The sequence below is a fragment of the Physcomitrium patens genome, chromosome 20 (genome assembly GCF_059467195.1).
Source record: "Physcomitrium patens ecotype Gransden chromosome 20, ASM5946719v1, whole genome shotgun sequence".
Lineage (NCBI taxonomy): Eukaryota > Viridiplantae > Streptophyta > Bryopsida > Funariales > Funariaceae > Physcomitrium > Physcomitrium patens.
In genome coordinates this window covers 5,289,696-5,353,812 of record NC_143429.1, presented here as the reverse complement: position 1 = coordinate 5,353,812, position 64,117 = coordinate 5,289,696, and the positions used below count along the sequence as shown (strand labels likewise).

At 34.2% G+C, this 64,117-nt stretch overlaps 3 protein-coding genes across 4 annotated transcripts; all 3 read left to right on the top strand.

Moving 5' to 3' along the window:
• Nucleotides 1-13,795: 13,795 nt before the first annotated feature.
• On the top strand, nt 13,796-19,395 carry LOC112273531 (microtubule-associated protein TORTIFOLIA1). Of its 2 annotated transcripts, none has more exons than XM_024502436.3 (7): nt 13,796-14,921; nt 15,516-15,710; nt 16,072-16,147; nt 16,375-16,920; nt 17,135-17,352; nt 17,576-18,433; nt 18,664-19,395. In XM_024502436.3, the coding sequence occupies exons 1-7, from the start codon at nt 14,268-14,270 to the stop codon at nt 18,862-18,864; spliced, it is 2,748 nt and encodes a 915-aa protein (XP_024358204.1). In that variant the 5' UTR covers nt 13,796-14,267; the 3' UTR covers nt 18,865-19,395. The 2 variants fall into 2 exon arrangements, with proteins under 2 accessions (XP_024358204.1, XP_024358202.1); XM_024502434.3 differs by having other exon boundaries at nt 17,120-17,352.
• Nucleotides 19,396-20,831: 1,436 nt separating this feature from the next.
• LOC112273489 (phytolongin Phyl2.1) lies at nt 20,832-23,358 on the top strand. Its single transcript, XM_024502364.3, has 2 exons — nt 20,832-22,160; nt 22,559-23,358. Exons 1-2 carry the CDS (start codon nt 21,606-21,608, stop codon nt 22,787-22,789), a joined length of 786 nt encoding a protein of 261 aa, XP_024358132.1. The 5' UTR covers nt 20,832-21,605; the 3' UTR covers nt 22,790-23,358.
• A 15,371-nt stretch (nt 23,359-38,729) lies between these two features.
• Nucleotides 38,730-39,694, top strand: LOC149987267 (uncharacterized). The gene is made up of 2 exons (XM_090245424.1): nt 38,730-38,876; nt 39,000-39,694. Exons 1-2 carry the CDS (start codon nt 38,826-38,828, stop codon nt 39,477-39,479), a joined length of 531 nt encoding a protein of 176 aa, XP_090101550.1. The 5' UTR covers nt 38,730-38,825; the 3' UTR covers nt 39,480-39,694.
• The last annotated feature ends 24,423 nt before the right edge of the window (nt 39,695-64,117 follow it).

Genomic DNA, 64,117 nt, shown 5'->3' with positions numbered 1-64,117 from the left:
CCTAAAAATTCTATAAAACTAAATTCTACTTATATAAATCCTAATCTAACATGTTTAATTATCATAAAATAGGAAAATAACAAAAATTTAAATTTTAGAGCATAATTGAGAGCTCATAGTTGGCCAATCCTCTATTGCTTTCACATTATCTTATTCCATGTGCACACCTTCAAAGGACACCACATGTTCCAAAAAGGTGACTTTTGACTTCCAAAGTTCATATTTTGATTGCTTGCAATAGAAGTGACTATCTTATAGCTAGCGCAATATTTTCCATAGGTATTATTCATGCTCTTCAAGAATTTTACTATATACTAGGATATCATCAATCAAAACAAGTACATACTTGTCAAATAGGTTCCAAAATAATCTGTTTATGTGATCAACTAAAGCATTGGTGAGATCAAAAGGTAAAACAAGCCATTCAAAATGTCTATAGCATGTACAAAATGTCGTCTTTTTTATATCCTCTCTTACAATAGGTGTCTACCAATAGCCATTCAAAAGATCCTATTTATTAAAGATGGTTACACTTCAAAATTGGTCAAGAAGATCATCTATGCATAGAAATGGATATGCATTTTTAATAGTCTACTTATTGAGGCCTTGATAGTTGATACAATGTCAAAGTCCACCATCCTTGTTAGGTGCAAAGAATACAAGTGCTCTCCATAGTGATATGCTTTCTTAAATAAGGCTCTTTTCTAAGAGTTTGTTTAATATCTTTTGTTGCTCTTTAAGTTTATTTGATGCTATGCGATAAATTGACCAACTTATTGGTTTAGTTCTAACTAATAGTTTTATTTGAAAAGTGGCATATTGATTAAAAAGTATGCTACTTAATAGGTTAGTTGGAAAGACAATTGAATATTTATGTACAAGTTGCTTTATCCATTCTATTCCTTTGATTGTATTTTCTACCACTAATGCAAGATTTGGAACCACCATATACACCAATTGCTTATGCTATATTTTCTTCTTCATAAAAATCATCTCTATAAGTAAGTCTTTATTTGTAAATTATCTTTTCTCTTCACTTCATGTGGAGGTATGAAGATTCACCTTGCGTCTACCATCTTTGAAAGAAATTATTCTTGCTATCTTATCAACTTGCTTATTTTTTACCTCTAGCCATGGCATATTAAAGATAATATCATATCTTAGCTTTGTTACTTTAAATCTATCTCTTAGGATGTAGATGTCAATCAACTTCAAGGTTTCTTCTTCATATGTCTCACCTAATATGTTTTCTTGATCATTTATAAGGTATATATTCTCTCTTTTGATTATTTTAGTTTTAATTCTAAATTTATTGGCAATTTCAATCAAGTTATAATTTTTTCATAGACTCATAATCTATGAGCATTTGACATGGTTGTCCTCTTAGTAGTCCTGTTAGATGTATCAATTGACTCTTTTTATAGTTGTCCAAGGCCATATCATTTGTTTGTGAGAGACAATAGCTATCTCTAGTATTGGCCCTCGACGCCTTTACTAGAAAGCTTCATTTCTCTGCTTTATCTTATTATCGACTTGGTGAGTCTCGAGACTATAAACTTGCCTTCTTTTGTTGTTAATTGAATTTTGACATTTTAGACAACCTTCAATCTCATGGCCTGGCTCTCAACAATAGAAGTATAATTCCTTTTACACCAATATTTGTTATCTTTGTGGTATCAATAATCCTTATGCGGCATCAATCTCCATTAACATTGGTTGTTGTGCCATAGTATTAAATAGCAAAATAGGACTTTGTACTATAGGTCGTGCTCCACAATTTTTGAAATCTATAGAATCAACCCTCTCTACAATTCTAATTACATCTTCAAACATTTTTAGATTCCTTGGTTCCACCTCTTGCTGGACCTCAAATTTCAATCCTTGTAGAAATCAATCCATCATCTTTGCCTCTAAAATATTACGAATTTGAAGATATAGGGACTTGAATCAAAAAGAATAATCTTGCACCAACCTAGATTGTGTAAGATTTGTCAATTGATTGTATGCTATCCTGTCTATATTGATGGATCAAAATTGATTAGTAAACTCGATCTCAAACTCCTTTTAATCACAAAATTGTCACGGATATACATATAATTATCTACAAGAGTCAATAAAAGTATGTAAAAGTAGATAAAAGTAGGTTAATTGTGTAATATCTTCTAGAAAAGCTTCCTACAAGCTTTATAGACGCTGCTTTGACCTTATAGGAGTCCATAGTTGACTTTTAGGTTAGAAACTTGGTCAACAAGTTAGCCATGTGCCACACATGTTGGTAGCTTGAAGGACAAGCTAACTACGTAGTCCACTCATAGAAAACTTGCCTTGCAAGCAAAGACATGTGGCCTAAAAAGTCAACACATATTAGAGGTCTTATAGAATATCGCCATGTGGCTTCTAGTTAGATAGTATATATAGACGCAAGAGTGAAGCTCTCTTCACTCTTGTCAACTCCTTTCTTGCTTCTAGTCTAGTTTCAAGGGTCTCTAGTTTTCTTGTCTTTTGGCAATAGCCATTCCAGTTTCTTTTTCAATATATATATTTATTTATTTACCTCTCTTTGAGTGAAGGCTCACTTGTCTGAATTATTTTTCATCGAGTTATTGTCCTTGACAGATTGACAAGAGTACACTTATAATATCAGAGCTTTGTTTTTCTTGAGTAAGAGTGGATTATCCCTTTCTCTTGACAAGACATAAGCGTATTAGAAGTTTGCGGATTACCCACTTCTAAACTGATATTGTTCTTAATATCTTCTTTGTTATCAAGTCTTTCTTTTCTTTTATCTTGAGCAGTATCAAACAATTTTTTTTTCTTAGTATCATTATGGCAGAGCTTGTTGAAATGAAGAGTGCAATGGTACAAATGCAAGAGCAAATGAGGGAGTTAATGCTTGCGATGCATCAACTCAATTCACCAACACAGGAAAGAACAAGAATAGCAGAAAGTGGGGATATAGAGATGATCGGAGCTGCTTCAACATCTGCAACAAATCACGTTCCTTCTCCAATTGTACAACACCCTGTAAGCACTACAGAACCAAGAATTGCCTTACCCGAGAAATTTGATGGTACGAGATCAAAGTTTTGAGGGTTCATCAATCAAGTACGATTAGCAATTGAACTTCAACCGCAAAGCTATCCAACTCCAGGATCACAAGTCATGTTTATTGGCACTCTACTTTCTGGTTCTGCATTATTGTGGTTTTCGTCTTTTCTTGAACAACGAAATCCAATATTGGACAATTTGGAAGCTTTTTTGGCGGAGTTTCGATCTATGTATGGTGAACACGATGCAACTCGTGTTGCAACAAATAAGATCTGAATTCTGTGACAAGGAAATCGCTCAGTAACAGTGTATGCTTCACAATTTCGATAACTTGCAATTGACATCAAGTGGGATGATGCTGCACTCATCAGTCAATTTCTTTATGGATTGCAATACGAAGTAAAGAAATTGATGCTCAACTTACCTGATCCTCAAACTTTGAGTCAAGCAATCGATTTTGTGGTAAAATGTGATAATCAACTTTTTGAGTTTCGATCCGAGAATCATTCACGGGAACCTCAACGTTATTACTCAATGACAACATCAACATCTTTGCCAAACGTACATTCGGAAGTAGAAGACATGCAAATTGACGCGGTACGTTTTAAACCCCTAACTGAGCAAGAAAAGATTCGTCGTTGTCAAGAAGGATTATGTTTATATTGTGGAGAACCTAAGCACACTGCTCAACATTGTCCAAAGAAACGACGCAACTATAAAATGAGGGGTACGACGGTCAAAGAAGACAACATGTCAGAAAACGGATTCGTCTAGCTACAATAGGGACCATGCAGTTGGAACCTTGTACAATTCCTAATGAAGGTCCTATCCTCTCCTCAAAATCCTCTCCTTGTTTTATACTAGACTTATATTTAAGACCTAAGAATTACAAAGCCTCTGCTTTATTAGATTCGGGAGCCTCAGCATGTTTTTTAGATGAACAATTTGTTAAAAGTCGTAAAATACCTTTTGTACAGAAACCTAAACCAGTACATGTAAAAGTCATAGATGGTCGTCCCTTGTCTTCTGGAGATGTCACTCATGAAACTCATCCTATAAAAGTAACAATAGACGGTCATGATAGCTACATAGCTTTTAACATAATTAAATCCCCGTCCAATCCAGTTATTTTAGATTTATCCTGGCTAGAAAAATATAACCTTCGAATAGATTGGAATTCGTGTAAACTTGACTTTTTCCAGAGCATTATTAATAGTTCTACCAACCAAGTAAAAAATTATAAGTCTAGTATAGTAAAACCAGTACTGATAGGTGCAAAAGCATTTATACACGCAGCAAAAGAAGGATCAACTTTTGCTATTTATGCTGCACCTATTTTTGAAAACGTAAAGACTTCAAGTGGCATTCCAAGTCAATATCAGGAGTATCAAGACGTTTTTGAGAAAAAGAATGCAGATATTCTTCCTGAGCATCGCCTATATGATTGTTCAATCGACCTCAAGGAAGGAACTCAGCCACCATTTGGACCAATTTACAGTTTATCGCAAGATGAGATGGCTGAACTCAAGACATACATTGACGAGAATTTAGCGAAGAATTTCATACGCCATTCAAAATCTCCAGCAGGAGCTCCAATTCTATTCGTAAAGAAAAAAGATAGATCTTTACGAATGTGTGTTGATTATCGAGGACTCAACAAGATCACAATCAAGAACAGTTATCCATTACCTTTGATATCAGGACTCCTTGATCAGTTGAATCAAGCTAAGATCTATACAAAAATAGATCTAAGAGGAGCATATAATCTAGTACGGATCAAAGAAGGAGATGAATGGAAGACTGTGTTTCGAACCAGGTATGGACATTTCGAATATAATGTCATGCCCTTTGGACTCACGAATGCACCAACTGCTTTTCAACATCTCATGAATGATGTATTTCGTGAATTCTTAGACAATTTTATCGTCTGCTATCTAAACGATATCCTGATCTATTCTAAGAACGTCAAAGAACATGAAATACATGTTCGTCAAGTATTACAAAAACTTAGAGATGCAGGATTGTACGCCAAGATGGAAAAGTATGTATTTCACACTACTCAAGTTGACTTTTTAGGATACATCATTTCAAATGATGGTCTCATGATGGATTCTAAGAAAGTCCAAACAATCATGGATTGGAAGATTCCAAGGACAATAAGAGATGTCCAATGTTTCTTGGGATTTGCCAATTACTATCGGAACTTCATCAAAGATTTCTCACGAGTTGCAGCTCCACTTACACGCTTGACTAGTAGAAATAAATTCCAATGGAATCAAAAAGCGAAAGCAGCATTTGAAGCCTTGAAGACATCGTTTGTCTCTGCACCAGTCTTATATCGTGTTGACTTTTTCAAGGCATTTTTTATGGAAACAGATGCATCAAATTTTGCCTTGGGTGCAGTTTCATCACAAATGGGAACAGATGACAAACTTCATCCGATAGCTTTTCATTCAAGAAAATTCTCAGCAGCCGAGATCAATTATGAGATCCACGATAAAGAACTTCTTGCGATTGTGGATTCTTTTCAAGAATGGCGTCATTATTTAGAAGGCGCTTCTAGTCCAGTCACTATGTATACAGATCACAAGAACCTTGAGTATTTCATGTCAGCACGCGTGTTGAATCGTTGTCAAGCTCGTTGGAGTATGTCTTTGTCAAGATTCGAGTTCATTATCACTTATCGGCCAGGAAAACAACAAGGTTTATCCGATGCCCTATCTAGACGTTCTTATTTTGCACCAAAAGAAGGAGATGCAGCTTTTGAGCAACAAAGAATGGTCCTCTTGAAACCGGAGCAATTTCATCTCCGAGTAATGAAATCAACATTGACTGTTGATTCAACTTTTCTCAAGCAAATCCAGTCCAGTATGTCCTCAGACCCTCTTGTTCATGATATCGAGAATAATTCTTCCAAGTCTCATGATCCTTCTAAGTTCGAGTTCAAGAATAATCTATTATATTTTGAAGGACGCCTATATGTTCTAGAAGGAGAAGCATGTTTATGTGTTCTTCAAGCACGTCATGACTTTCCAGCAGCAGGGCACTTTGGATATAATAAGACTTTGGAACTCATATCAAGAGATTTTTGGTGGCCACAAATGTGGAAGTCAGTCAAAGACTTTGTACAATCATGTGATATTTGTTCAAGATCAAAAATTCCTCATCATCGACCTTATGGACTTCTTCAGCCATTACCTATACCAGAACAATCATGGTCTTCTGTTTCTATGGATTTCATCACAGATCTTCCAAGCTCAAGATCTTATGATTCTGTATTTGTGATAGTAGATCGTTTCACCAAGATGGCACATTTTGTGCCATATACAAAATCTATCACAGGTGAAGAAACAGCTAAGCTTTTCATTGATAATATCTATCGCTATCATGGATTATCTAAAGATATCATATCGGATAGGAGAACTCAATTTGTGTCAAGATTCTGGAGGACCCTTTTCAAGATTTTAAAAGTGGACATAAAGCTATCTTCGGCTTTCCATCCTCAAACTGATGGACAAACAGAGCACGTAAACCAAGTCTTGGAGCAATATTTAAGGTGTACTATCAATTACCAACAAGATAATTGGACAACCCTTCTGCCATTAGCAGAGTTTGCTTATAATAATACGGTACATTCTTCCATGCAACAAACACCTTTCTTTGCCAATTATGGCTATCATCCACGACTTGATACTTTTGATTTTTCAAAAGTTGATAATCCTGCAGCAAAAGATATGACAAATCGGTTGTCAGAGTTACATGCAATAATGAAGACGCAATTGAAGGAAGCTCAAGAACGAAAAAAGATAAACGCAGATCTATATCGTAAGGAGCAACCACAACTCAACGTGGGTGATAAGGTATGGCTACTTCGTCGCAATATCAAGACTACTCGACCTTGTGACAAGTTGGACTATCGTAGGCTTGGCCCCTTTTCTGTTTCTGAACAGATCAACCCAGTTGCATGTCGGTTACATCTACCGGAGTCAATGAAGATCCATCCTGTATTCCACGTGTCTCTTCTTGAACCATATAAGACAGTGGATATACAAGGAAGAAGACAAATGCCACCGCCTCCTATTGAAGTAGATAATAATGAAGAATTTGAGGTGGAAGAGATATTAGACTCGAGGCGGGGCCAAAATAAGCTGGAATAACTTGTTCATTGGCGCGGATATGATATTAGTGAATGCACATGGGAGCCATCCAAGAATCTAGCAAATGCATCAGCTAAAGTCAAAGTTTTTCATCAACGACATCCATCAAAATCAAGATGAAAATCTCTCTTATAAAAGAGACAAGATTGAGGCAAGATAACATTCAATTTCCTATCCTTGTTTGTAATTTCTTTGCATTTGTGACGCTAATTAGATGGAGAGCCAACAACCAGCGGATTCAACTCAAGAACCTTCATTTGCTGACTTACCGGATGAGACATTGCGATTGTCACAACCTTCAAGACGACGCAACCGAGATGAAGACCCTCAAGAACGACATGTTCTTCCTCGAATAGATGGTGAGATACAACGCGTTTGGTATCACGACCTTGGAGGAGATTCTCGATGTTTGGTGATATTACTGGAGATAGGAACGACTGCTGATGGTGTTTTAAATGTATTATTTGAAAGAAGTTATGAAGGCCTCAATAATGATCAAATAACAGGGTGGTCTTTTCGCCCTGGAATGGGACACTATCGATGGCTAAGAGGACCCATCAACTACCTTCGAAGAGAACAGAGATCAGAGTATGTAGCAAATACAATTCGCCGCATATTAGACTTTTTCAACATATAATCACCGCTTCTCATGGAACTCGTCCCTAGAAGGGGGGGTAATGTCATGGATATACATATAATTACCTACAAGAGTCGATAAAAGTATGTAAAAGTAGATAAAAGTAGGTTAATTGTATAATATCTTCTAGAAAAGCTTCCTACAAGCTTTATAGACGCTGCTTTGACCTTATAGGAGTCCATAGTTGACTTTTAGGTTAGAAACTTGGTCAACAAGTTAGCCATGTGCCACACATGTTGGTAGCTTGAAGGACAAGCTAACTACATAGTCCACTCATAGAAAACTTGCCTTACAAGCAAAGACATGTGGCCTAGAAAGTCAACACATATTAGAGGTCTTATAGAATATCGCCACGTGGCTTTTAGTTAGATAGTATATATAGAGGCAAGAGTAAAGCTCTCTTCACTCTTGTCAACTCCTTTCTTGCTTCTAGTCTAGTTTCAAGGGTCTCTAGTTTTCTTGTCTTTTCGCAATATCCATTCCAGTTTCTCTTTCAATATATATATTTATTTATTTACCTCTCTTTGAGTGAAGACTCACTTTTCTGAATTATTTTTCATCGAGTTCTTGTCCTTGACAAAAATCTACCTTGAGCTCTATAGCTTTGAATTCAATATTGTCACCAAATAACTACCACATCTCTCAAATAGTTGGCTACATACATAATTCATTTAATGGTATTTGTCATAGATAGGTGGAAGTATTGTTGTATGTTGAAGAGCCATTGACATATATTTTCTTGTCTTGAAGTCCTAGAATATATACTAGGCTTACTCAATTTCAGCCTAGCAGATATTGACTCTCTAGTTATAGAGGCTTCTATTTGCTTTTACAAAGTAGCTATTTGGCCTAAGAGGTGTTGTATTTGAGTTTCATTTGAAATTGCTCCATTATATCTTCCATGCTAGATTGTATTATTATAATGTCTTTTTATCTTTAGTTGATTTTTTATAATGTCTTTTTATCTCTAATTGATTTTTTAGGATTGGTCAGAATGTGTATCTTACTTCAAAGGGCTACAAATTCTAGAACCCATATGATAAATAGAATGCATAAAGTATTAAGAAAATTTATTTCAAGTATAATTATACCTTTTCTAGATGATGTATCAATTAAGGAATATAAAAAAGAAAGAAAAGATGAGACTTTGGATTAAAAGGAATGTAGAAAGTTTGTGGCATATTAAACTTACTAAAATCTTCTAATAAGTTTTAAACCAAACTCTAAGCAAATCCTAATCCTAATCAAATTCTAGACCTTAAACAAACTCTTAACAAATCCTATATCAAAATCAACCTCAACAATTAATAATCAAACCATTAATATCAATTTAAAATTTATACACTTTTTAATGTCTTAGTTAGAAACAAGCATAAGAAAATGAAATCAATTGCACTTACCAATTAAAAGAAATACAAGATAATCCAATCAGGTATTGGGCAACCTCCTACTCCAACCTAAATGCTGAACTTTCAACGCCAATATCTCCTTCTTGAACTATTAAATTACTTCCAAATTTCACCTAAGTGTTGGAAATCAAGTTTATTATCCATACAAAAGAAAATTTACTTCAATCCAATTGATAAATTGCTGAAGATCTTAGAAATAATCACTAATCCTCAAATTCCAATTTTTGAGATCTCAACCCACAAAGACCATCATATACTTTGATCTAACTATTCAAATGACCGCAAATTTGTACACACATTTACAACTTACACACCAACACATTGCCCAAAATTCACTTATACATACACCACAGAATTCAAGAAACCTTCAAATTTGTAAACATATTTATAAGTTTTAATTAGATAAATATTAATAAATTTATATTTTAATTAATTAATTAATTAATTTTAGCACATTTTTCAATGTCTTAATATACTTTTATAATTTTTTAATGTAATTTATTTTTTTTTAATATTTTCACAAGTAATCCCTTGAACAAAATTAACTACTTTTTTTGTATATTATTTGTGATAACAGCATAGATTTGCTTATCCTACTTCATACTTGAAAGCTCCATTGTATATTTTATTTTTTTCTATTTGTATTCTATTGTATTTTTATTTGAAAAATATTCTTTAGCTCACAAACATATCTTTCAAAAATACATCTTTCAAAAATAGCATCATTTGAATCACACTTTGTATGACAACAACACAGGTTCATGTAGTTTGTGTATTAATATCACAGAAGTGTTGTGATGATATGAAGTTGAGGTTTTTTATGAAAAATATCATAATGGGGTAAATTAAACATTATATAGAATTCTATATTTTTAATGTGATAAGTGAATGAGTGATAGCAGTGTTTATTCATTTTGAACACCATTCACTTGACCCATAATTCTTTTGATTGAAATTGAATTGTGACATGTTTTCCTCAATATGCATATCTCTGCAAATAAATAGTTTATTTATTTTATATATAAACTAACTGTTGCAGTTGTTATGACTATAAGATAAAAGTGTGTATTTCTAAGATATGGACACAATGTACAATTTTTAAGTAAACCCAAACCTAAAATGAACGAGGTGATTGTATTATTGCCCGAAAACCTCATATTTTTTGAAGCTTAATCTTTTAAACACAAATTCACGTGTGCAAAAAAACATGTAATTTTGAAAAATAATTAATTATGTGTCTGAATTTTTTTTATTACACTTTTTTTTTCTTTTTCCATTTATTTTTTTTCTTACCTAAATGTATACTAAAAATAATACATAAAAAATTAATTAAGACACAATTTTAATTGGCGACATGTACAGTATAAAACATTTCCGATGCTCTGAGGCTTACAAGAACAACCATGACTCTGCCTCCAATCAAATTCAAACATTGTGAATAATTCTTTTTTGTCATGAACATGTATACATATATATATATATATATATATATAGAGAGAGAGAGAGAGAGAGTTATTTCAAATTAAAACCATGAGTAAAATAAATAAAAATGCACTAAAATATATTTTTCTTTATAATAGAATTAAAATGTTAATTCTGCAATTGTTTATTTCTCTATGACTATATCGAAATTTGAAGTTTAATATGAAGTAATTATAATAATCAGTAAATAAAATCAAATCACAAGTCTAATGATTCAATATATATATATATATACATGTTGAAATTCGTAATTATTATATATATAAAAAAGTAGAGACTTTGTGATCTTCTTTAGTTTTACACAATCAACATTAAAATATGAGTTTTCTTATGGAACAAATGTATGCTAATAAATACTGATTGCAGATACTATTCTGCAATTTAATTCATCAACAAAAAAAGATCGATTTCATTAATAAAAACAAATACCAGTTATTGCCTGCATGAGTAGACCATGTAAGGTTGGAAACAGTTCGTGAAAAATTCTAATTTTTCAGAGATTGATTTCACAAAAATTAATTCAATTTGAATGTTCATTTACAGTTATTATTCATCTGATTTCATTTTTTGAGAGCTTCGAAACTCATTGTGTTTAGGTTCAAAGCTATTAAGCTATATATAAATAAATATTGGCAATCAGTTACCAGTTTATTCCTCATTGTATGTATATGTATTTCATTTATTTATGGTATATCCACATATATGTATTTTATTATTTATTTATTTATCCTTTGATTTAGATAATATTTTTACGTGATATACATTTTAATAGTCATATAATCCTCCAGAAATCATCATTGCCAACATAAAAATATATACTTGGTTTGATTGATATATGCCAATATTATATCAAAACTTTCAAATTTATTTTACTTTTTTGTAAATAGAATTATATGCTTGTCTATATTACATCTAAAATGTTTGCATGTCAACACACACACTTATAATCTATAAAAGATATTATCTTCAATATGTCAAACAAAAACAATCAACACCTCTGCGTATGTATATTTTAAAAATTTCATGAAGAATTGAAACGTTGATTCATGTTTTCAAATAATAGAAAACAGATTAAAACATAATAATAATAATAAAAGTATCATAATTATTTACATGTATATATGATAAAGATGAAATAAAAAATAACAGAGACAAAATTATTAGGATTAGCCTGAAGTGTCAAAGATCAAATATTCTTTGTTCATTTTTTACAGATTAAAGAAAAATTGTACAATATTTTAATAACAATGAAATATAATATCAATATTATATTTCATTGTTTTATTAAATATTTAAATGCATTTATGTATGTGTGTCTGTATACATATGTTGTGTGATATTGATTTCCAAAACTTATACAATGATAAATAAATATACAATTATTGATTTTAACTATTTAAAATCAATAGCAATGTACATATAGTATAATCAAAACATAACACCATGTTAAAAATATTTTTACTTTTGTTCAGAATTTTTTTTATATGTACAGGTTAAATTGTTTTTACGTAAATGCAAAAAAGAGATTCTCTTGAACTATGAAACGAATGTTGTTCAACATGTATTTTTTAAAATATAGTATAATGATATAATCTAAGGTTCTTAATTTTACCGGGATTTATAAATGTATTATGTATTTCTTATATATCATATTTTGTTCAGTATCCCAAACATGATCGATGATATAAAACTACTGGAAATGACATTTTTTTCCATGTTTGCCAATAATATATATATTATCTATATAACTATATCTTGTTGGAATTTTTTCTAAATAACAAAAAAAAAAAAATGATAAAAAGACATCTATGATTTTTTTTTTTTTTTTTTTTTTTTTTATTGTTTTCTTCAAAATGACTTTATATGGCCAGACATAAATTCTGTAAATATGTAGAATTACAGTTTTGAATTTGCAAGCAATAAGATAAATAAAAATAAGAATGATGTTAGTACTCAAACCATGCAAGTTATGAATGAAAATTATGTAGTTTATTTATATCACTTACATATGAACTATCATGTAAAGTTGCATCACGAAGATTTTAGTCCTAGACACATATCTTAAAATAAATTGTCAACAAGCTTTTTTACACATACCAAACTATGCAACATAATACTGGTTTACATGTTAGCCACATAACCTGTCCCACTCAAAATTTCACAAACTCTCACTTGCAATGATTCAAACTCCACAGAAACACAAAACAAAAGCTGGCAAATCAACACATTACATTGCATCAGAGACACACAACCACACAGAGTAACAGCAAAAAAATGTGGGAAAAATGTAACAAAGGAAAACAACAACAACAGGAGGAAGAAGAGAAGTCATGACAACAAGTGAACCCCATCAATTGTTTTATGCTAAATATACACATTCCTGTATATATATATTCATATTAAATGGAAAAAGAGCAGAGTGGTTGCATGGAGGAATAATGGGGCACGGAGCTTCAAAGCCACCGGAAGAATGGATCAAGCACAGGGATGAATGGATTATAAGCGTAAGGGGGCGGACATGGAGGTGGGTGGGCAAGCGCCGCCGAACTATCTATCTAGGATCCAGCACTTGGCGGATGAAAGCAAGCGAGCACGCAAGCAAGCAAGCAAGGAAGCGTAGTAAAAGGATCGAAGAGGGATCTGGAAGTGGAAGAAAATAAAAAACAAAATAAAATAAAACACACACTCTTAGATACACATGCACTTAGACTCGCGCACAAACAAGGCAAAGAAACAATCAATCATTCAATCAATCAATCAGTCAATCAAACAAACAAACAAACAGATAGAGATGAAGCAGTGAGGGAAAGAGTTGGTTGTTAATTTTCCTGGTGGTGGTGGCGCCGTCGATGTTTGTGGGGGGGGGGGGGGGGGGGTACTCACGCACAAGAATTGAAAGCCCATCGTGTACGCCAAAAATATATGGCGCGATCGTTCTCACAGGACAAGGGGTATTAATAGAAGCAGCAAGGAGCCGATTTTCTCAGGGTTTGAATTTGCGCAGCTGCAACATGGCAATCATGTGCAAATGGCACTGGTGGGGCAGAAGCAGAAGCAGCAGCATCAGCAGCCAGTGTCGTCGTCGTCAGCTGAGTGGAGTGTGCCTCTTTGCAACAGCGGCACCACGCCATATCCCTCGCGCTCTCGTTCTCTGCCTCGTCTCCGTCTCTGTCCCCCAACTCCGGGTTTCAAACCTGTGAGTACAGTTGTTTATTGTCAACTTTTATGCTCTCCGTGATGGCCGTGGGGCCAGCATTCATGTGATTGCGTTGTTGGTCGTTGGCTTTTTGTTTTAGGGGGAATGGGAGGTGAGAATAAGTAGCTGGAGGTGGGGCGGGGTGGCGTATTGGGGATGGTGTTGCGGGGCTTACGAGTCTCCTTAGTATGTGGCTGGGGGAGGGATACAGTAGAGTGTGATTCGTGTGAAGAAGGTGTCGGGGCGATGGAGTAGGAGCTGGACGTGTTGGGTTGGATTAGTTGGGTTGATTGGATAGTGAACGAGGAGGAGGAGAGGAATTTCTGTGGGGGTGAGGGATGGCGATGGCAGGGGGCCCGCAGAGAGCGGGGAGAAGGAGTGGAGGTGCCGCAGGTAAGGCGTCGGCGTTGATAGAGCTGAAGAATCGGATTCTGGCGGTGCTGAATAAGCTCTCGGACCGAGATACGCAGCAGTTGGCGGTGGAGGAGCTGGAGCGTATTGCGCAGAGTCTGTCACCCGAGGGTATAGCTCTCTTTCTGACGTGCTTATACGATACAGACTCGCAGCAGAAGAGCGTTGTGCGGCGGGAGTGTATTAGGCTCGTGGGGACGCTGGCCTCCATTCATGGGGATTTGCTGGCCTCCCACCTGCCGAAGATGGTGGCAAACATTGTGAAGAGATTGAAAGATCCAGATTCCAATATTCGCGACGCCTGCGTTGAAAGCATGGGTGTTTTGGCTTCTAGTATCGGCGGAGCCGATTCTGGTGCTGTCACCACGGTGTTCGTCAAACCTCTGTTTGAAGCCTTGGCAGAGCAACACAAGACCTTGCAAACTGGAGCTGCTATGTGTCTAGCGCGCGTCCTTGAATGTGTCAAGGAGCCACACCCTCCTACTCTGCAGCGCCTTTGTCCACGAATACTGAAAATGCTGGCCAGCCCTAATTTTCTGGCCAAGGCGTCTCTCCTGAGTGCTGTTGGAGTCATGGTCCAGGTAGCTTGCTTTACAATTCATCCTCCATTTTTAAGCTGCTATCCCTTCATTAACCTACATTGCATAGCTCGCCTTAGACTAGAATGATGCTATTCCCGTACGGTTTGTCTGGAGATTGTGGTCGTGTTCCCTGACTATCTGATATTTTGTATTGGCTCATAACAAATTTTGGATTGCTGTAGATGAGAAATTACCTTAACCTCGTTATTGTATGGATAGTGTGGTTGCATGTTTGAAGTCCCGAATTGGTGGGTGTAGGCTCAATCGTTCTTATTCTAATTTTGTGAAGAGTTTACGTGATCTAGCATGGGGTTGCTCATTGTTTCGAGCAGAGTTTTCTTCTCTTATCTTGTATGCCACCGTTTTTCCGAATACGATTTTAGCTTGATACCGTGGTGCCTGAATGTAAAGACTTTCGATGTTGTTGATCTTGTGCCCATTAAATTTAAATGCACTTCTCTGTTGACCTCGTCATCCTGTTGTCCGATTCTTAGTACATTGCGACATTGAATTAAATAACAGAAAAGAAAAGAAGAGGAGAAATTAGTGCCGTTTTTATCTTTTCTTCTAGCTCTTGACAAGCCAGCGATGCAGGTTCCTGGAGTGGTGTCTGCGTCTCAATTACCCGTTCTGCTTGGTGCTGTTCAAGACGAGCTGGGTAACAGTGAATGGGCAGTTCGGAAAGCTGCAGCTGAGGCCTTATCTTGCATGGCCTCTGCAGTTGGCAACAGCCTAGTATCCTATAGGGCAGGTGTTATCGCTGCTTTGGAGAGCAGTCGATTCGATAAGGTGAATACTTTCCTCTCCTCTCTCCCTAATTTTAAGAATCGAGTGAATTTTCCTCGCAGTTGTGCTGTATTTTCTCTCAGGCATAGTATGTCCTACGCTATTCTGCTGTCTCTGAATGCTTTTCTCGTTAGGAACTGTTTAGGGCTTGAATTGGTGCTCTTTCTTTTCAATTTAAGCATAGTAAGTGGTTGTCGTTTTCTAACCTTTAGCAAGCTTGTAGATTATTTTCTAGATGTTTCTAATTTTCGGATGAAGTTGATGAAATGATGGAAATTCGTGTAGTCGGCTGTGCTCATCTCACGGTCCTAGCTGCTGTCGAAGTGGATGGTAATAGTTGTGTCTTACTGTTGGTGCGTTTCAGGTGAAGCCTGTTCGAGACAGTGTTACTGAAGCATTGCAGCTTTGGAAGGCTATCTACGATCCGAATGCTCCACTGTGTTAGTTCCAATTTCTCCTTCTTTTTATTTTTTTCAGGTGTTGGTTAAGTACATTGTTGTTGCTACATGAGTTTAGAGTCTTCATAAGCGGTTACGCGCATTAAAGGCATGGACAATGTGGGATTTGTGTAAGGGCTGCTAGTGTAGGCCACAATCAATGGAGGGGTATCTGATATTGTCACGAACCGATAACTCTATTGACCTCTTAATTTGGTGCCATTCTGCAGGTGTTTCACCCAAAGGAAGTGCTTCACCTAGAGGAAGTGCTTCACCTAGAGATTCAGCTTCTCCAAGGTATCGCTTCGATGGAGACTCAACCCCTACTATTCCAGATCGTAAAAACCGTTCGTTGGGGAAGTCCGGAGGTTCCGTAACCTCTTCACTTTCTGATTCAAGTGGGAGACCCAAGTCTATGCCTGATAGACGTGCAAGTTTGTTGAAAAAAAGAGCTCCGGGCCTAAGCGACAAAAAACCTAATCCTGATTTTTTCCGAAAGCTAGAAGGCGTGAGGGATTCAACAGGTTGGCAAATAGAAGTTGCAGTTCCGCGCGACCTACCGCAGGAAGAGAGTCCAAGATCTGGGGCTGCCAGTGGTGAGCATCTGGTCTATCGTGGAAACTGCACAGATATGATGCAAGGATCTGCCTCTTCAGGCAGTGCATATGCTTCAGGTGGAGTATTGACCCCTGATGAGAGTAATGGTACGGATCTTCAGTATGACCAGGAAGAAGGTGGATCAAGTAATCATCCAGTGGAGAATGGGACGATTTCAAGTAAGAACCTTTGCTTCAGCTTTGGTTTATCTGCATCCACCTCTATAGGATTTGTGTTTGTAGATAGTTTAACACCAATATTAAATACAGCTTCGTCAAATCTGTTGTTTGATATTATTGCTCTTTGAAGTTAAATTCCCTTAAAAACATGGTTCTTCGTAATGGGTGTCTCAGTGGATTTTCTTTTACTGAATTGCAGCCGATGGTTATGAAGATCCGCAGACTGCAATGCTCAAGAAAACGTTGGAAAAGTCCGAGAGATGGGGAGATCCTCAATCTATTGAGCATCAAAGGCATAGCTATAATTCTTCTTGGGATGGCAATGACTCTAGGGTGACTTGCATGGACAAAGGAGCTGCAGATATAGGATCTTTCCACCGTCACTTGACTAGCTTGGAACGCCAACAGCTTTCCATGATGGAGATGCTGCAGGTTGATTTCTAAGCTCCCGTATTTTATAATGGTTAAATGGTCAACTCATGATTAAGCTTATCATTATATTTGTCTCTCACGTCATTGGAGTCGTATGATTGGCTTGTACGGATTGCTAGACACGTTATTGGGTGCAGCAGGAGCAAGTTAGCCGTAATCATCGTTTGCTATGTGATTCTCAAAGTAACAGCTTTGTTCTTCCGTTTTGAAATCTGGGTGATAGGATTCCATGGTACGTGTGCATGAGAGCATGCAAGATTTAGAAGGACGAGTCTCTAGGCTGGAACAAATTGTGGAGGATTTGGCTCTCAGTTCTGGCAATACAGAAGGGAGGTCTCCGGTCGGTGAGTCACCCACTTTTCAAGGTGGTCATCCACTAGGCAAATACCTTTCTGGGAATGGATTTCTCAACTTCAAGTCTGGTAAAGCGACTGAGGATTCTTCAGCACCTTTAAGTGCGAGGAGTCAGGATTCCTTGGAGAAGTTGACAGAGTCAACATCTGGAGAATCGGATGAATTTGCCTTCGGTTCTGGTCAGCAGATGTCATCGACAGAAGCTCTTAGGCAGGCTCAGGTGCTGGTGGCGAGACCATCGCAGAAAGGCAATAGAGCGGATCGAGAGATTGACCAAGATGTGATTGGAACCAGGAGAGTATGTGATTCAAGTCCAACTGTTCTTCCACAAGGAGAAGGTCCATCTGCCCGAAGCGTTTGGCAGGCATCAAAAGATGAAGCAATAGCGGCCATTCGTGGTGCTGCTATACCAAGTAAGCCTCGTGATTCTCATCGGCAGCAATCCAGACGAGATTTCGCCGATCAGAAGTCAAATAGAGTGGTGGGCGGACCATTTTCGATGTTATGGAGCCAAGCTATGGAGAGTGTCCGAGCAAGTGATTTCGATTTGGCTTACGCAGACATTCTTGGGAGCAATGATGAGCTCTTGTTGGTACGCTTGATGAGTCGCACTGGTCCTGTCTTGGAACAATTGAGCGATGCCACCTTGACACATCTTATGGGTAACCTGAAACACTTTCTTCAACAGCAGAGCTTCTTGGAATGCGTAATTCCTTGGATCCAGCAGGTAATTACATCCTACTCTGTCTGGAGGAGTGCGTCCCAATTGCAGTTGTAGCCGTGTTATGTTTAGACGGCTTCGAGTTTGGGCACTGCAAGAAGAGCCTCATCATGCTTGAATGTTATGTGAAGATTTATTCAATGATATTCGAATCATGTCCATTGCTTTTGTATCTTATAACCTGGTGCTGACCCAATGGTTTTGTGCATTGATATTATGATTAATGGATCGTACAGGTGGCTGATTTGGTCTTAAGTAATGGTCCTAATGCACTAGGACTAACGGGAGACTCAAAGAAGGACCTTGTTTTTGCTCTCCAAGAGGCCGCGAGTATGGACCATGCTCAGAGCTGGATGGCAGCCAAAATTGTAGAACTTGCAGAGCAGCTGAGGAGTGCTTGGTTATCAAGTGGAAGTGGCGATACTGGGGAGAGTTGATAGTTGGAAGTCTGGTCATCGAGTTCAGACTAGAAGACATTCCAAAGCAGTTTTAATTTTAACGACCGAAACGAAACGTCAGAGCCTTGATGTTTCGTAATACAAATGGTCGCATCTGTAATTCTTTTAAAAAGGGGTAGAATTTGTTTTTGTTAGACTACTTCCAACGAGCAACTTTAAAAGAGGTGAGGGTTTGCCACTCATCGTTCATAAGGAGAATATGACAGAAGTTCTTTGGAGAGCTGGAAGCGTTGGAGGATAGCTGCTTCACTCTTCAACCGACTCTGGCACGATGGGATGGTAGAAACATGCATTCTAATACTTGATTGTCGATCTCATGTTTTGCCGGTATGGTGGATGAGTTGAATCTGGGTTGGCAGCAGGTAGAAAAGACACTTTCCATCTGGAATAAATGAACAAAAAACAAACATAGCAAAACAAGAAGTCAAGGTTCCTTCGCACCCGAGTCATTGAACAGTGTTGCGGCAATTTGGCTTTTCTAAGCCGTACTTCAATCAGTCAAATTTTGAACGGATGAGTAACTAGGTGAGGGTTTTATTAATTCTATTTGGCTAGTTGGTTAGCAAATTGTGTATAATTCAATACTTGTGTTTTCGTTCCACCACTGATTTATTTATTTATTTTGAAGGTTGTTACTGTACAGAGTACTGATGTGAAATTAATAATTCCAATTTTAAATGGCTTGCAGTTTGCACACCTTCCATGAACAAACAGGCATGTATGTGACATGATTGCCTCAATGCGCTGGGCATTGTTAACCTTGATGCATAATCTGCGTAGGGTGGAACAATGTTGGTTCAGAAATAGGAGATGAACGTGCAAGAATTAGCTTCACCAGCATTGTATACACATGTATTTGATTAGATATTCCATCATTTGCAATTTACTTGAAAAAATGATGTGTCAACGGAAGTCTCACAAACTTTGACTACAAACCATGGTAAACTTTCAACCTTATTTCATTGTAATGAATCTTGTGCAATGGGAAACAAACTTTGTAGCATTAATCGTGTTAGAACTTTCCAGAGAAGGTTTTGGTGTGTACTTTTGTGTTTTGTTTTGTTGTGTGTGTAAATATCATGAAAGTGAATGATTTGAAAGGTTTTAGCATACGTATATATAAATATATACACACCATATTTTGATAAAACTGGGTTTGAAGATTTAGTGTTGAATCTATGGAAGAAATAGGACATCCTGTAACAACCTTGGTAAAGATACTCCTTTGATGGGGTTTTTTAGAAATAAAATAGATAATACAATTTTTATACATTATAAACACAAGTTGAGTTTAGTATAATAGATAGATTGATAAATATTTCTCATGTTATTGAAAAGGGCTAGTTATATATATAGTCTTCTAGTTTCCTAATTCAAATATCAAGCTCTTGTTTCACGACATTTTGACTCCAAACTTAGACAACATAATCCAAACACACATAAAAAATAACCTTCCTTATCAACTTAAAAATCCAACCATGACTACCCAACAATCGAATACCATGCATTGTATACTACCTAACATTCAATACTGTGAGCAACTTCATCTACAATAAAATAAAAGTAAAACCACCATACCAACCATTGCCTACTAATCATTCCATACTGTACCCTAAAACAAGCGTTCAACTATTCATTTTAACTATTTAAAGACTAAATTAATCACTTAATATTTACCGTATTTACCTACAGCCCCATCTGTCAACGACACGTATCCACGCGTTTACAATAATGGTGGCTACCGGATGACCCTCGTCGAACCGGCAGCTGCCAATTCTCTTCGTCCGTTCCACATTCATTCGTTCGTCAATTCGCTTTAAACTCGTCGGTACTTCGTCGGCGATCGTTCATCTATCGTTCGTTATCGCTCGTTCGTTCATCAACTTTTTTTGGGCTTGAAGATTGCCAAGCTCCGGAATCCCGCAGCACTGACAGAAGCTCCGCAACAGAAGCTTTCAATGGAAAATTGTGATCGCTAGAAATGAGGAAGGCGGAGGGGAAATGCAAAAGAGAAGTGAAAGTTCCATGCACCGGAAGTCCGCGTTGCCGTCGTAATAGCCAAGTTGAATGCTAAGTTGCGGGGCTGTTTCCCCTTCTGAACGACATCGCGTAGAACGCCGCCGCGCTCTGACCTTGTGTGTGTGCGAAACTCAGCGTCGTGTGGTAGCGACATCATCCGCGGCATTATCTTGTTTGTTTGCAGCCAGATTTAGTGTCAGAGTAGAGATTTAACGTGCGAAGCGGCCGTACCCTGGATGCCCTGGGAGCATTGTTTGCTTGCTCGGTGTCGTGGCACGGGGAGTTGGTCGTTTGTTTGTGCGCTGTGGCTTTGGTGCTGGGTTTTGGCGATGGGGTGGGAGAACGTGGAAGTGATCTGGTGCATGGCAGAGTGGATGAATGTATATGAGCTCGTTTGTGGGTGGAGTCTACTAGGTTAGCTTGCTGTGACAGGAGCTCGTCTTGTTGCGGGTAGCATGGGTTGGGTTGAGCTTGGCTTGGACGAAGGAGTTGGGCGTTGCTGAGAACGGTAAGGTTTGGATGGTTTTTTTGACCTTTTTTTCACTGCGGTGGTCGGGGTATAAGATTTGACTGAGCTGCGGAAAGAAGGGGTTGTCGGTAGAGTCGCCGCCTTCGGGCGATGAATAGTGTAGCTCAGGTTTGCAGGGGCTTTGTGTAAAGAAGTATCACACTAGGACAAGAATAGGAGGAAAGCAGAAGAGATGGGTTTGAAGACTAATCTTGTGTATTATGCATCGGTGTCGAGGGACAATGTTGTGCTTGCGGAGCATCAGAATTCGAAGGAGGATCCGGTAACATCAGAGGCTGCTGTAGGGTGCCTTCAGCAAGTGCCACCCTACCACAACCAGTTCACGTATACGATTAAGCAGCGGATGTTCATCTTTCTGATAGACGGCGCATTTAAATACTGTGCAATTATAGACGAGGCCTTAGGGAAGCTTAAGGGCTTGGGGTTTCTAGAGCAAGTGAGGATCGAGTTCAAGCGGGTTCTTCATTCTCGCAATATTGATGGCTATCAATTGGAAAGAAATGCTTTGGTTAGCGATTTTTCTGGGGTTTTCAAATCTTTAGTGCGGCCTCTTGTGGGTGTGCCGCAAAAAGAGGTCGATTTGGACGACGGGAACCACCATGCAATTTCCAATGATGAGACCGTCTTGAGCCCGTCCGATTCTCCCCGGGCCGAACGTTCAAATGGCGATGGTGTGTCGCCGCTCACTAAGAGCATTCATCCGAAAACCGACAAAAAGGACCATCAGGTGTGGATGCAGTTGTGCACTAGTTCTATCGTGTATGTGTGTACAAACATGTATATAGATAGATATCTGTATATATACATATATAATAAATAAATAAAGAGAGAAAGAGAAGGAGAAGGAGAGGCTGATAACCTTATCACAAATTCAACATGCGAGACTTTAGATTTCGCTTAGGGATTTTTGCATTGAAAATATGTGGTTTTGATGCATTTTTTCTTAAAGTACGGAGATTATGTGAACTCTAAAGTGAAATATTTCAAGCTGCTTTCAAACCTGCTCGATGCTGAAAATAAATGCAAGGGCTCAGATTCCCTTAGAACCATAAAATACATTACTGTCAAGCATTGCTAAAATCGCTAACAGCTCGATCACAGCTAAAATCGGGGTTTCTTACACAGGTCATTCAGGTGAAGGAGATTATGATGACGAAAAAAAACCAGAAATATGAAGGGGATGGCACCTCCTCCAACATGGATCTCAACAACAAGAAGCTCAGGGCTCGGGAGTTGGCGTCCAAAATGTGGTGGCGCAACGTGAAGTTTGTTTTGGTTCTCGATCTCATCGTTTGTTGCGTTCTGTTTGCTATCTGGCTGGGCATCTGCCGCGGGTTCAAGTGTGTACATAGATGATAACTTTTGTGTCCTGATACACATTCTTTTCCATCTTCATGCAATCATCAGCTTGCTCCTTGTTATCCTTCGTGACTAGACACAAGCTGGAGCCAAGGCAATGGCGTTCTTTTATTTACCTCAGCCACATGTGTTAGGATTTGAGATCGAAATCCATCAAGAGTGGCCAGCTACTGAAGCTCTTCAATCCTCACTCTCGATTCACTGTTCGCACTAAAGAAGTTTAGTACGCTTGAATTAGCGTCAGGACATTGAGAGGAGAATGTACAGAGGTGAAAGTCCAGGTAATGCTAAATATGATGCAGAATTTCAGCGGCTTGCTTTCCACTGAAATGAACCCTTTTCAGTGAGCAGAGTGTGAGGGTTTTAGTCGAGCCCAATGGCTTAGAATATTTTATCTGAGCTGTTCTACTGTACATGTAGAGGCACTGAATTCTATGCTCGTCGAAGCACTCAGCAGCTGTGTCTGTGCTTGGGCTTTTGATGACCATCTTATTTGATCTTTACTCTAGAACGCCGTCTCCATGTAGGAGCATTTTCATCTTTGATATACAAAGATTTTTGTTGCATTTTGAGTTTTAGGTGACAGCTTGTTAACTGTTTTTTCCAGCACAGTTTCAGGTAGCAAATTCACTTGAAGTCTTCATCTACGTGTGAGAGCTTGTCAATGGTTTGAAGGTATGCGCTCATAAATGTGTGTCAAATGGTTGATCTTGTAAGCGAAACTCATGGAAAATAACGGTTGAACATGTTGTTCCATGTTCGTACGCTAAATTGGCATACAAGGTCAGTGGTGGAAGTTGTTTTTTCCTCTGCAAAAGACATGAGATTTCTGCTGGAAAAGGATAATTACTTAAAGGTTTTATAAAACAGTAATCAATATATTGTAAGCCTTTTAAATCTTACACTCGAATTCTGCAAAGCTTCAGTGTCTAGATAGGCATATTTTCAACGTGTTTTCAACTTGACTAGGAAGATTTACCAATCCAACGGAGCCGAAACTACTGGTCCACCCTGAACAATTATCCCCTAAAACCTGCGCAACAATGAACACCTTCTGTATCACAAGAAAGGTGCAAGATTTTGAAGAGTCATCGAGGGTATACAAATCATGAGATTTCAAGCACTTTGACTTCTGAAACCAAAAGGCATGAATGGCAGTTGGTTTTCTTCGGTAGAAGGTAGCATGAGAATATCCACTCCACCCACATCGAAAGAAGCAAACCGTGTGTAGGGTTATGGGAAAACCTCATCATTCACTTCGATACCCAAGTCACCACAGGAAAATGGTGGTGACCATCTGCAAATTATGTAACCATGATGAAGTCGGAAATAGTAAGCTGAATGCCATCCATGCTCTGATTACAAAATCGACGAACACATTCCACCATACACTATCTTCGACGAACACTCATCTTCTGGATTTCTATAACCTGAACATTCCGATGTACTCCAAAGTTTCAGTTGTGTAAGTCTTTTCTTTGTGAGCATTCCAACAATTGCATATAAATATGAAGACAGTGCATTGAATATGCAAGATATATTAGCAGGTCTCATAGTAGTGTTGGTCAATCGACTACTATCAGGCACCTCCGCAAGTGCAGGACCCTCTCACGTTTGTCGGGCAGGTGTCTCAGGGATCTCTTTTTTCTTCGTCGCAGCTTTGTGTTCACCCTCGCCACTGGCCAAAGCAGCCTTCACACTTTCAAGAGACTATGAAGTAAAATAAGTTTGTGTTTATCTTTGAAACAGCTATTAATGCTGTAATCGCAAAATCTCGCAAGAGGGATTACATAAAGAATAATTCAAGATAACCGAACATGAATAAAATTCCTCTTTTACATTAAATCTCCACCCAAAAAAGAGTTCAATCCAATTAAGTACCTTGTTTTCAACAGAGTCGAAATCTTCTGTATATTCTGCAAAGGTCGTCTTAGCCTCTCACATGGATGGCATTTCTAATCAAAGATAATTCCGTCCAATGATGGATCCAAGCAAGAGTTTTAGAACAACGGAAAAGAAACCAAGAGCCCCGCATTCAAACGGCTCCAGAGCAACCACTCAACGTCGTACACTGATGCAGGGCTCTTGAGCAGTTTGAAAATGAGCTTGAGGCTGCGCTTGACACGTAGTTTGTGAAACTGGATTGTACTGCTGTAGAGGTGCTTGATATTGTTGCTGAAGATGGAATCAAACTAGGAAATTAGAATTTGTTGAGGCAGAAGGAGGAGGAGGAGGTTTTACAACAGAAATCCTGAGAAATCATAGATAATGACAACAGGCACAATACTAGAACTTCGCAGATTTATTTGAAATCGGAGTTTGAGTAAAACTTGCAGATGGTAGGTGCGGTGATGTACATACATGACCTCTTATTCCTGCACGCGGAGGTGGTGGTAGTGATTGTAAAGTCTTGGATCTAAGGTCCCTCATGTCCTGCTCAAACCTCCCCATCTCATCAAATTCCCCATCTCTTCTTATCTTCACCCACGCCTCCAACACAACACTACAATGACAATTGTAGAACTCTGCAATTTTGAGTCACCTCTTTCACCAGGTCAAAATTGTAGAGTCACCTCTTTCACCTCAATATTGTAGGACAGCAATTTTGACTTCACTACCGACAACTGTAGGACTCGGCAATCTACTTTTTGTGTCTAGTCCTCATGTAGATTCACGGAGAGGATCTCACGATGAAAAAAAAACAGGAACAGGATTGGATCATCGGTGGTGACCATGTTGTGGATATATTAATCGATAAGTAGCATATTTCACAGTAATTGAGAGCATAAGTATGTGATTCTAGTTGGTTGGTGTGTCGCCGAATGACTTCGCGGCGAGTCTTTCCTTTAAATGTTTATTGACGAAGCATGGTGCTGTTCATGATCCATACTCAAATTATGCATGTCTAAAATTGTCAGACTAAAGCGTTGCCTGCTTTTGGCATCTCATATGCTCTCCTCCATGTCAGGATGATGCGACAGACAAAATACTCTCTGCTTTTAGTGCCAAAGTAGGCAGACTTTTGCTACACTTGTTTGAAGAATGTGGCTTGATTTCACATGGAATCAGGCTTCCACCTTGAATTGTGGGATATTCAACCTTTGGCGACAGAGAATCAGAGACTTGGAGCGGTTCTGAAATAAATCTAATGTATAAAGGTTTTTCTTTGTTTGTGGTTTGGATGACTACATGAGAGGAAGGCATAATTTAAATCAAATTCACTGGTGGTGATTACTGTAAGCGGTGATGGTCTCACTGTTATCTGAGGTCTGAGTGTTGAACTTCACCTCTGTGTTCTCAGCGTTGTTCTCAATATAGGGAACGTGGGCACTTTTTGTATTTGTGCTTCCATTCAAGCTGTTCAAGGGATTGATTATTTAGCCTGTATTGGCTTGATTTTAGTTTATCACGGTATCAGAGCAACGTTGTGTGAGTAGAAGCGGTGACTGTGTTAGAATAAAATATTAGTTGAAACACTATTCTTGAACTTAGTTGTTGACAGATGAGCAACAGATTTAGTAGTTATAAGCAAAATGTTAGATAATCTCAAGGAATTTAAGACGTAGAGAAGAACCATTCAGAGTGTACTTGAAAGAGAAGATCTTTGGGACATAGTAGATCCTCTTCAATCTAAAACTCAGTGGAACTCAACTTAGTGGAGAGTCTTCCAAATCCAATCAAAGCATAGAATTTAATCATATTTTAGAAAGCAAAGAAGCCTATGGCACTCATGCTAAGTCTTGACCTAATCTCTTTGCTCATGATAGAGAAAAACACTATAAAAGAAAGACCAAAGCCATGGATTACCTACAACTATCACTTATAGACATGGTCAAAGTATGTATATCTCAAATCTTTGATCTAGTCATGAGAGTAAAATTCATTCTTTAATCTAAATTACAAGATGGCTTCAATTAAGAGTTGCTAGTAATTGGTAGTGTGAAATAAAGGAAGTAAATAGCAAGAAAAAATACAAAAAAATAAAATAATAAAATTAAGAGATTACAAAATTCAAAAATTGGTCACAATTTGTTTATTAATATTCATCTAATAAAAAGTAAAAAACAAAAATCAATTTTAAAAATTCAATTTTCTTATCTTTTCAATGATATAAGAAACTTGTAAATTCGAGTTATTATGAATAAGTTATGAAGGTTTTAAAAATAAAAAATAAATCAATGAAAAGTTAAGTGAAAATATTTTATCTCAAGGATAATTTGCTTATAGATCAAAGGTTCAAGCCTCACTAAGGCTCACATGTAGTATATATGGGCGTCTAAGCTTTTGAAGGCTACACAAGGTTTTTAGGCTAATATGATATTTTTGAAGACCATGGTGAAGTCAAAAATATTAAAATATTAATTCTACTAGTAAAAAATAAGAGGACCAACAATTAATATAGTCCTTATAGAAAGGGAGGTGTACACATCTCATATGAGTTGTAGCACCTTAAATATAGTTAGGAGGATAAGACTAATAAATTCTAAATATTTTTATAATATTTTTATAATACTAATAGCACTTTAATTCTATATTTTCTTCCTTTGGTATATTTTTATAATAATAAAATCAATATAAATAAATTATAAATTCTATTTTCCATATCAATAATTAAAAAGACATGAGGTTCTTTTCCATGCTTCTTCTAACTACTAAATAATATTTATAGTTTTTTATAAGTTGTACATATAGATAGAAGGCCAATTTAGATATTGATATTAATAAGTAATCCTTAATACTCAAAAATAAATAAAGATACTAAATCAACTAAGATAATTATCTCCAAAACTTACTAAGACTCTATTTATACAATTAACATTTTAATTCTCTATTTATCTAAGAATTTCTATATTACTCATCATACATTGTAATTTTAGTACTCTAAATGCACCTTTTTGTCCTAAAACAACTATTGAATTAATTTTATGACTCATATTAGTACAGGCTTGATAAACTTTGTCAGACCTTTATTCCATTTAGACCATTGTAAACATTATGACTACTTTAAATAGATAGTAGAATTTGAAGATGATTGATGACATGATTGTTGCATCATTTATACAAATTATCTATAAATTTATCAATAACTTAAAAAAAACTATAGAACTTCTCTTAGATATTGTTATTATCCATAAGATTCTTAAGTTCTTATCACCAAAGTTTGAAACTTTGGTGCACATTATTCAAAATGAGTGTATGCAACCTATCTTTAAAAACTTAGTATGTTGATTATAAATGGAGGAGATTAAGATGAAAGTATATTTTAATCAATACAAAAAAATACTTATATTTTTTATTAGAAACACTATCTAAGGTTGTTATTCTCAAAGATCATTCCAAGATCCTTGAGAATTTGAATGATATAATATGAAAAAGAGGATTGAAAAATTAGAATGTTATAAATGTCACGAATTTAGACATCTTGCTTATGACTATTTGGCACCAATTCTAATTCTAATATTAAGAGGGAGTTGCTTTAGCATACATTCAAATCTCTTTGAACAATATTTTAGTGAGATCTATGCACGTACTACTATTGTGTGGTAATATGAGTATATGGTGAAAAATAAAAATATGGATGTTATTAAAGAAGAGCCTAGTAAAAAGATATAATAAAAAAATAAGAAGGTAGTAAAAACTTTAGTCTTAATATTACTTTTTTATAGAAGAAATTTTTATTTACTTTATAAGAACATAAATGAGCTAAATCAAAGTAAATGAGATAATTAATTATTATAGATATCTTTAAGAAAGAATTAAAAATAGGTTTAAACAAAAATTATCTCAAATTATCAAGAATTAATACCCAGAGAGGACCAATTGTGAACCAAGGTCAAAATCAAATCCCAAGGTATAAAATTGTACACCTATAATAATTTTAGAGTTCTTTGATTGATTGAAAATTAGGATTTGAAAGTAGATAAGAGTAAGATTTTTTAATTATTAATTTCAAGTAATTTAGATGCCCAACAACCTTATAAAGACTGTGCAAAGTTAAGGTTATTTTTGAGTGACTTTGGATTTTGAAAAATTCAAACAGTTTGTACTTTGAAAAATTATGTGAAATTTGTAGCTGATCTATGAGTGAAGTTTTTTTAATTGACTAATCATTATTATGTGTAATTTATGATGCAAGTTTGAGCTTGATCAATTTTTTATTCAAAGTTTATTTAAGCTCAAACATATTGAAGACTTAGGATTTGGAGTTACAAGATTAGTAAGAGTTTCTAAAATATCTATCAATTTACTCATTAGATTGAAATGAAATTATGCATACATATATTTAACTTGATTTCCAAAAATTGTGTAAAATTTGAAATTTATAGAATGATGAAATTTAGAGATTTTGGCTTCAAGGTTGGAGAAGGAGGCTAACCAACATTTAAGAAGATTTTAGAAGAACATTTAAGAACATTTAAGAAGATTCTATTTAATAAGTTTGATCTTTTTCAAATTTTTTTTTTACTTTTTGTAAAATTAGTTATTAAAATTTTTATAAATTTTGAATTAAAATCATTAGCTCAATCATTAATTATTGAGATTTTAATTTTCTATAGGATTTATTAAGATTTAGAATTTAATTAGAATTTAATTAGGATTAATTTAAGATTTATGATTTGATTAGGATTGATTTAGGATTTTCTTAGGAATTTTATTAGGATTTTTGAGGATTATTTAGAATTTATTTAAGACTCTATTCTACTTAGTAGGATTTTTAAAGATTATTTAGAATTTATTTAAGACTCTATTACACTTAGTAGTATTTTTAAAGATTATTTAGAATTTATTGAAGACTCTATTAGATTTAGTAGGATTTTTTTGTTATATTTCTACTTATCTCTCACAACTAAATTCCTAGTAAATTTTCAAGTAAGAATATAAATAATAAAATAATATAAAGGAAATTAAAAATGTATTAAGTGTCTTATTTTTAACATCATCTTTAAAAAAAGACTAGATTATTAATAATAAAGCTTCAAAATAAATTTTTAGAGATCTAGATTAATTAACTTCTATAGATTGGCCCTTGCAATCAATCACTATAGCAACCAAATCATTATAAGATTCTAAAATTCTTAATCAAATAGTAAAAATAACATGAATTTTATAACCTTAGATATACTTAATACATTAGATGAGTCTAAAATAGATGTCTCATTTGGTAAAAATTTGAATTACTTCTCTTATTTCTAACATTGTTGCCTTAGGCATATACGATTTACCAACCTCAAAGCAATTGTTTCAAAAAATAAAAGCTTGTATAATATATCAAATTTTGTGATAGAATCTATTATTTTTTAAACATTGGCTTTAAGGAAAATAGAGTAGAGAAGCTATACCAAAGAAAGAAGCAACATACTTAAAGCAATTACTAGCTTTAATCCATGTAAATACCTATGGATCTCTTCTAATTCTCTCTATTGAAAAAAAATAAATATTTCCTATTTCTTGTAGATAATTGTAGCAAAAAAATATGGATTTATTTCTTAAAATAAAAATTTAAGCATTTGAGAAGTTTTGCAAATTTAGAGACATGATAGAAAAAAATATAACTATCCTAAGAATGGATTGAGATAGATAATTCCGCTCTATTGTATTCTTTGAATATTACAAGACTCATGGAATATTATATCAATTAATTGAGGATCATACTCTCTAACATAATGATATAGTAGAATAATATAATAGAACTATTCTAGAGAGAGTTAAGACAATGTTATTATCAAGACATATTTCAATCTCATTATGGCTAGAAGCAACAAAAACTGTAATTTACTTACTAAATAGAATACTGACTTAAATTAACAAGTCTAATATTTCACATAAAGAAATATTCTTTAGTAAATGCAATAGCCTAAGTCATCTTAGAATATTTGGTTCTCTTTCATATATCCACATAGGATTTCATGCTAGAAATAAACTAGAATGAAGATCAATAGGAGATATTTTGGTTGGCTATAATGTTTACTCAAAATTTTATCATATTTACTTATTCTCAACCAAGAAAATAATAGTCTCTAAAAATATCATCTTTGATGAGATACTTTTTTACAATTTAGATTCCTTAATATCAATATTAGACTTCAATCCATATTTTTCAAAAAACAATGAATAATTCAAAAAACTACTTTTGACAAAAGCTTTAGATACATCAGTTTTCATGAATTCTAGAGTAATCAACTCCATTTCTTATCTAGAATCACAATAAGTGTCATCACTTACTATTGCAATTTCAATCTTAAAATCTAAGAAGGATTCATATTATATAATCAGATCAATTTTATAGCATATTCTATTTGAGAACTTATCTATAAATGACCAATCGGCCACAACACCTTTCAACTTTCTATTGTGGTCTAGTGGACTCATTATTGTATCTTACAATTATTAGATTGGATATTGAATTTTCTAAAGGTGTATGTAGTAAATTCATACAAAAGCCATAATAATCTTATCTTATTGCCACAAAAAGAATATTGAGATATATTAGAAACACCAAGATTTTGAAATCTTTTTGACAAAAAGGAAATGCAACACTTTATATGGCTATGTTGATTTTGATTGGGCAAGTAATTTATAAGATATTAAATCAACTATTTGTATTATTTTCAAATTTGGAGATTCTCTGATCACATGGCACTCAAAGAAGCAACCTATTGTGGCCTTGTCTTCATTGGAAGCCAAATATTAGGTTTTAGTTGATGCTTCCAAGACAACATCTTGCATTTTTTATATAATTTTTGTACCTTCACTTGAATATTAAACAACCAATTTGTCTTCACTATGATAATGCTGGTAGTATTTGTATGACAATCATGTTGAAACATAGAAAGCATACTCCACACAAGTAAGTTAGGACCAGCAAGGTTGCACTTTAACAAATAGAGTGTGGTATGAGATAATTCTTCCCATGCCAACCCTTTCCTTATAGACTAGTACCAAGGTACCAAGTGCTACAACCCATATGGGATATCTCCAAGGACCAGCCCTCCCCTTGTACTCTAATGCACTATAGACCAGAACCTAATCTTATAGGATATCCCTAACAACACTTGTACTCTATTGACCATTAGCAACTACTTAAAGAGTTCTTTCCTTCAACACTCCCACTTTGCTATTGATCAATTACCTATCAATCCTAATGCCTTACTCAACTTGTTGTGTCTTTCTCTAACTAAGGCTTTTGTCAATAAATCAGCCAACATGTCTTTAGTTTCACAATACATCATATCAATAACCCCCATTTCTATCTTCTCTCTTATGAAATGACGCTGAATATCAATGTGCTTGGTTCTTGCATGATGCTTTGGATTCTTTGCAAAAGCAAGACATCCTTGATTGTCACACCTCAATGGAGTGGCCTCCAATTGCACAAGTCCAATATCTTCTAATAACAACCTCAACCAAATTGCCTCCATTGCTCCATGACTTGCTGCCATGTACTCCGCCTCCATTGTGGACCTTGCAATGGTTGGTTGTCTCTTGCAATTCCAAGATATGGCTCCCACTCCAACAAAGAATACATAGCCCGTTGTTGACCTTCTATCGTTTGAATCTCCAGCCCAATCCACATCACAATATCCATGTAATGCAATATTATCTCCTCCAAGACATAGTTTGAGGTTCAAAGAGCCTTTCAAGTACCTCATGATTCTCTTGATGGTTGCCCAATGCATAGGACCTGGTTTTGCCATGTGTTGGCTTACAACACTTACCGCAAATGCAAGATCCATCCTTGTACCTACCATTGCATACATGAGTGAGCCTACTGCTGCCTTGTATGGTATGCCTTGCATTTGGTGCTCAACTTCAGCATACTCCTCATCCGTGAGCTTCATCAACTTCAAGTTGGCCTCCAAAGGAGTTCCAATGGGCTTGCAATCTCCCATGTTGAATCGTTTCAACACTTCTTCAATGTACTTGCTTTGGCTCAATGTGATGGTCTTTGATTCTCTACTTCTTGTGAATTCCACACCCAAACAATAATAGAGCTCTCCCAAATCACTCATCTCAAATTCTCCCTCCAATTTCTTCTTCAACCAATCCAATCTTACCATGGTGTTGCTTAAGATGATTAAATCATCTACATAGAGGATTACAACCAGTAAGAAGTCCTTGGCTTGCAATACATACAAAGAATGGTCAGCTTCACTCCTTACAAAACCTTCCTTTACAAAGAATGAGTCAATGCATTGGTACCATGCTCTTGGTGATTGCTTGAGTCCATACAATGACTTCTTCAACTTACAAACAAGGTGGTGTTTGTCTTGTTCAATAAATCCTTCAGGTTGCTCCATATAGATGTCTTCTTCCAATTCTCCATTCAAGAATGCTGTCTTGACGTCCATTTGATGCATCTCAAGATCCATTGATGCTCCAATTGCTACTATGGTTCTAATGGTGGTAAACTTGGCCACGGGTGAAAATGTCTCATTAAAGTCCACTCCAGCAACTTGTGAGTAGCCTTTGGCAACCAATCTTCTCTTGTACCTTACAACATTGCCCATAGCATCTCTCTTGGTTCTAAACACCCACTTACATCCAATTGCTGATCGATTTGGTGGAAGTGGAGTCAACTCCCATGTCTCATTGTCCATCAGAGATTTGTATTCTTCTTGCATGGCAATCTCCCACTTCATTGCATCACCACACCTCATTGCATCACACAAAGTCAATGGATCATCAAGAAGAGCAATATTGGCATGGTCTTCACTTACTTGTGGAAAGATGTGGTTCTTCCACCATTCACCTTGTGGTCTTCTCTCATGTGTTGGATATCTTCTTTCTTGTAAAGACGATGAGCCTTCATGCACCTCTTGCTGTCTTGTATGGCTCATGGAGTTCTTTGTCTTACTCATTGGTTGGTATTCTTCATCTTCATTCTCTTCATTGTCCTTGTTGTATCTTGCTGGAATTGAAGTCTTCATAGTATTGGGCTCTTCTATCATGGCATCTTCCTCTCCTTCTTCACTTTGAGAATGCTCTTCTTCATTTTCTTGTTTGTTTGCTGGAATTGAAGATGTGTCCACAAACACACCACTACTCCCACTTGGACACATCTCTCACTTTTCACTACCACTCTTATGCTCTAAGAACTCTACATCACGACTTTTGATGATCTTTTTCGTATCTAAACACATGAGCCTATATGCCTTGGTACCTTCACAATAACCAAGGAATACACATCTTGTGCCCTTTGCATCAAGTTTGCCTCTCATACTATCTGGAACCTTGACATATGCAATGCACCCAAAAATCCTCATGTGGGATATGCAAGGTTTCTTACCAGTCCAAGCTTCTTGGGGAGTCATTCCATCAAGTGCACTTGTGAGACACCTATTTCTTGTATACACGGCATTTACCACAGCTTCCGTCCAATATTCATACCCAAGTTTTTGAGCATGAATCATACTCCTTGCCATCTCCACAATAGTGCGATTTGCTCTTTCAGCAACTCCATTTTGTTGTGGAGTGTAGGGAGTAGAGGTTTGTCTTGCAATGCCTTCATGCTTCAATAACTCATCAAAGTGTTTGGACAAATACTCACCTCCATTGTCCGATCGCAGCACCTTAATCTTGTGCTCACATTGCTTCTCCACAAGTGCTTTCTACTCCTTAAACTTGGCAAAACACTCACTCTTGGCCTTGATGATGTAAATCCATACCTTCCTTGAGAAGTCATCAATAAATGTGACAAAGTACCTTGCTCCACTCATAGATGGTATCCTCATGGGTCCACAAACATCTGAATGCACAAGCTCCAGCAATTGGTTTGCTCTTGTTGCAACTCCACTAGGAAATGGTGTCCTATGTTGTTTGCCTTGAATGCATCCCTCACAAGCAAGATTCATGGTAGAATGGCCAAGGTCTAAGCCACTTACCATGGATTGAAGCTCCTTCATGCTTTTGGCATTCAAATGCCCAAGTCTTTGATGCCAAATGCCCACCTTGTCTTCATTTGATGGAAATTCAGCAAAGGCAGCAACCTCCACTCCATTGATCCTCTTACAATTGATAATATAGAGATTGCCATTCCTAGTCCCTTTTGCTACTTCTTTGCCTTCCATGGTTCTCACAAAACATCCATTCATGTTAAATTGCACTTTGCACCCATGAGTTACAAGTTTACTCACCGAAAGGAGGTTCTTCTTCATCTTTGGCACATGCAACACATCCTTGAGAGTGATTCTCTTGCTTATGTCCTTCATCACCACCTCCACTACAATGGTGCCCATTCCAATGGCTTGTACCATTCCATTATCACCTAACCAAACCTTGGTTGCTGGAATTGGTTGATAAGTGTTAAATGAACACTTGTATGGAGTCATGTGTTTGGTACATCCGGAATCCACAATCCATTTGCTCATATCAAGCATGGAAGGAGTTTGTTTTGCCATGAATGCAAAGTCTTCACCTCCATGGTCATGAAAAGCATTGTTGGCATTCTCTCTTTCTCCTTTCTTTGCTTTGAAATAATTTCTAGCAAAATGGCCTGATTTTCTACAAATGTAACAAGTTTTAGGAGGATAACGTTGAAAAGGGGCACTTGCCTTACTTGGTCTTGTAAATAGTGCTGATTGCTCCCCAATAGACTCCTTTTGCTTTCTTTTGGTCACTTCATGGGCTAGTCTTGTCGTGACATAGTCCAAAGTGAGGTCTTTCCTTGAAATGGACTCCAATGCCACAATGAGGGAGGAATAGGAGTCCGGAAGGCTTGAGAGCAATGCCATCACAACATCTTCTTCAAGTAAAGGCTTGTCAACAACAGCAAGTTGGTTTGCAAGTGCTTTTACCTTATTCACATGAGCCATGAGATCTTCACCTTCTTCCATCTTCACGGTGAAGAGTTTTTGCCTTGACCATAGCACATTGGAGAGATTCCTACTTTCATAGACATTGTAAAGAGACTTCCATGCATCTGCTGCCCCTTTGCAAGAAATGACATGAGCAAAGTTGCTTTCATCTAAATTGGTGGCAATTATGCCAAAAGCCTTCTTCTCTCGTCTTTTGAAGTCCTTTTGCTCCTTGATGCTTGCCTCTACCCTAGGTGCAAGTTCCTCCTCATCTACTATCTTCCAAAGATCCAATGACGCCAAAAGTAGCTCCATTTTGGCCTTCCAGTGGTGAAAGTTGTCACCTCTAAACTTTTCAACAACTCTTAAGCTATCACCCTCAAAAGACGCCATCTCAAGCTACAAGTAGGTCCAAAAAACTCTTGATTTGGAGTTGTAATGCAAAAGATATGACTACTTAAAGATTGCTGAACTACAAACCCAGAATTCGCTGTTTTGCAACTTTTTGCATATTTTGAGTCCAAATTACGTCTAAATGGTGGAGAATGGTTTGTAATGTGATTTTATGACTTTCAAACGTCTCTCTTACGTCACTTCACTCAAAATGACTCACTTTCTCATAAAACTCTCAAATACTAGTGCTCCTTCAGCAAAGACACTATCAAGGTCTTGCACTAAGCTCATACACTCACAAATCCAGGAGCAATGACTTCAACAATTCACTAGCAACACTCTACCATAAGATCTCAACCACCAAAAACAAGCAACAAAGAAATAATGCAAGAACAACTTACTTGGTAAGAGAATGTGGGCCCATAACCTGTTGAAACATAGAAAGCATACTCCATACAAGTAAGTTAGGACTAGCAAGGTTGCACTTTAACAAATAGAGTGTGGTATGAGATAATTCTTCCCATGCCAACCCTTTCCTTATAGACTAGTACCAAGGTACCAAGTGCTACAACCCATATGAGATATCTCCTAGGACCAGCCCTCCCCTTGTACTCTAATGCACTATAGACCAGCACCTAACCTTATGGGATATCCCTAACAACACTTGTACTCTATTGACCATTAGCAACTACTTATAGAGTTCTTTCCTTCAACAAATCAATCTAAGAACAAATCCTTGCACTCATCATGTTGCTGCTTACTCGTAATACTGCTTCTACTGGAGTTCCAACCTGCTATCATTCTCTTTCATGCTCTTCTAATTCAGGGAGATTTAGGTTTTATGTAGTCAAAAGAGGACGTCTACCTGGAAACTATTCTTCTTGGTCAAAATGTAAATCTCTTGTCACGCACTTCTCTACTTATAGAGTTCTTTCCTTCAACAAATCAATCTAAGAACAAATCCTTGCACTCATCATGTTGCTGCTTACTCGTAATACTGCTTCTACTGGAGTTCCAACCTGCTATCATTCTCTTTCATGCTCTTCTAATTCAGGGAGATTTAGGTTTTATGTAGTCAAAAGAAGACGTCTACCTGGAAACTATTCTTCTTGGTCAAAATGTAAATCTCTTGTCACGCACTTCAAAGGTGCCAAGTACAAAAGATTCATGTCACTTTGAGACCCTGAAAATTTTCTTCTCAGTTAGTATTTTGGTTTCTCCATCCACTGTCAGAACCTGCGGGGTGAGAGGGGGTGTTGAATGTCACCTCTGTGTTTTCAACCTTGTTCTCAATGTAGGGAAAGTGGCCACTCTCTTCAAGCTGTTAAAGAGAGTGATTATTTAGCCTGTACTGGCTTGATTCGAGTTTATCACTGAGTGTGCATTTTATATGTAACTGTGGGCAGAAACCTTGATATAGGAGGGCTTGGCAGCCACAAGCCCCAAACGGTGCTTTTAATCGCAACTTCGTGCATGCGATACCCTAAAATTGCACGCATTGAACCTATTTTTGACTTAGTCTGGCACAGCTCTACTGCGTTTCGAGGTGAGTGTACTAAAGGTTGCTTTTATACCATCTTATCGGTTATCGAGATAAGCAGTAGTACCCTGCAGTGGAAAAGCAGATGGGTGCCCTCCATGGTCCTAGAGAAGGGAAGCGGATCAAGCAGTTCTCTCATCACGAGCAAGAGAAAGGAGATGATGGTGATGATCTACTCAGAGAATAGCCTTCAAATAAATAAGTAAACAAATATATAAAAAATTGATAATAAGGATAAAACAACATGTAGGACAAAGATGACAGTAACTATGTTTGTTTCTATTAGTAGAAAGAGCTTGTTTCCCTGATTGACAAAACTACGTGAATCATGTGCCATCAATTGCTTCGAGAAAAAGGATTTGCCCCAAGGTAACACAACAAAGATATTTCCTGCCGAAGCGATTTCATGTGTGCAAGTTCCAAGGACTCGATTGTCTCCAATGGTGCTGTACAGTCGCCCAGGTCAATGACGGGAGGAAAGAAAGTAGCAATCGTTGTGCTCTTGCCATCACACCGAATTAGCCGAAGAGGTTTGATCGTTTTAACGGTTCAATGCCCGGACGTTTATGCCAAGCGCCGGTTCAGTCTACAATGTTTTGTGGACAAGCTACATGGTTAGTTCCAGGGAATCATGAATGTGCGATTAAGCGAGATTCAACCTTAGTTACACTGATTCGAGCAGGCGACGAATCCATGGCGTTGGATAATGCACTACTTTCTGATCCCCTCCCGAACACATCGCAGTTCTAGAAGATTGCAGAAACGTCATGTAACCTTTAATCCTTGAAATCGTGACAAACACTAAAACCGTCAGTGTTGTGTTGGAATATTCATCTCGGTCACTAGCTTTCAGTGCCGCATGCAATCGTTGCGCATAAGCCTTGTGAATTATCGTTGCATGACTATGTATTTCAGAAATCTTGAGCTTAATTCCAACTCTAAAGTTGAATCCCATTCAGCGCAGAGTAAGCACAGAAAGACCGCAATAACAGTCCATGAGCAAGACTGTTGGATTCTACCGCAAAGGCCGAGTAGCATGCACTAATTTGTAGGTGGGGCACTAGATCGGAGGTGCTGCATTGTAATGGTGATCGACTTCCTTGGTTAATTGAATTTTATCATTTTAGCCGAGACTTGCGAAGTAGTTGCACCGACAACTAGAATACTAGAATCGTGAGGCAACTTTGTTGATTAATTTCCTGACGGATTGCAATCTCTAACCTCGTTGATCCCACCATCTGCTGGCACCTGTTCAGAGAGAATGAGGAATTTATTCTAATAGGGATCTCCTCAGCATTGTCAGCTAATGTCTCGTCCAGAGCGGCTACTCAGTTCCACCTGCACTTCCAGATCGAGTGTGAGTATCTGAGATGTTCCAAAAAATAATCTTTTTTTTATTTTAAGATCGTAATTTTGTTGGTTTTACGATCATGTTATCTCATTTCATTTAGATCATATTTCTTTTCGTTGGGACGCACAGGAGGGTACAGAATGCGTCCACGACGTCGGCTTCCACAAGTGCCCCAAGGAACACATCTCTATCAACCCCCAGTTTGACGTAACCACGGTTTCCGAGTACCGTGCTAATTACACCAAATTGCCCATGCCTGAAAAGCCTCACCGCAGGGCTCCCCCACGAGACACCAGCAATGCCAAAATCGCTCACGCAACAACTTACAGCGGCGACTACGTCAATCACCCCCACAACGCCACATCCTCGCGCCGACGCCCACCGTCAATCCAAAGCAGGGGTCCGTTCCAACAGGAAACTACTTACAACTTCGACTACCGGGACAAATCAGCGCAAATGGAGCGCAGCGTGAGGACTCCCTGGAAGAGCCCTGAGATTGGGGACAAATTCTCGGGGGAATCCGTGTACACGACCGAGTTCCGCAACCACGGCTGCCAACGTGCAACAAGATCGTCGAGCGAGGCAAGAGCATCGACAACCAGGCGGTGAAATTCGACGGGGATACCACATACCGCGGGGAATACAGGCAGTGGCAGGTGCCGACGAAGCCTGCACAGAAGGCGTCGTCGCGCATCCCGCAGTCGGTTGGGCAGATCCTACACCAGCAAACCCATCGGGCTGCCCCGTTATGCTGCGCGGCAAGCATGCCACGGTCACCGGAGACTGTGTGAGTGACTAGCCTGCACGATGCTGCCGTCCTCCCATTGCTCCTTCTTCGTCGCCCCTTCATTGGCTTTTGGTGAGGATTTCCCATTTTTTTTTCACATTTGTGTGAATATATATTTATATATATATATATATATATATATTTTTTTTTGACACATAAATTTCTTTAAATTCTTGTTTGATTTTCCTGAATAAATTATGAATAAATTATGAAAGGAATACATTTTGGTTAATGATGTGGTGAATGAATGCATTTTGAATCAAAAAACGTGATTTTGTGTCTGTAAACTTGTAGAGGTGGGTGTTCAATTAGCTCTTTGTTGGAGGATTTTTCCTCCACTTGAATGTCTATCCTTTTGTAACTACTTAGTGACTAGCAAGCCATGTTATGTTGAATCTAATCAAAACTTGGTCGTTTTTGAAGAGGGCTCTGTTCCACATCAATTGTGAATGCTACATGGAAAAAGTAATATTAACAATGTTTTGATTACCTTTCCATCTGATCATTTTTTGGACCTGAAGGTCGTCTTGTTTCTTTGCACCTAAAAAGTCTATATAACTACTTTTAACTTGAAAAGATGGTTTAGACCATTTCCATTGTTAGCCATTTATAATGTTTGATTTCATGTCCAATGTTTATAAAAACAACATGTATAGGGAGTTATCAAAGTGACATCCTCATATTGTTAATGCGACACCCCACATGTATATAGTAGAGAGATGAGGAGTAGAAGAATGTATATTTATACAAGCCAAATAATGTTGTCTTTGTCAAAGAACAACTAAAAGTGAACATCAATGTGTGCATCATGGTAGCAACATTCATAATAGCCTCATACCCACTTTAAGGTATTATGCTAATAATATAGAGGTGTTGCTTTAGAAACTCTTTATTTTTATGGAAATTTCATAAATTATTTATAATAATTTTAAAATATATTTTTATATTTTATGATTTTATTTTATTTTATTTATAATTAATATATATTTTTAATTACTAAAAATAATTTCATAAGTGTCTAATTCTATTTTTTTTGAACTCAATGAATTAGTTGTATCATCTTTTTAAAGTTGATACAGAAAAAAATAAAAACATAAAAAAATAAAAAAACTTTAATGTGTAGGTTTTTATATATAAAAATAGTTTTGTGCATTTATGGGCATAAAATTCAAAATTTCTTACATAGTTCAAATAATACTTATTACATATATACTATTATTCAAAATATATGTAATAAGTCTTCTTTAGTATATAATATTTAAACTTGAAAATACACATCTCAAGAAAAAAATAGTAATATTGGTTAAAAAATTTAATCCGCCAAATAAAAACTCTCTTATTATTATTAAGAATAAATTTTTTTATTAGAATACTTTTCTATACTTTTTCTATATTTTTCTATTAAAAAAATATTTTTTCTATCATTAAAATATTTTTATGTATTTAAAATAAATTATTAAATTAATTCTATAATTTACTAAATTTATCCATCCATCATCATAAATTGGCACATAGATTTTTTAGTTCTTCTTCATCATAATAACCATCATCAAAAGTTGGATTGGTACAATCATGGTTATTAAATTATAGAAATTATACAATTATAGAGATGTAACTAATAATAATACTTTATAATTAATAAAAATTAATATTAATAATATTATAAAATATCTTAATAATTTTAATTTTTTCTTTTTATTTCTTTTTATTTGAGTTTTTTTTAATTCCTTGCTTTCTTGCGTCACTTTAAAAAAACTATAATCTTGCAAATATTTGATGCTCTACTTACAATCTAAGGATGGATAGAAGAGACATTGTCTACTTTGGAATACTTCCATTTTGAAATAGAAAACTTGCTCAACATGCACTCTCTACTAGAAATTTTTTTTAACATATTTAAAGATATGAAATAAAGAAATTTTAATTTTTTTGACACCTAAAAATAAGTAATTTGTAAATGCTACTTTCATGCATATTGCATTGTCTTTAAATGTAACAAAATTTGTTGTCATATTACGTGAAGTGTTGCTTGAGAGTACACTAGACACCTAGCTGTCAAAGGTAGAATGGAAATTATAATAAAAAAATCTTAATTCTAATAGATTACTAAATAAACTCTAATTAAACCTTAATGATGCTAAATAAGCTTTAATAAATTTAAAATAAATCTTAAAGAAATTACAAAAGAAATAATAAGAAATCTTAAAAGAATTGAAAAATAATCCATAATAAATCTTAAAAGCATCCTTAAGAAGTCCTAAAAAATATTAAAATGATATATCTTAAAAAAATTTCTACCAAGTTCTAATTTAATCCTACTTGAAATCCTAATGGACTTCAATCGAATCCTAGTCAAACTTTAAACCTTGAATCAAACCTTAGATAAATCCTAAATTCTAAACCAAATCCTAGACAAATCCTAAATCCTAAATCCAATCCTAATTAAATCCTAAACCTTAAACCAAATCCTAAAGAAATCTTAAATTCTAAACCAAATCCTAACCAAATCTTAAATCCTAAATCAAATCCTAATCAAATCCTAAATCCTAAATCAAATCCTAGGGTAGTTTAGAACCTGAATATTTTTTGATTAAATCATTGTCATATTACATGGCATTTGGATTGAGAATGCACTAGCCACCTAATTGTGGAAGATAAAAAGAAAATTGTAACAAAAAGCCCTAATAACTCTAATAGATTCTTAAATAAATTATAATTAAAGATTAGCAAATATAATCAAACATCAATAAAATTCATTCAAAATTTTCAAAGAAATTATATAAGAAATACAAAGAATTCCTAGAGACCCTTTGAATAATCATAAAGAAATAACACAAAAATTCAAAAATATAATAAAATAAAAACCTTAATAAAATATTAAAATAAAAACCTTAATTAAATCCTAGTCAAAATCTAATAAAATTCTAATAAAACCCTAGTCAAATCCTAATAAAATCCTAAATAAATCCTAGTCAAATCCTAATCAAATCCTAAATAAATCCTAGTCAAATCCTAATAAACTCTAACCAAATCCTAGACAAATCTTAACCAAACCCTAGTCAAATTCTAAACAAATCCTAAAAAATTCTAAAAAAATTCTAAACAAATTCTAAATAAATCATAATCAAATTGTAACCAAATCCTAAATAAATTCCAAATAAATTCTAAATAAATCCTAAATAAATTCTAAAAAAACCCTAACCAAATCCTAAACAAATCCTAACCAAATCCTAAATAATTCCAAGTAATTCCTATAATAGATTTAAATCTCAAAAATTAATGAATGAACCGTTGATTTAATTCAAAATTTTTAAACTTCTTAATAAATTAAGTTGACAATAAGTATAATGTTTTTAAAGAAGATCAAATTCACCAAAAAGAAGATCAATCATAATATTTTCTTGGATATTGGCCGACCTCCTTCTTTAATATGAATGTTGAATTTCCAATACCAATATCTCCTTATCAAACCATTCAATTGATCTCAAATTTCTCAAATATATAGAAAAATAAGTCTACTATCCACACATATAATTTCCACTTCAATCCAACTAATAGATTGCAAAAAAATTAAGAAACCCTCACTAGACTTTAAACTCTACTTCCCAAGTCCCCAACCCACTTAAACCTCATTATCCCTCGATCCCACCATTCGATCAAGCTCAAACTAACAACATATATTGAACACATATAAATCCACAAACTTCTAAAATTTCACTTGTCGATCTACTGCCAAACTTATAAAATTCTCTAAAAAGTATCTCTCTTTTTATTTCACAAATCCAGAGTCACCCAAAACAAATCTTAATTTTGCAAAGCTCTTACAAAGTCAATACAAATCCAAATCACTTTAAAAATAATATTCATTAAAATCTTATCAAGTCTGCTCTCTAATCCCACTCTCTGACCTGCCAAATTCTCCAAAATTGTCGTTGGAGCTTGGTTTTGTGCCTCAGGGTCTAATTTCGATCCTAGTTCATAATTGATCCTCTCTAGGTATAAATATTTAATTTTTTTTATATAATTTTTACTAGAAATTATTTTTAACTTTTTTCCAAAGGTATCTATATTATTTATTTTTCTAATCCACCTTATTTTGCTCTATTTGTGGTCCTACAAAGTGAGTAGAAGCCTATTTTGTAAAAAGGCAATATTAATACCTTTAATTTTTCTATCCCTTGACTATTATCTATTTTTTGATGATAATTTGTTATAATATAATAGAAATAAGATCTTCAAAAATATGATATTACCTTCACCCTTTTATCTATTAGTTGTTTTATATCATGACATCATCGATTTTGTTTAAGATTTTACATACCTCTCAATCTCTTAGTTACAAACAAGTACAATAAATTTGAAGACAATTGCAATTATCAAATGGAAGAAAAATTCTAAAAACTACTTGTATATTAGCCAGCCTCCTTCTCCAACCTTGATGCTAATGTTCTAGTGTTAACATCTCTCTTTTACACTATTCAATTGATTTCAAAATTCTCATATACATAGAAAAATAAGTCTATTATCTACACTTATAACTTTCACTATAATCTAATTGGTAGATTGCAAGAAATATTAGAAATCCTCATTGGATCTAAAATTCTACTAATTGAAATCTGAACCCACTTAAACCTTATTAATCTTCAATTCAATATTAAATTAAAGGTGTTAATATTAGATCAAGCTAAAATTTATAAAAAAATTAAAGGTGTTAATATTTATATCAAAATTTACAAAAAATATTTATATTAAGTACTTAAGTTATAGTTGTACTTAAGTAAAATTTTGATCTAAAATTATATTTTAACTATAAACTATAACTTAAGTACAACTATAACTATATTAAGTATAATTTTTAGAGATCAAAATTTACAAAAAATATTAAGTACAACTATAACTATCAACCTATAAAAATTCACTCAAAGATTTGCTACAAAATGCCTAAAATTGTCCAAAATGTCAATCCTATTTTATTTCACAAAAACTCAAGTCATCCAAAACAATCTTGATTTTGTAAAGCTCTTATAAAGTCATTACAAAATCATACAAAATCATACAAAATCATACAAAATCAATGCTCATAGAAACCAAGTTTGCTATCAAGTTCTACTCTTTGATCTCTAAAAAAATCCTAGAATTGCTCTATGTATGTAGTTTTGTACCTCAAGGTCTGGTTTTGATCTTGGTTGACAATTGGTCCTCTTTGAGTATCAATTCTTGGCTTTTTGAGAAAAATTTTGCTAAAATCTACTCTTAATTCTTTCTTATATATGCTTATATTATTTAACTTTCTAATTTACTTTATTTTGCTTTATTTATGGCCCTACAAAATTAATAGAAGCCTATTTTGTGAATGGCAATATTAGTACTTTTTAGTTTTACTATCCTTTTAACTATTATCTATATTTCTAAGCTAATTTGCTATAATATTTTGAACTAAGATCTTCTATAATATAATAATTACTATATTCTTTCACTTATTAGCCATGTTACCTTATGACATCCATCTCCCTTGAATCTATGCATCTTCTAGCATGCGCCAATGATTCTTCAATATATTGATGTAGAATGCTCTTCTTCTTGTTGAAATTTTTGATCTTCAATTTGCTCCTCTACTCCCATCTCAATATCTTATATTAGATTTTGTTCTTCATCAAAAAAAATATCTTAATCTCTTTGTTTAAATAACTTGATTTGTTTGCTTGCTATAAGTATCTTCAATTCTGTACTATCAAGTTCTTGTAACAATTATGTTTTATTTTTGTATGCCTTTTAATAATATAATGGCCAAACCATCTCTTTGCAAATTTCTTTTTTGTGCTATGTTGATTGACTAAGCTACTATCACAAATAACATCCAATCACCCTCTTCAATTGTCTTACATCATAATTGATGTTTTTTATCAAATCTTTCTATATTCTTTTTCTTTGCTTCTTTCAATCTCTCTATTGCCACTTCAATATTATTAAATTTTCTTTTTAATTATTGAATCCATAATGCTAAAAATTCTTTTTTGTTAGAATCATTCTTCTAAAGCGATACATCCTATGTAAGTACTACATCTTCTATTGATATTATTAATTTTTATCCATATATTAATTCAAAAGGCATATAACATGTTACTAAACTATGAGTTGTACGATCTATCCATAGTGCAAATGGTAGAAGTCTAGGCCATTCATGTGCTTTGCTATTGCATGCCTTCATTAATGTCTTAACAATAGGTGAATGCCCACGTTTACTTTTACAATTATCTTTTGGATTATATGCTATTATTAAAAAAAGCTTAATTTCTATTCTATTATAGAATTCTCGTACTTTCTTTGCATCCAATTCACTCCTATTTGCTATAATTTTTCCAATACAATCATAGCAACAAATAACATCTTCTAATAGAAATTGGCATACACCTTTAATATTCTTTATTATTAATACTTGTCCTTCAATTATATTTGATAAATCTTCTTATTCAAGTAGCAAATATTTCATTTGTCTAAGTTCTATAAGTATTGCCACTAAATCCACCACCCTCTTATAATATAAAGCCAAAGGATATATTAGATGTAATCCATCTCGATGTCAAATATTTGAATGTACTTAACAAGCTTCACAAGATCCTACAAAATTTGCTACGTCTTTGTGCATATCCTTCCACCAATATTTTTTTGTCAACTTAATAAATGTTGCTCAAATACCTCAATGCCCTATCCATAAACTTTTATGAAATTCTTTAATAATCTTTTCTTGAGCTTCTAAACTACATACTACCTTTTTTGATACTTCCTCTCTCTTCTTTGAATGCTTCCATAAATATCTATCATGTAAAAAATATTCATAGGCTTTCTTAAAAATTTTCTTAAATTCTTGATCTGGCCACCTTTTTTGTTGCTTTAATGTGCTTAAATACTCCCCAACATCTTTCCATTCATCTTCATATAAATCTCTTGAAAATATTTCTAATGGTATATTCAAACATATACCTTCTTCTTTTGATAATGTATTAGTATAAAATTTTGTACCTACATCATCTTCCAAATCAATTATCTCCTCTTCATCATAATATCTTACTCTTGATAACATATCTATGACCAAATTTTCTTTCTTTGCAATTTGTTTAAATTTTGGATTCATAGATTTTATATATGCTATCCACCTTAATATAGTAATTTCAAGAATTAAAAAACTTATAATCATGCCCAATAAAGATAAATAATCTATTTTTATAACTATTGATGCCTTAATCAAATACTCTTTTTTATTTTTCATAACTATTACTACATCCCATAATTCTCTTTTGACTTATGCATATGTTCTTTGCTTAGCATTCAAAATCTTTTCTCCAAACCTTAGTACATATTTATTCTCTTATTCATCATCTTGTCCAACTTCCAACCTATTTCAATTTGACTTGCATCAACTGTTAATACCATTGGCCTTTCACCTTCATAATTTATTTTCTTCAAAGTTGGAGGTGAACAAAAAAGTCCTTTCAATTTTTTCATAGTTTTTCTTTGTTCTTCTTTCCATTGAAATTTTTTATTCTTTCTTAACAGCTCATACAATGGATTTATTATATGTGCAAAAATGAAGTATCCATATATGATAAAAAAATATATGTTCCTAAAAATATTCTTACTTCAATTGTATTTGTATATTCTTTCATTTTTTTTAATAATATCAACCTTTTTCATACTTGGCTTGCATCTATATGATCCACAAATGTGTCCTATCATTAAAACTTCTTTTATTCCAAACATTGATTTTGCCTCCAATAAGATTAAATGAATTTCTTCTAACCTTTTCAAAATCTTCTCACAATCATCAATATGATCTACCATAAACTTCCTACATCCCTTTGAATCTCAAGTCTCATCTTTTCTTTCTTCTTCACATCCTTTAATTCATATATCATCTAAGAAAGGTATTTTTATTCTTAGAATAAAATCTCTTAATATCTTATATATTCCATTCATCATGTGTGCCACAAAATTTATAGCTCTTTATGATAATATACACATTTTAATCAATCCTAATGGTATCTTCATAATTATCAAATATCTACTTTGTATTGCCAATTGAAATTGATCATATCTTGAATAAAGATCACTCATTGAATAGATTGCTCTTCCAACAAATACTTTTGCAAATTCATCCACAATTGGACTTGAATCCATATTTCTAATAGTCACTATATTCACATGTTACATGTCTTGTATAAATTTCATTGTTCCATTTTTTTTGTTAGTATAAATCATCAATTAGAATAAGATGCCATAGATGGTTCTATAATTCTTATTTTGTCTTTTTATTGAGTAAATCTATTAACTTAGATAAATATGCTCCTAATATTAGAATTGGTCAAAACTTCTATGGTTTGTGAAGAATAGTAAAAATAACCATGGATACTACAATACTTAGATCAACATACCTAATTTCATGTGCTTTAAATGAAAAAGCCTTTCAATGATGTGATATCATATCTCTAAAATATTTTTCTTCACATTTTATCAAAAATCCATCACATCCAATATTTAATCCATCTAATGTAGCATCCATAAATTTATGCCCTATCTTCTTTGGATCCCTTAAATTTGATTGTATGGATGCTTTACTTATTCTTTCTTTACAATCTAATGGCAGTAGCAAAGTCAATAATTTCATCTTTTTTGCTATTGATTTATACTTAGTTTCAATACATATCTCTTAGCAACTTAAATTTTGTATAAATCTTTAAATTTAATCATAAAATTCTTTAGAATATATATTAATAACTCTATTCTCTTCTTGTAACCTATATTACAAGAAATAATTTAATTTCTCTATAGTATCTATAAAATTTGCTTCTTCAAATGCTCTTGAAATAAATTTATTTTCAACAAATTTTCCTTTTTCTTTCAATTTTTTCTCAATATTTTTAATATAACCTTTTTCTATTCTTTTTTATCTTGCCAATAGTTCTAAAAGATAATATACAATCTTGTGTCATCTCAATAATTTCAGTAGATAATATCTCTTCTTTTAAACTAAGTGGAAGCATTTCTTTCTCTAATCCATTGCAATCCTACCTTACAATGGTGTGGTAAAAATCCTTAAGGTCTTCAAATTTCTCATTTGATAATGGCCTCTCTCTCAACTCATCACGATTTCTCTCATGATTAGCGCAAATAGTTAAAAATTAAATTGCTTTCATCTCATTTTATTTATTTATTTATTTATTTATTTATTTATTTTTACATAGACTGAACCATCATCTGTTATCTTTTTTTCTATTTGTGTGGCAATAATATATGATTTTTCTAATATAATAAGATATGTAGACATGTCTTACACAAAGAAATTTTATTTATGAATAACATCTCCTATTTTCACCTTAATATTTAGACAAGCTCCATACAAATCTCCTTCTGAATTATTTTTTGCTCTTATCATCCACCCATGTTTAGTATCAATACGCCATTTTTTCTTGTCATATAATTCTTTTGATTTCAAATTCATTTTACAACCATAATCAATAAATTCTAAAATTGGTTCTTTTTAAATCTCTCAATTTTATCAAACTTTTCATAGTAGCCTTTGTCTAATTATTTTTAGAATAATGAATAGAAGCTTAAATGACACCGTTCCTTTTTGTAAATCATACTTGCAAGACATCTCCAAAATTTTGCATTTCATCTTCTTCATCTTCATTGCTTTCCATTGCTCTTATTCTTTATGCATTTGATGTCATAGTGTCTCCTAAAGATTGTTATTTTTTCTTTATTGTACCAATAATAACTTCATGAAACTCAAGCTTTGTAATTCCTAGAATTTTATTAATTGTGAATTCAATCTTTCTATTTAAAATCCGCTCCTCTAATACTTTCTTCAAATTTATAGTAGCTTCAATATTTAATTGTAGTTTATAAGCAGGAGTCTTTGTTTTTGTTTTTTTTATTTTTTTTATTTTTTTTTTAATTTCTCTTTCTTTTGTAGAAATTTTTTTTTATCTCTTCATATATAGGATTATTTTTTTATTGTGTTTTTTTCCTCCTTATAGTTCTTTTTGAAGGCCTTTCATTATTTTCATCTTTCATTTGTTTTTCTTTTATTAATGCTTCATGTTAATTCCTTGCAATATGAACATACACAGATAATCCATCTATTAGATCACTCCACCAAATAATTTGTCAAATATTATTAACAACAGATTTTCAATCATCTCTGGTTAAATTTCTCCTCTCAACATAACTTATTACACTTGTCGACAAAGAACTAGATTCTCTTAAGAACTCAAGATTTATACTAAAATATTTAATAGGATATGCTTCCACCCAATATATTGATGCTTCATTGCTTGAGATTATATGCACTTTAAAAATATCCTCCACAAACACCTTCATTCCTCCTTTATCAAAATTTATTTCTAATTTTTCTCCACTTTTTTTTAAGTGTATCGTACTATCTTTAAAAAAACAACTCTTTTATGTAGCACCTCTGTAAAATCCTTACATTCTCTTCTTGAATGATATGTGCTATCACACTACATGTATCTTTGCACTACACCTTCCATTTGTCCTAATCTTTGTCTTGTTGATGCTTTTGATGATTTTTCCTTCTTTTTAAGTTTTATAAATTTTATTTGCAAATCTCTCAATATATATATGATTTCATTGATGCCCATTTCTTCTTTCTTTGATGTAGCCATTGAAGGTTAAATTAAAGATATTGAATGGATAATAGATATTTTTACCTTAGATGATTATAATGAACTTTGAAAATCCACCTTATTTTTTTTCCTTTTCCTTTTTACCAACAATCCTATTGTATCTTGTACTTCCTTCCAATTTCTTGTCAATTCTTTATCTTCTTCTTTATCTTCAAGAAAGATTTCTAACTTCTCTTGTAACTCTCTATCAACCGCTTGAAGAAAGAGTTCCACTTTACTTCAATCCAATAATTTTCTTTTCTTCTTTAATAAAAAAGAATATTGCTTTTCAAACTTCTTTAATAATTTTGTTGCTAAAAGATCCTTCTTTGGCCTTTCAATCCATTCAAAAAATGATTTTTTTATAATTCAATCACTATCTTCTAAGAAAAATTCATCAACCTCTAGAATATCCTATAATAGACCTTATATGATTTCTTATCTCCAATGTAGTAGCAGTTCAAATAATTGAACCATCTCTCTTTCTCAAACACGTTTCAACTCTATTTTTTTTTACATAGCACCTTAAATACTTTATAATGTCTTTTCCTTCAAATTGATAAATTTTATCTACAATCACTTGTAATGCATTGTTTTCCATACTCTCTTTGCGCTCTTTAATTTGTTGTTGCATGAATAAGGCAAAAGCTTCAAACATGCTTGTAAAATTGAGATCAAAATAAATACCTTGTCCTCCACTAATACCTCTACTTGTAACTCTAGTTGAAGCACTACTTGTAGCCCCTCCATCAATTCTCTTGCCTTCTTTCTCTATAATACAAATAATTCAAGAAAAATTTCCAAATACCTTCCACTTCAAGCTTTTCATGTTGGGTTCACAAAATATATCCTATTATGTAAAGTATTGCTTGAGAGAGCATCAAACACCTAGCTATGGAAGGTAGAATAGAAATTACAATAACAAAATCTTAATTCTAATAGAATATTATATAAATTCTAATTAAATCTTAATAATACTAACCAAGCTTTAATAAAATTTAAAATAAATCTTAAAGAAATTATAAAAGAAATAATAAGAAATCTTAAAGGAGTTGAAAGATAATCCATAATAAACCTTAAAAGGATTCTTAAGAAGTCCAAAAAAATATTAAAATAATTACAATATATTTTAAATATATCTCTATTAAGTTCTAATTTAATTCTAATTGAAATCCTATTAGACTTCAATCAAACTCTAGTCAAACTCTAAACCTTAAATCAAACCTTAGATAAATCCTAAATCCTAAACCAAATTCTAGACAAATCCTAAATCCTAAATCTAACCTTAATCAAATCCTAAACCTTAAATGAAATCCTAGAAAAATCTTAAATTCTAAACCAAATCCTAACCAAATCCTAATTCCTAAATCAAATCCTAAAAAATACTAAATCTCAAATCAAATTCTAACCAAATCCTAAATCCTAAAAAAAATCCTAATCAAACCCTAAATACTAAACCAATCCCTAATCAAATTCTAAACCGTAAACTAAATCCAAACCAAATCCGAACCAAATCCCAAATCCTAAACCAAAATCTAATCAAATCCTAAATCCTAAACCAAACCCTAATCAAATCCTAAATCCTATATCAAATCCTAAGGTAGTTTAGAATTTTAATATTTTTTTATTAATTTATTGATCTTATTTAAAATTTTACATACCTATCAAACCCTTAGTTATAAATAAGTACAATAAATTTGAAGACAATTGCACTTACCAAATAGAAGAAAAATTCTAGAATCTGCTTGGATGTTAGCTGGCGTCTTTCTCCAATCTTGATGTTGATCTTCCAGTGCTAACATCTTTCTTTTGTACTATTCAATTCATCTCAAAATTCTCATATATATAGAAAAATAAGTCTACTATCTCTATATATAATTTCCATTTCAATCCAATTGATAGATTGTAAGAAATCTTAAAAATCCTTACTAGACCTAAAATTCTACTTTTTGAGATTCTAACCCATTTAAACCTCAATAATCCTCAATTCAAAAATTAAATCAAGCTAAAATTTATAAAAAATATTAAACATAACTATAACCATCAATCCACAAAAATTCACTCAAAGATTTACTACAAAACTCCTAAAATTGTCCAAAACGTCAATCCTATTTTATTTCAAAAAAACTCGAGTCATCCAAAACAATCTTGACTTTGTAAAGCTCTTATAAAGTCATTACAAATCCAAATCATACAAAACCAATGCACATAGAAACCATATCAAGTTTGCTATCAAGCTCTACTCTTTGATCTCCAAAACAATCCTAGAATCGCTGTAGGTATGTAGTTTTATACCTCAAGGTCTGATTTTGATTTTGGTTGACAATTGGTCCTCTTTGAGTATCAATTCTTGGCTTCTTGAGGCAAATTTTGCTAAAATCTATTCTTAATTCTTTCCTACATATACTTATATTATTTGATTTTATATATATATTTTTTGTATTATTTAAGGCCTTACAAAATAAATAGAATCTCATTTTGTAAAAGGCAATATTATTACTTTTTAGTTTTGTTGTCCTTTTGACTATTATCTATATTTCTAAGATAATTTTTTATAATATTTTAAACTAAGATCTTCTATAATATAATAATTTATACACTCTTTTATTTATTAGCCATATTATATTATAACATTGTACTTATAGTAAAGTAGGTATGAACCAAATTTGTCAATGTAATACAAAAATACAATTCATTCGGTATCTATTTGAGCTGGATGCACAATATTTGGAAGTCAATAAATGCTAAGACTTGAAAATTTAAAATATGATAAATAACTATAAGCTTTTGTCATTTCTAAAAAGCCATCTTATAGTTCATTGACTTTAACTTACAGAGAAAGACATTATCACTTCAATGATTATTACGTAGATAGTGCCAAAAAATGTGGTGACCGCATTATACCTAGAAGATCCTTCAAGTTATATAATTACATGTATCATCTATAATGAATACTAACATCTTTATGAAATTAATCTTAATAGTTATTTATCTATTTTTAATCTTATAAAGACTCTCTTTGATACTACATGTCAATATGCTTATGAATACAATTAAATAAATAAGATAAATTCTTTAATTTTTTTGACAATGTTATATATATCTAATCAACAAAGTAATATTTGTACATCATTCTCATAGATTGTATATATAAAATTGACTAATTTACAATGCCTATATTGTACATCATGTGAGTCACAAGCTTCAATATATCTTTTATTATTTCCATTATATTTATTCAAGAAGAAATTCAACCGTTTTTTTTGAGGTATTAATACAACTTTTTTAGTTGTACAAAAGCCTTCAATTCTTTACTATTAATATTAAAAAAGATTTAATATTAATACATACTATTGAAGATTTATTTTTTACATCAATTTTATTTTTTTTATATTTGACATATTCAAAAGAATGTGCTAATTAATTGCAAGAAATTCTTTCCATCTATAAAAGAAGTAGGTTGATCCAATTTTCTTGTAGATTAGTGTCACGGACACAAAATACAGACTTGAAATCTAACAAGAAGTTCAAGAAGAAGTGGCAGAACTAGATTAAACAGATGAGTACAAGAACAACACCAGAAAGGTGAGCTAGAACTCCAAGAGATGTGTTGTCGAGACTGAAGAACTCTTCAGCCTCGACTCCTATATATACTACTGGCCTATGGTTCTAAGGAAGCGCATCAAGAAGCTTCCTAAGAACTATGAAGCTTCTCGAGCAACTACCCAAGAGCTAGGAAGCTTCTCAAGTAACTTCCTAGAATCTACTAAAATATTCTAAGAATCTTCTAGAGCCCTCTAAGAGAATCTTTAGGGAATCTTCAAAGAATCTTTAGGGAATCTTTGAAGAATATTCTAAGAGAATATTCAAGGAATCTTCTAGAAGTTTCTAGAGATTTCTTTCTAGAAGGTTCTAGAAACTTGTCTCTAAAAAGGTCTAAGGACTATGTCCCTAACATCACCTCCTCCTTTAGCTTCGAGGTCTCCGAGAAGCAATGTTATCGTCAGTCAATACCAACGCAAGAAAATGAAGATCTGTCGCATAACCTCTGCTATGAACTCCAATTGTTGTTCACGAGGCAAGTGATTCAATGGTCCTTGAAGCCAACGGTAGTGGCCCACGCCTTCAACTTCTGACCAAGCATGAACCTCCGTGTCTTCATTGTGAAATTGTCCTGCAAACACTCCTTCTGGCTGACCATTGTAGGCAGGCTCGACCTCAAATACAATCACCAGCGATCTGTTGCTCGGAATCCTTCGACGTCGTCGTGGTGCAGGCGGTTCTTCATCTCGCGGTCGTCTTCGTGAGCTAGTTGCTTGAGATGACATGACAAGTGTAGTATCTTGGCTATCCATATTCAAAGGCTAAAACAATAAGAACAAACTTGGGCTACTAACAAAGTTCTACGCTATCTTGGAGAGAATGACTACATCAACTATGGATTTTGGTGGTGCTCTCTCATCTTTTCTGTTTTCTAGATGAGCAAGCTTCAGTAAGAAGCTATCGTCGAACCGGCTTGGGTTTCTCAAGATATCGTCGATAAAACTCCTGTACCTTTTGCGGCGCATTCGCGAGATTTTCGGTCGGCTCCCATGTTCGTTCATTAATATCGTAACCGCTCCAATGCACAAAGTATTCTAATTTACCCCGTCTTTGTCGTGAATCCAAGACCTTTTCCACCTCGTATTCTTCGTGGTTCTCTATTTCTATGCTAGGTGGTGGACATTGTACTCTTCCAGGAAAAGACGATTCTCGATAAGGCTCCAACAAAGAAACATGAAAGACAGGATGTACCTTCATAGTAGCTGGTAACTCCAGACGATACGCTACAGGATTGATCTGCTTCTGGATAACAAATGGTCCCAATCTCCGATAGTCCAATTTGTCACATGGCCGCTTGGTCTTAATATTTCGTCGAAGCAGCCAAACTTTGTCTCCAATCGTGAATTTAGGTATCTGATTCCGAAATTTGTCCGCGGACGCCTTGTGAGATTCTTGGGCAGTTTGCAATTGAAGCTTCAATATAGTTTGAAGTTGTGAAAGCTCCTTCACCAATCCTTCAGCTGCCGGATCGTTAATCGTTGACGAACTCCATAAGTCAAGCTTCGGATGGTATCCATAATTGGAAAAGAATGGCGTTTGTTAAGTTGACGCATGAAGGGTGTTGTTATATGCGAACTCGGCTAGCGGTAGATATGCGGCCCAATCATCTTGTTGATAGTTGATGGTGCAACGTAAATATTGCTCTAAAACTTGATTCACTCGTTCTGTTTGGCCGTCCGTTTGAGGATGAAATGCTGAAGAAAGCTTGATATCCACCTTCAATATCTCAAAAAGAGATTTCCAAAACTTTGACACAAACTGGGTTCTTCGATCCGATACGATATCATCTGGTAGACCATGATATCGATACACATTATCAAGAAAGAGTCTTGCTGTGTCTTCGCTTGACGATGTCTTCTTGCAAGGGACAAAATGTGCCATCTTTGTAAGCCGATCTACGACAACAAAAATGTTGTCAAATGAATTCGATGGTGGTAGATCCGTAATAAAGTCCATGGAAACCGAAGACCATGGTCGGCGCGGAATAGGCAATGGCTGTAGAAGTCCATAAGGCCGATGTCGAGGGTTTTTGGATCTTGAACAAATGTCACAAGATACAACAAAATCTTTCACATCCTTCCACATTTGAGGCCACCAGAAATCGCGGGAAATAAGTTCCAAGGTCTTATTGAATCCAAAATGTCCCGCAGCTGGAAAGTCATGACGAGATTGAAGAACTCGGAGTCGTGTTGGCCCTTTTGGGATATACAACCGCTCTTCGAAATATACTAGATCTCCTTCCATCTTGAATTTATCATCACTAGCATGTTGCTTGATATCAAGGGCTAGAGAATCTTCAATGGTTGCGGCCCGTACCTGGTCGAGGAAGTCAGCATCAATTGATACAATAGCTGCGTTGAGTCGAAATTTCTCTAGCTTCAACAATGTCGTGCACTGTTGATCAAATGCTGCATCTCTAGCCTTTGGGGCGAGATATGATCTCCTTGATAATGCATCGGACAACCCTTGTTGCTTCCCAGGCCGATAAGTAATAACAAAGTCGAACCTAGATAGCGACATACTCCACCGAGCTTGACGTCGATTCAAAACTCGAGCCGACATAAAATACTCCAAATTCTTGTGATCCGTATATACGGTCACTGGATGTGCAGTTCCTTCGAGAAAGTGGCGCCACTCTTGGAAAGAATCTACTATAGCAAGGAGTTCCTTATCGTGGATCTCATAGTTGATCTCAGCAGCAGAGAATTTTCGAGAATAGAACGCAACTGGATGGAGCTTCTCATCTACGCCCATCTGTGAAAGTACAGCTCCCAAAGCAAAATCCGAAGCATCTGTCTCCAAATAAAAGGCCTTTGTAAAGTCCGGATGTACCAAGATTGGAGCTGTAGTAAATACCATCTTCAAATCTTGGAATGCTTTTTCTGCGATAGGTCTCCATTCGAGCTTATCCTTGCACGTTAACCGAGTGAGGGGGGCAGCAACTTGAGAATAATTCTTGATGAAGATCCGATAGTAGTTAGCAAATCCAAGAAAACATTGTACGTCCCTAACCGTCTTCGAAACTTCCCAAGACATGATTGCTTCCACCTTCTTTGGATCCATCTTCAATCCTTCCGTAGTCGCGATGAATCCCAAAAACTCCATCTCAGTTTGGTGAAATAAGCACTTCTCCAATTTGGCATAGAGTCCTCGCTCCCGTAGTTTTTTGAGTACCAGACGAACGTGCTTCTCATGTTCTTCCTCGTTCTTAGAAAATATCAAAATATCATCTAGATAGATGACAACAAAATCGTCTAGATGCTATCGAAAGATGTCATTCATCATGTGTTGAAAGACCGCTGGAGCATTAGTAAGACCAAATGGCATGACATTGTATTCAAAATGGCCATACCTTGTTCGAAAAGCTGTCTTCCATTCATCTCCTTCTTTGATTCGCACAAGGTTGTAAGCTCCCCTTAGGTCAATCTTTGTAAAGATCCTTGCACGCCCAAGTTGTTCTAGAAGACCAGAGATCAAAGGCAGTGGATAGCGATTCTTTTTTGTCACCTTGTTGAGACCTCGATAGTCCACGCACATCCGTAGTGAGCCATCTTTCTTCTTCACAAATAAGATTGGTGCCCCAACTGGCGACTTCGAATGACAGATGAAGTTCTTGGCTAGATTCTCATCAATGTACTTTCGCAACTCAGTCAACTCCGTCTGCGACAAATTGTAGATTGGTCCAAAAGGTGGTTGTGCTCCTTCTTGCAATTCAATGGCACAGTCATAGGGTCGATGCTCTGGCAGCATATCAGCATTCTTCTTTTCAAAGACATCTTTGAATTCTTCATACTGCTTTGGAATAACCAAAGTCGGAGTTGCATCTTCTCGAGTCGGAGTTGCAAAGATGACAAGAGGTGTATTTTGCTTGGCTTCCTTCATAAAAGCCCTTGCACCTATAAACAAGGATTTGTTTCTAGACATTGTCTTGGCAGATTCCACCTTCAAGGAGTTTGTTGGAAATGTCACTTTCCGCAACTTCCAATCTATCAATGGATTATATCTATCAAGCCAAGATAGTCCCAAAATGATAGGACATGAAGGGGTCTTGATAACATTAAACACAATATTGCTTTCATGGTTTTCAAGACGTACCTTCAATGGTTTAGTTTCATGGATAACATTGCCCGAAGACAATGGTCGTCTATCTATGACTTCTACATGGACAGGCTTAAGTTTCTTTATAAGAGAAATATTGTGAAGCTTTGCAAACTCTTCATCTATAAAGCAAGCGGATGCACCCGAGTCTAATAAAGCATCGACTTGTAGTTCTTGAATACCCAGATGTAAAGGTACCATAAAACAATTTGAAGGTTGAGCTGAGAGAAAGGGACCTTGATTAATTTTGGATGTTGAGATGTCCAGCCGCACGGTCCCTATTGTGGCTCAGCGTCCTTGTTTTCCTGCATGCTTGTACTCCTGAGTCTTGTTGTTTGAGGCTTTTGTTTCTTCCGACAATCTACAGCTTTATGGCCTGCTTCTCCACAATATAAACACAAGTTTTGTTCAAACCGTCGCTTCTTTTCCTCAGCTGTGAGGGGTTTGAAACGTACCGCATCAATTTGCATGGGTTCAGGATCTGTGGAGTGATTCTCTGGACCTTTTGAAAATGTAGCAAATGCTCCATCATTTCTCCAGCCTGATCGTCTTTCTTGTCGTAATTCAAAGAGGCGGTTGTCACAAATAATTGCCTGAGATATAAGTTCTTCTAAAGTATCCACCTTAGGCATGGTGATCAATAAGTTCTTGACATCATCTCTCAGTCCATATCGAAATCGTGTCATGAACGCCTTATCATTCCAATCAAGATCACATGTAAGCTGTTGAAATTCTGCAGCATAGATTGCAGCAGAACGTGATCCTTGTCGCAGATTTTGTATCTTTCTTTCAGCCACTCTTTCTCGATCGCTATCTCCAAATGTAGCAGTAAGTCTCCATATGAAAGCCTCTAGGTCGTACAATATTGGAGAATCCTTCTCCAATAGTGGAGCAAACCAAGAGCGAGCATTTTCTGATAGAAGAGTACCTATGAAAGCAACCTGGGTAAATCCATTCGAATAACAAGAAGGGTATAGGCGTAGGTAAAGCCGTACTTATTGCACAAAACCTCGAAAGTTGGCTCTTGTTCCGTCAAACTTGTCTGGCATACTCGCTTTTGGTTCTTTCGTACTAATCCTTGAAGTATCTATAGGGGTCGTATGTGACACATGTCTTGCTTCTCTCAGTCGAATAATCTCTTGTTGTAGGCTATGAATTTCGTGTCTAGCTTCTTCGGTCACTAGATCAATTTGAGGTTCTTTACTTGGATTGCGAAGAAATGCAATCTCCTTTCGTACACTATTCATAAGAGCTTGAAGATCTGCAAGAGTTGCCACTCTATTGTCTACTTGTGGAGATGCACTGTCTATGATCTGGTCTACTTCCATATTTAGAGAATAGATGGATTAAAATTTTGAGAGAAGAAGAAATTGCTAAGTCTCTTGGAGAAAATTGTAGCACTACCTGTCACTAAAACCTACTCGGAGAAAAGGAAAAAAAAACACTAAACGATTTCAGTTTTAGAGAAGGGTAATCCGCAGCCTCTAAAAATACCTCAATGCTTTCGAGAAGAGAGGTAATCCGCACTCTATCAAGAAAGCAAAGCTCTGAAATCGATGTTAACAGTCTTTTCTACTAGCTATGCTAAACAAAAAGAAGGAATTAATATCACTCCAAGAAAGGGTAATCCGCAACCCTTAGAACGCTCAAGTATCTCCAAGGAAAGGGGTAGTCCACTCTCTGCCTCAAAGAACTAAGCTCTGATATTGTGATTGAGAAAATATCAGTTTAGAGGAAGGTAATCCGCAACCCCTAAAGTGCTAGAATACCTTCAAGAAGAGGGGTAATCCGCTCTCAAACAAGAAGGATTCAGCTCTGATATTAAGATAAAGGTAGTCTCGACAAACTGTCACGGACACAAAATACAGACTTGAAATCTAACAAGAAGTTCAAGAAGAAGTGGCAGAACTAGATTAAACAGATGAGTACAAGAACAACACCAGAAAGGTGAGCTAGAACTCCAAGAGATGTGTTGTCGAGACTGAAGAACTCTTCAGCCTCGACTCCTATATATACTACTGGCCTATGGTTCTAAGGAAGCGCATCAAGAAGCTTCCTAAGAACTATGAAGCTTCTCAAGCAACTACCCAAGAGCTAGGAAGCTTCTCAAGTAACTTCCTAGAATCTACTAGAATATTCTAAGAATCTTCTAGAGCCTTCTAAGGGAATCTTTAGGGAATCTTCAAAGAATCTTTAAAGAATCTTTAGGGAATCTTTAGGGAATCTTTGAAGAATATTCTAAGAGAATATTCAAGGAATCTTCTAGAAGTTTCTAGAGACTTCTTTCTAGAAAGTTCTAGAAACTTGTCTCTAGAAAGGTCTAAGGACTATGTCCCTAACAATTAGACCATTGTGATGAATTTATCTTTAAAAGAGGATTTTGATATATAATAGATGAATTTATGCAACAAATTTATGGATGCACCTACCAATTATGTTTTTGAGCATCTACAAAAAACTTAGATACTATACTAAGAACAATTAATAAAAATTTAATATAAAAATAAATTTTATCCTTCAACCCAAATTACAAGATGGCTTCAATTAAAAATTTCTTATAATTGGTGGTGTAAAGTAGAAGTAGCAAGAATAAGAATAAAAAAATTAAAACACAAAATAAGTGGAATAAGTATAATCAAGCAATTGTATACTATAAAATTAGTTACAATCTGTTTACTAGATTTTTATATAATAAAAAGTAAAAATAAAAAATAAAAAATATATTTTTAGATAGATAATCTTCTTGTATTTTCAATAGTATAAGATTCATATAAATCCTAGTTACTATAAGTAAGTTATGAAGGTTTAAAAGTAACAAGTAAATAAATAAATAAATAATTTTTACCTCAAAGATAACTTGCTTAAGAGATGAAGAGTTCGAGCCTCACTAAGGCTCATAAGTAGTATATATGGATATTTAAGAGAGGTCATGAGGCTTTATTCTTACCCTCCTAACTACCTTTAAGGTAGTACAATCCATTTGCACACCCTTTCTTAAAAGGACTACATTAGTTGTTGGTCCTCCTATTTCATATTAATAAAACCAACATTTTTTGTTTTTGACTTCACCATGGTATTTAAAAATATCCAATTAGCATAAAAATCTTGTTTAGCCTTCAAATCTTACTCCATTTCTTCATAATAGCTCCCTAAGTGGTAAAACTCATTTTTACTAAAGTCTTAAAAATTCGTCTAAAACTTCTTAAAAATTTCTAAATAAATTATAAATAAAATTTAAAAATTATTATAATTTTTTATAATATTAATATCAATTTAAAGCTTTATTTTCTCACCTTTATAATTTTTTATAGTAATATAATAAATTTAAATCTACTATAAATCTTACTTTCTATATAACTAACCAAAAAGACATAAGGTTCTTTTTCATGCTTTTTTTAACTACTAACTAATATTTATAGTTTTTTTTATAAATAATACATATAAAAATAAGGCCAATATAAATATTTATCTTAATAAATTACCCTTAATACTTAATAATAAGTAAAAATAATAAATTAAATAAGATAATTATCTCCAAGGCTTATTAAGACTTCATTTCTAAAATTAAGATTCTAATTTTATATATTTTAAAATATTTTTATACTAATCACCATATACTATAATTTTAAGTATTCTAAATGCATCTTTTTGTTCTAAAACAACTAATGAATCAATTTGATGACTCACACTTGATCAAATACTATTTTCTACTGTAGATGTGTGATAATATTGTAAGTAAAAGATCAAAATTCTTTACTAAAATTATACATGAATTTCTTGACTAAAGATCCTTGAGATGTAATAAATTTTATTTCATTTTTTTAATATCATAACTAAAGAGATTAAGATGTATAAACGCTTTGAATACACTTATCTATGCTACCATCATAATTTTCTTTTTCAAAAGTATCATAAAGATGGTATTAATGTATGTTTTTTAAATTAATGTCATAAAATAGACTTGCTACTTTTATTGATTCAAAACATGTCTTTGAAGAAGTTCAATGTATATGTAAGTTGGTCACATTTTACCAATATAAAAAGATATACAAATAGTTTTTGGAATTGACATCAATCATCATGGCTTTTAAAAATCTAATATGTAGCCATCCAAAAGGCTATCCATATGATATAAAAAATTGATCAAGTCAATCTTGTACACACAAAAAAGATTCTAAATAATATTATATTTTTTAATTTGATATTTTTAAAACCATAATTGTAAATGTGTGATTTTGGAAAGATTGCAAAGAAATTGAATATAATATTCACACCTATCTTTTTATTTTTTTTACTTTATAATCATCTACAATTAGATTAAAAAATTATTTGAAGTTATAAGATAAATATTTCAAAGTAATTTTTATATAATTTGAATTTTTAATAGTCTTTTAACTAAATAAATTAAATATAATTTGAATTTGGAGTATTAATCTATTAAGCTAATTTAGGATTATTTTGATAATACGACTTATATATTTTATAAATTTTTATTATTATTGTATCAAAAAATATCACAAAAATATATATTTATTCCAATAATTATCTATATGATTAAGTAGAAGTAGGTTAAATTAGATTAATTTCATAATATCTTTTAGAAAAGCTTTTTAAAAGCTTCATAGATACAATTTTGACTTTATATATGTTTGTAGTTGATTGGTACATTAGAAACTTAGTCAATAAGTTAATCACATGTCATACATATAGATAGCTTATAAAACAAGCTAACCATATAGTACACATATAAAAAACTTGCCTTATAAGTTAAAATATATGTCTTACAAAGTCAATATGTGTTGGAGGTCCTATAAAACATTGTTATATAGCTCTTATTTAGATAGTATATATAAAAGTAAGAATGAAGCCTTCTTCACTATTGTCAATGTCTTTCTAGTCCTTAGACTTATTTCAAGATTTTCTAATCTTTTTGTCTTTTGCAATAACAATTATAGTTCATTATATTACCATCTGAGTGACTTTTTAATATTTTTGAGTGATACAAGAGTGTATTAAGTTTTATTTCTTTGAGATTTATATTCTTGACAATTTGACAAGAGTGCTAATTCATTGTTCTTGTATTGTTTTAGAAGTAAGTGGATTACTCTACTTCTACTGTTGTATTTTAAAGATTGTAGACTATTCACTTTTAAATAAATAGTTTAGTTTTTTAACATTAATTTTTTTTTAAAGAGAGAAAATCACCTTTCTTTTTAAATATTTTCTTTATAAAAATATTCTTTGTAAAATATTAGAGATTATAAATTATCTTCTTCTAATTTGACTTGTGGATTTACTAAGTTTTTTAAAATGAAGGAAAAGTTATGGATGCCATACTTGGCAAAAGTAAGAATAGATTTTTAATTATTATAAATCTTTACAAACTTGTAAACACTCTAAGGGTAAAAATTTTATGCATCACCAATGCCAATTATAAAAATACAATTCCTATACATATAAAAAAAATTTAAAGTCTATGCTAAAGAATTATATAGTTGAAAGAAGCAAATAAATCAATCTCACAATCAAATTCATAAAATCTTATTTTTATAAGTATAAAATATGTAAAGTTTAGTATGTCTAAGAATTTTGATGGAGCAAGTTAAAAAATTTGAGGATATTTATAATAAGTTAAGCTATATTTAATATTGCATCTTTTCTAATATTCTAATAGATTTATTCAAATTAGATTCATAAATATACTTTTTTTAGAATTTTTCTTTCTTGGTTTGTATCTTTGATAGAAATGGATTCACAACTCTTTGATGATTTGAATTCATTTTTAAAAGTGTTTATGGCTAAATTTGGAAAAAATAATTGAAAAAAAATAATATAAACTAAGGTCTTATCTTTACAATAAAGATCACAATCAGCTACCATATAAGTTGCTAAATTCCAAAACCTTGTTTGTGACGTGGATTAGAACGATGTCAGAGTAGAGAGAGTTTGCCTCAAGAAAGCGCTGGGCTTTTGGCTGCCACTAAATGCTCAATCAAGTCTAAGATATAAAAGTACCAAGTTTATATATATAATATATTCCCTTTTAGGGCAGTTACATCAATATATAAGCCCAA

Coding starts and splice junctions, on each gene's coding strand:
- LOC149987267 (XM_090245424.1), top strand. CDS start 38,826: ATGTCTCGTCCAGAGCGGCTACTCAGTTCCACCTGCACTTCCAGATCG. Junction 38,877..38,999: donor CCTGCACTTCCAGATCGAGT/GTGAGTATCTGA, acceptor TGGGACGCACAG/GAGGGTACAGAATGCGTCCA.
- LOC112273531 (XM_024502434.3), top strand. CDS start 14,268: ATGGCGATGGCAGGGGGCCCGCAGAGAGCGGGGAGAAGGAGTGGAGGT. Junction 14,922..15,515: donor CTGTTGGAGTCATGGTCCAG/GTAGCTTGCTTT, acceptor CCAGCGATGCAG/GTTCCTGGAGTGGTGTCTGC. Junction 15,711..16,071: donor AGAGCAGTCGATTCGATAAG/GTGAATACTTTC, acceptor GGTGCGTTTCAG/GTGAAGCCTGTTCGAGACAG.
- LOC112273489 (XM_024502364.3), top strand. CDS start 21,606: ATGGGTTTGAAGACTAATCTTGTGTATTATGCATCGGTGTCGAGGGAC. Junction 22,161..22,558: donor CCGACAAAAAGGACCATCAG/GTGTGGATGCAG, acceptor TTTCTTACACAG/GTCATTCAGGTGAAGGAGAT.